The sequence below is a fragment of the Fundulus heteroclitus genome, chromosome 3, assembly GCF_011125445.2.
Source record: "Fundulus heteroclitus isolate FHET01 chromosome 3, MU-UCD_Fhet_4.1, whole genome shotgun sequence".
Taxonomy (NCBI): Eukaryota; Metazoa; Chordata; class Actinopteri; order Cyprinodontiformes; family Fundulidae; genus Fundulus; species Fundulus heteroclitus.
In genome coordinates, this window is record NC_046363.1 from 14,766,962 (window position 1) to 14,829,762 (window position 62,801).

Below are 62,801 nucleotides of genomic sequence, written 5' to 3' on the forward strand. Positions count from 1 at the left end.
TCATGTAGACAGGTTCAATCTTGCTCTCATATGACTAGAGTTCCTTCCACATGTTAACCACATCCCTTACATGGTTCCCTTCCTTCTAATCTCAACAAGACTCCTCATGTATTTTTGTTTCTATTAAAAACCTTCATCTTGCATAACTAATAGTTGTTCTGACAAGAGTATTCCACCTGAGCTGTGGGTCCCTGCAACTTTTTCATAGTTACCATGAGTCTCTTGCCCACTTCTCCCATTAGTACTCTTCTTGCCTATGAATCTCCTTCCCTGCCTATTTCAGAGCTGGGTAGATTAGCCAAACAAATTAGTCAGGCAGGAGTAACATCGCTTCAGAATGTATTTACTAAAGTAGATGTAAAAAGTAATCATCTACAAAACTACCAAGGAAAGGTCTCATAATGGTTGTAAGTAAGAACCTTGTGCAGGTGACAACATGGGTGACTGAGGAAGGTTTAAATAGTTTATTAACTCAACAGAAAAGGCAAATGTTTCTTCCAGGTTCAGGAGTGGGTTCCAGGATGGTACTAAGGAGGACAGGAAGTTGTATGACGTGAAGTTTGGTAATGTTTGATGAGGAGTGGGAGGAAGCTGAATTTTACCGTCTTCAGAGTTGAAGACAATCCGGTGAGGGAGATGAGAATATAATGTAATGTTGAAGGCTGGCCAGACAGGGGAATAATGGTGTCACCATGCAGAAAAGTCCCGGCAGCAGTTCCAGGGAGGAGCAGCCAGAGGACTAGTGAAGAGATTCTTCAGAGGGGATACAAAGGGGAGTTTGCCAGCAAGCTTCGGGTAAGGAAGAGGCAGAAGACTGGAGACCAGAGGGAGGATTTTGGGTGGGAATACAGGTTTGATTCTGAAAGGAGGATGCAAGAGGTGAACCAATAAATATAGAGGTTGAGCCAAACAAGATACAAGAGGTGTAATAACAACTCTGCTACTAAGAACAATTTGCCTCAGATCCTCTTACTAGGAGTTCCTTCAAACCCTGCAATCAAAAATGGTAAGACACACACACATGTGCCCATCTTTGTTTCAAGTACAAAGTGAGGACTGTGCCTGGACTTCCATGGACTTTCATTCATCTTCAAGCCTTTCTATGACCTAACCCTGACCCTAGCCCTAAACCTTATGGCTTTAAACCTAACCCTAATCCTAAACCCAACCCAACCCAACCCAACCCCTAGGCCAGAAAAAAGTGAGGACCTTTTTTCCACCTCACTCTATTTGTAAAATGAGCAAAAAATGTTCTCGCTTCACTGCAAGTACAACACGCACACACACACACACACACACACACACACACCGCTGTGGATATGACAAAAGACAAAAAATTATTTGCATGAAACTTGTGAAACTAATACATACAACAAACAATGTCTAATTAGATACAGTTGTGACTCCGTCTTTCTATTTTTGGATGATAAACTGATCAATGCTCTGTGAGATGTCCAAATCTTGGGATAATGTTTTATAAATTAACTTTGTATTTACCCTGAAGCTTTTTTATTCACTGATAAACAAGTGACGCTCTCACTTGGCAATTCTATTTAGCTAGATTAAATTAGCTGAATGAGTATTTAGTTATTATCTGACATCTGAAGGTAATTGGTTGCACTGGATTTTTTTTAGGGTTATCAATGTAAAAGGTACTAAATACAAATGGACACTGTTCTTGTCCAAATTTTCTTCCTAAATTATGAAACCCATGGATCCTTTTTCTTATATTTTAAAGTTATGCCCCACTTTGTGTTCATCACATGAAATCCTCACAAAATGAATTGTGTGTGTAATGTGACAAACAGGGCATGAATACTTTTGCAAGGGCACTGTACACACAGAAAAAGCTCACATCAGCTGAAATCACAAAGCGATATAGAGGATGAAGATGTGTACATAAGGGAGCCAGGTTATAGATGGGTTTTACCACTGAATTCTGCACAGCATCTTTGTTAGTCATAATGTAATTTAGGTGGAAAGCCAGTTAAAATAACATAAACATGTTTATCATTTTGCTATGGGATTGTCTAACCAGTTAAATCTAATTAAATTGAGGCAAAACTATTATGTCGTTATCCGTCTGTTGAGCAATGTAATAAATAAATAAATACATAAATAAATAATTATAAAAAAAAAAGACCGGGCCAACTTTCAAAGAAATCGATGCATGTATTTATGCATGTATTTATTAAGGCTGAACCTTTTATTGTGAGGGAGACATTTTTGTTTTCATGAAACAGCATTTCCAGCAGACCCACACAAAGCAAAAAAAAAAATAAATAAAATGTAGGCCAAAAAAAATACATTTCATTAATACAGTACATAAAAGTCTATCTACAACATTTCCCCATTTCAAAGGGAAACTGCAGCTTAATACTGGAATAGCATCAATAAAGCAGCTTTTCCTACTCTGTGAATCACAGTTATAAAGTGTGACAGAGAGCTGACACACGCACACACTGTATGACATGTCCTTAAATAGCCTACTGCACACTGCTGACTGTCTAGCATGTAAAGCAGGATGTGTTAATGAACAGGATCAGCAATTAAAGTCTTGCCAACATTTAAGGGGGACAGCTGCCAGGGGTGTGAGACACATGTCAGCCATACTGAGCTGTTATGAGAAGAAAATAACTTCCTGATGGCTCTAAATGAGATAAAAACAAGCAGAAAATAAATACAGTATCCTACCTAAGTGAGTACATCTCTTATTTTAGCTTTTCGGGAGACAACACTAAAGTTATGCTACTTTGATTCAATGTACAGCTTGTATAACAGGGTAAATTTGTTGTCTCCCAAAAAAGCAACTAATAATGTCTAAACACATTGTAAACACACCCCTCAACTAGTTCCATTCATATCTTTCAGGCCGCACTCACTTTGTTCAGTTAAAATCATTCACATCTCATTCAGTTCCCGTCTCTTCAGGTGTTCCCCAGGGCTCAGTCCTGGGACCCTTGTTGTTCATCATTTACCTTCTCCCCCTTGGTTATATATTTTGCAACCATCATATTCAGGTTCACTGCTATGCGGATGACACCCAGCTCTATCTCTCCACCAAACCTAATGCTACACTTTCAACTTCATCCCTCACTCATTGTCTCTGTGAGATAAAACATTGGTTCACCTTAAACTTTCTTAAATTAAATTGTAATAAAACTGAACTTATTTTAACTGGCACTTAATCAATACTAACTAAACTGCATAACTTCTCCATTTTAGTTGATAACTTCTCCATCTTTTCCTCCCCTCAAGTCCAGAGTCTGGGTGTCATTCTCGACAGCACCCTCTCCTTCACCTCCATCCATCTTCGAAATATTAATAGTCTACGTCCTTCTCTTACTCCTCACACCACTGCTGTTCTGGTCCACTGTTTGGTCACCTCTCATTTACAATACTGTAATTCTCTTCTCTTTGGCCTACCACAGAAAATCCTTCATAAATTACAACTGGTTCAAAACTCAGCCGGCCACATCATCACACGGACCCTCTCAATCCATGATATTACTCCTGTTCTACAACAGCTCCATTGGCTTCCCATCCCATATTGCATCATCTACTAAATACTTCTCCATACCTTTAAAGTTGTCCACAACCTCGCCCCTCCATATCTTTCAGACCTTCTCCACATTGTGACATCTGGCCGTACCCTCAGATCCTCTTTTATTCATCACACTGTCCTCCCTGTCCGTCTTGTTACTATGGGGAGCAGAGCATACAGCCGCTCTGCTCCCCAGTTCCTTATTAACACCTAATCTCTGTAACACAGATTAATTACTATATTTCAAAACCAAACTCAGAACTCATCTGTTTAAAGTAGTCTATGCACTATGATTGCAACTGCTCTGTTTTCATTTTGTACTTTATTTACTGCGTGACAACATCACAGAGCTGTTGGATGTGAGAGATCTTACTCACCTCCACCTTCTTGTTAGATGCTCAATAGGGAAACATGCATGGCCAGCACATCCCCTTTACCCTCTGTCTCTTTAGCAAGGCAGTAGTTGTCTTGGAGGTGTGTTTGAGGTCATTATCACATTGAAGTACTGTCCTGTGGCCCAGTTTTTAAAGGGAGGATCATACTCTGCTTCAGTATGTCACAGTACATGTTGACAGTCATGGGTCCCCCGATGAACTGTAGCTCGTCGCAGCAAGCAGCACTCATGTAGCCCTGAGCCATGACAATCCCATCACCATGCTTTGATGTAGGGAAAACACACTTGTCTTTGAACTCCTCCCCTGGTTGCCAAGTAAGTTAATCTTGGTCTCATCAGTCTAAAGGACCTGGTTCCAGTAATGCATTTCCTTAGTCTACTTGCCTTCAGTAAACTGTTTATAGGCTCCCGTGTGCATTATATTTAGAAGAGGCTTCCTTCTGTAATGACGGCCATGCAGACCAATTTGATTTACTCTTTGATGTATTGTCTGAGTACTAAGAAAGGCTGACTCACCACCCCGTCAACATTCATACTTCTATTTTCAAAAGACCACCTCTAGATATGTTTACTTAACTTCTTTGGTTGACCATGGTGAAGCCTGTTCTGAGTGGAACCTGTCCTGTAAAACCACTCTATGGTCTTGACCACCATGCTGCAGCACTGTTTCAGGGTGTTGGCAGTCTTCTAGGCCATGTTTCTAATCATTTAGGCCATGTAGGGCAAAACCTTTTTTTCAAATCCTCAGAGAGTTATTTGCCATGAGGCACCATGTTGAAATTCCAGTGACCAGTATGAAAGAGTGTGAGAGTGAAACGCCAAATTTAACACACCTACCCCCCATACACACATGAACCCTTTTAATACTAATGAGTCACATGACACTGAGGAAGAAAAAATGGCTTAATGGGCACAATCTGGACAGTTTTACTTAGGGGTGTACTCATCTTTGTTGACAATGGTTTAGACATTAATGCCTGTGTGTTGAGTTATTTTAACCACATGCATTGCATGCTGACAGTGGTCAGAGGGCTGCTGATGTATGACAGCCCCAGGGCAGCTGTGGCTACTAACATGGTTCACCGCCGTCAGGGTGTGAATGAGTGAATGACTGTAGTGTAGTAAAAAGTGCTATGGGGTCGACAGACTAGTTAAAGCGCTATACAAGTACAAGCCATTTACATTGTGTCAACATGCCATATCTTCTGTGTTGTCCCATTAAAAAAAAGGCATAATAAGATATTGTCAAAAAAATGTGAGTGGTATACTCACTTTTGGTCTAAAGTATTTCCGCTTCCCTTGAACTTTTTTTTGTAATTTTGTCATGTTACAACCACAAACTTCAATGTGTTTCATTTGGATTTTATGTCATATGTATGAGGGGCATACATATAACATAACCTTACATGTTGTGCAGGGGGAGCATTAGAAGTATAGCGGACATTTGCTCCGGAAATGTAGGTAAGAAATGCCTGAGTCACTTTTTGAATGAATGCATGCTCAAAACCATTCTACCTGCTTTTCAGCTTGTAACACAGTTTGCTTCTTGTGACTCCTCACTAAGTATACGGTAAGATCAGTGAAGATACAATGAAAGGCTGAAACCGGAGCTCACTGAATATGTAAAGACTGTAAGGACGCAGCCAGCAAGAAGAACCCAGCAAGGAATGTGCACACACATTGGCATTAGTGAGTGCGTCACAATGATTGGCATATGGGACAAATAAGATCATCATCAAAAACAAATAGGACAAATAAGATCATCATCAAAAGATTGCCCACAATACCTTTAAATAGAGAAGCAGCTGAGAGACCCATTGTAAGGGAGCTGCAAAACTCTATTCATATGGTAAATGGACTGAACTTATATAGCGCTTTTCCAGTCATGCTGACCACCCAAAGCACTGTACACTATAGCCACATTCACCCAGTAACTAACAAGCAAACATTCATACACTGAGCCACAGCTCGGTAGGCAACTTGGGGTTAAACACCTTGCCCAGGGGCACATTGACATGTGGCAAGGGGAAGCTGGAATTGAACCCACAACCTTCCGATTGCCAGACAACTACTCAACCCATCAAACCACAATCACCCATCCATAGGACAACCTTGAATGGTACCCTCCACAAGTCTGGCCTTTATGGAAAAACAGCAAGAAGAAACACCTGTTAAAAGAAAGCTAAAAAAGTCAAATTTGTAGCCGAGCCCCAGCTCAGTTTATGTGGATGTAAACAAGGTCCATGGTGTGGCCATTGCAACTCTCATTTTGTTTCCCCAGAGTCCCTACATTCATCTTGGTGAAAAAAAAGAAGATTAAAAAAATATAACGATTTCCATAATAGGTAATTGATTTGTGACTATATAACAAATTCACTGTCATCCCTATCGACAGAAAACTGACAAGTGAAACTTTATGACAAGTGATGCAAAAAACCTGGATGACTCACACAAGTGCAGACGCTCTAAAAGCCGCTGTCCCTTATCATCCACGGTCAGACATTTGATGGGTTTATCTTAGCTTTTAATCTGTTTCGCCCAAATCCTGTTTATAAGAAAATTAAGCAATTAAAAGGCATTAACCTCTGTCATAAAACTGTTTTTTTCAATGACACTTGAGCACAGCTTGAATCTTTGCACAGAAAAAAAAATATAAAACAAATCACCCAGCGCATAATTCACCTGTCAGTCTCTTGTGGGCTATTTTTTAAGCCAGTAGCTGAACTAAAACATTGTCTCCCAACTTTTTCTGTTTCACACTATGTTACTTGTATTCTTATATAAACTTTTCATTGTTCCTAAATGCAATAAATGGCATGTTACTTTTAATATATTTGCTGCTTTCCAGGTACTCTGGGACTGATCTGCAACATCCAGGCTTGTAGCAGTGGGATGTATTTCTTCTGCTCTCAACTTACATAGATAAAAACTGTTATTTTACTGTGTGGTATCAACACATGATTCATTCAAAAAACCTCAGTGTGCAAACATGAGCAAACTAACTAAGTATATCTTAAGCTTTCAGTGAATACCATAATCCAGCATGCTGCCAGTTTATTGAGAATGCTTTTGATCTATGGAGACTCCCGGGGGAAATGTTAATTGGTAGAACAAAAGGAAGCTCTGCAGTGTTTACCAGTTTGAACTGATTATTGTCATGTTTAGCAGAAGAGGACCTAGGCAGCAACGAGGCAGAAACAGCAAATGGGATTAAAGGTAATATTTAATGAAACAAGAGACTTACAGCAGAACTCGGGAGCACAGGAGAACGTGGAAACACAGGAGGACCAGAATGACCCGACAACGGGGAAACAAACTGAGGCAACTTAAATACACAATGGGGATAATTAAACACAGGTGAGTCCAATCAAACAAGAACACAACTCTGGAGATCCTGACATTACCCCCCTCTTAAGGGCGGATTCCAGACGCCCATCAATGTCCAGGCCAAAAAAACGAAAACAACCCAGCCAGGGTGGGCGGATGGGGGTCTCGGAGGGAGGGAAAAAGGAAAAAAAATCCACACCAAGAACTTGGTTGACTTTAGAGCCGGAGGCATCGCGGTGGACGTCCCCGGCGGCGGAAAAGCAGAGCCAGTGGCGGGCACCACTGTGGGAGACCCCGGTGACAAAGCTGCAGCTCAGCCGGCCGGCGAAACTCTAGAGACCAGCGGCAGGACCTGTGAGCACGGGAAAGCTCACAAGACTCAAAAACGCTGGGAAATTCAGGAAGCTTAGGTACAGTGGAGGCCTCGGATGGCGGCTCGGGTGCGGAGGAGACCTCGGATGGCGGCTCGGGTGCGGAGGAGACCTCGGATGGCGGCTCGGGTGCGGAGGAGACCTCGGATGGCGGCTCGGGTGCGGAGGAGACCTCGGATGGCGGCTCGGGTGCGGAGGAGACCTCGGATGGCGGCTCGGGTGCGGAGGAGACCTCGGATGGCGGCTCGGGTGCGGAGGAGACCTCGGATGGCGGCTCGGGTGCGGAGGAGACCTCGGATGGCGGCTCGGGTGCGGAGGAGACCTCGGATGGCGGCTCGGGTGCGGAGGAGACCTCGGATGGCGGCTCGGGTGCGGAGGAGACCTCGGATGGCGGCTCGGGTGCGGAGGAGACCTCGGATGGCGGCTCGGGTGCGGAGGAGACCTCGGATGGCGGCTCGGGTGCGCTGGGCAGCGGCGGTTCGGGTGCGCTGGGCAGCGGCGGTTCGGGTGCGCTGGGCAGCGGCGGTTCGGGTGCGCTGGGCAGCGGCGGTTCGGGTGCGCTGGGCAGCGGCGGTTCGGGTGCGCTGGGCAGCGGCGGTTCGGGTGCGCTGGGCAGCGGCGGTTCGGGTGCGCTGGGCAGCGGCGCGGAAGGGCGATTCTGCTGGCGGGCGAGGACAGCAACCGTCAGCTGACCAATCCGGCCCGACAGCCCCCGCAGCAGATCTTGAGTGGTCTGAACTGCCTCCCCAAGCGACCGAAGCCGCTCGCGGTGGGAGGAGAGCGTCCTCCCGATTGAGTCCCAAGGATCGGGCTGGTCAGAGCGGTGGCAGACAGGAGGAGCCCCAAAGCAGCTAGGAGGCAGATGCACCAGAGGCTGCCTCCAGAGCTGATTAGGCAGCCCGATTCTTACCAGGCCCGTTGCCTGGCCCTCTCTTGGTCGGGTCATTTCTGTCATGTTTAGCAGAAGAGGACCTAGGCAGCAACGAGGCAGAAACAGCAAATGGGATTAAAGGTAATATTTAATGAAACAAGAGACTTACAGCAGAACTCGGGAGCACAGGAGAACGTGGAAACACAGGAGGACCAGAATGACCCGACAACGGGGAAACAAACTGAGGCAACTTAAATACACAATGGGGATAATTAAACACAGGTGAGTCCAATCAAACAAGAACACAACTCTGGAGATCCTGACAATTATAGATGCTTTTTGCTATCACAGGTTTTTTTTCCAACCCACAACAAATATTTCAAACAATATTTATCTTAATTTATTTTTTTAATTAAAGACTTAGCTAAAATTTCTCGTTATTTTTGTGAAAAAAATAAAATTTTCCCTCAACAATTTCAAATTTTTTTGTATATTGTTTCTATTTTCATTTAGGGGTTATGCTTTGCACAAAAAACAGCAATAAAATAAATAATTATTGTTTTGGTGCCCAGCATTTGCATTGATGATGAGGACAATCTTGGATTTTCTCCACAGCAGTCAATGTAAGCAACTGTTGCAACCCATACAGTAAGAAACCTCTACTAATTTTAGAATGTGTGAACCAGGTCTTGTTCTTGTTGTTCCTCATTTTCTGTTATTCTGACATATATAGTTTGTTTTCATTTCTGTTCATCTGGGCAGGTATGTAGATATAAATGATATATGACATGATCTGAAAGGGAATATATGTGCAGCTCGAAAAATAAAAACTTTAAAAAGTGTTCAGATTTTTTCCATGAACATGGGCAAAAATCTGTTGAAGAAAATCACAAAGAAGCATGGAATGAAGAAGCGAAATGTCAGTGTCACAGTGACTGATTTATTTCGTTTTGCACTATGTTATTTTTCTCCCTGACAAGATGTAAATCTTATTTATTGTCTTTCCTTAAAATATGTCTAATAGAAAGGATGAGTGCTTCACACAGTAAACCTCTTGCAGCAGCTCTGTATCATCCTAAAGCCAAAATTCTGTCACAAGCTCAGGATAGTGGTTGATTCTTTAAAGTTTCCCTCGTAAATTAATTATTCACCCTAATGAAAAATCTTTATTTATTATAAAGTAAAAAAAACAACAACACAGTATCCATAAAGAGGCTGCACGGTGGCCTTTTTTGCCAATGACCACTAGGAACAGGCAACTCCCATGACTCTGAACCAAAAGTATCCACTGCTCTATAAATATGAAAATGGTGCTGACAAAATAAGATTTTATCTTCTTTCCGCTCGCTTTTGCACGCAGGAAATCTATGACAGAAAGTGACCCGCCAGCAATTTTGAAATAATGCTATGCTGATGGGGCTGCACAGTGGGGCAGTGGGTAGCCTTGCAGCGTGAAAGTCCTGGGTTCAAGTCCAACCCTGGGTCTTTCTGCCTGCCTGTGCATGCGTGGGTTCTCTATGGGCACTGGCTTCCTCCCACAGTCCAAAAACATGACTGTTAGGTTAATTGGTTTCTCTAAATTGTCCTTAGGTGTGCGTTGTAATGCCAACTCAGACGTGACGGACTGCATTTCCCATGATGCAATCTGGTCAAAATGGACACCAACTCCCATCATGCAATGCGGCCCAAAATGGCCACCGACCATACCAACGAGATAACGTTACTATGGAAAGAGATAAAACTGGAACACACACGACAATCTCTCTTCTTTTCTGGCACACCGCCAACCTGAGAAGACACACAGCTGTTTCACTCCACTGGGATTACCCACGCACCATGTGCTCGAGTTTCTCGCTGGGCTAAGATTTTTCGAAGCAAACTTTATTCCCTGCTTTGCTGATGCAGGAGGTCGACTTAAAAGGTACTTTTAATTCCCTCTGATCAAAGACTGAGAGCCACCTTATCTCCCAGTGATCTAAAGAGGACCCCGCTTTGTTTGGCCAACAAAGCGTCTGTAAGCCCAGTGGAAGAGACGAAGGAGCCTCCTCATTCTGTCCCCACTTCTGCCCGCTCCTGCCTACCACCTCGCAGTCGAGACGCATTCAGGACGCCGCATTACTCGGAGCGCTCACGGACCCAGCCGGGACAGCCCTGATTCACAAGTAACGGGGTTCTCCCCTTTTATTTCTTTTTCACCCACAGAGTGTTTCAGAAGTGCCTGGGCAGGTGTTAGGGACTTAGTAAATGCCTTTTACTCCAAGGCGGAGTGATTTAACCGTTGAATATCTTTCTTTGTGTGTGCATGCCTTTTTACAATTGATTTTTAGAAACAAAACTGAAGTTTTCTTTGGACCTAAAGAAGAAAGAACTAGAGTCAGCATGCAGCCTTAGTTATTACAACTACAAACAGGTGACCAGGCTTGAAATCTGGGAGTAGTGATGAACTCAGATCTGAACTTTGAAGGACACATAAAGACAGTTACAAAAGCAGCCTTCCATCACCTGAAGAACATCTCCAGGATTACAGGACTGATGGCCCAAACAGATCTAGAGAAACTCATCCATGCATTTCTCTTTAGCCACATTAAGTACTGCAATGGTGTCTTCACAGGTCTGCCCAAAAAATCAATCAGACCACTGCAGCTGATCCAGAATGCTGCTGCTCGTGTCTTCACTAAAACCAGGAAGATAGAGCACACCACCCCAGTTCTAAAGTCCCTATTCTGGCTGCCTGTATCTCAGTGAATAGACTTTAAAATACTTGTGTTAGTTTATAAATCACTGAATGGCTTAGCACCAAAATACATCAGAGAGCTGTTTTTTCAAACAGTTCCTTCAAATCAAGGCTGAAAACCCACCTGTTTAGAGTTGCATTCAGCCCAAATTAACAGGAGCATTGACCAACAGATTTGATGTGTATTGATGTTTTCACTTGATACAATTTAGTGTTTGTTACTGGGGTCACAACCAGTGACTGTTTCAATGTGTTTATGATGTTTTTTTTTTTTTATGTTTTCGTAATGTAAAGTACTTGCTGCTGAAACGTGCTATACAAATAAACTTGACTTGACATGACTGACTGTCCGCTATAGCACTCTCTAGCTTCCTAGGTTACCTATTTGAGTCTCAATTATTTCCAAAAGAAATAATGACAATAGGGGCTGCACAGTTGGTAGTGCTACCGCAGTGGTTAACGCTGTTACCATGCAGCAAGAAGGTCCTGGGTTCAAGTCCTACCCTTGCCATTGGTTTTTCTCCCTGTGCATGTGTAGGTTCTCTCCATGTAAAAAAAAACATGATGGTTAGGTTAATTGGCCTTTCTAAATTCTCCTTAGGTATGAGTGTGTGTGGTTGTTTGTCCTGTTTGTCTCTGTGTTGCCCTGTGATAGACTGGCGACCTGTCCAGGGTGTACCTCACCTCTCACCCATTGAAATGCTGGAGATAGGCACCAGCACCCCTTGTGACCCCACAAGGTATAGAAGTGTTAGGAAATGGATGGATGGATAATAAAAAATCAAGTGTCCTAAAGGTTTGTGGGTTTTATTTGGCAAATCATTCTTTAAAATGTTATTTCCTTAAATAATGTTTTATCTAACTTGGAGTTGCATGGTGAATGGGCTGAACACAAAGGTTGTACTAAATTAGTTAAGCTAATTTAACCTCTTTCTATATTCTTTAAGATGAACTTTGGTTCTTTTAGATCTGCAGTGAACCCATGACTCTCTGAATCATTCTCATAATGGTTTTCAACTATTGCTTTGTTTTCTGTGTACATAGTTCCTTAACTCTTAACTTTGCAACGAATGACGGTGATGAACCCAATATTCAGCAAAACACAGAATTACAAATTAAAAGGTTTATCGAATGGGATGAGTAATGGCAGGTGAGGCAGGCAAGCAGAGCCAGACTTAACATATGACTAATGGCTGATGGAGCAGGCAGACAGGGATGAGCAGGGGGACCAGAGGATGCAGGTAGTGACAGACCAGAACTGACAATGTGGACTTAGGAACCACCAGAACAGACAGAGCAAGTGACTGGAACTCACATGGAAACAGGCAGAACTGCAGCATGTGGACACAGGCAACTTTTTATCAGAAGAGTCCAGCTGGCTGAGCACATAGGAACTGCTAGAGGCAGAGCACATCACACTAGACAATATGAGAAGAGATGTTCTGGCAGGGCTGAGTTGGCTGAGGCAGGTATATATGGACAGGAAAACAGGTGAGCAGAGTTGGAAGTAATTACTGGCAGCAGGTGGAGCTGATCTGTGCTAATTGACTGGTGACTAAGGAGACTAAGCTGATTAGATAGTGTTTGATTCAAGAAAAGTCCGTAAAAATACAAAACAAAACATTAAAAAAACTAAATCATGACAAACTTTGCTTAGTAGTTTGGTTAAGTTTCACTAGCCTAGTAGAAGGGATTTGTTGATTGAAATATAGCGTTAATTCAGATGAACAGCATTATATAATGGTGTTCCCTGGATGTGCAATTTATTTCTGTTAATAAATTTTTCTACGTCACTCATTTATTCCACATTATGTGTGCAGACTTTGCTGTTAGAAGAAATCAAACTAGAAGGGCATACCCTTCTAGTTCTTTATGCACAAAATGACATCTGAGTTTCTAGCTTGATATATATTCAACTTCTTACATTGGGAAAACATTTGCCAAACAGCTCCCCACACACATATTGGTGCACAAAGGCCACATCGCCCAAAAGAATGTCTAATCCATCACACAAGGAAAAAAAAATCCTTTTTCCTTGTGTGACATTTCCTATTGTAGCAAAGTCCACGTGCTACAACAGGAAATGTCAAAAACAAAAGAAACAATCAGCAAAAATATAGATGCTACTATGGCGTTATTCACTACGTTCATCCAGCCCAAGGCTACAAAAAAAATAGTGCCACTATGAGAAGTATCATGTACTTTTTGATAAACCACCGGGACACATATTTGCGGTTCAATGGGGATTTTCATCCTCTCATGAATGGATCTATTTCAACCAACAGATACAGAAATCCATCAGGACTGTTTGAGCGACACAAAAGAATCACATTTCACATTTCAGTCTAATGCGTTCATCGAATGAAACACCTTGGACTAAGCTTTGAAAGAGCTCAGAATTATGGGAAAATGTGGCTATCTAGGCTAACAAGCAAAGTCTAGTATGGTAAAAACATAGAAACCAGTAAAAAAAAAAAGAATATGCTGAAATTACACTGAATTAAAATAAGTATAAATGTGAATGGTGTTAATAATGCATGACTGTAATGGCTCATACTATTAAGTCTAGTATGGCTCAGTCTAGCCTTCATAATTATAACCCAGACTGGAAAGAAAAATTAAAATCTAGTCTCAAACTTCTGCATCTCTAACAGAAAATAAGAGCTGTAAGGAGAGGAGCTGAAAGCTGTGCCTCTCATTCTACTTACAGATCCAGCAGGAACCACAGGTAAACATGCAGCATCAGAACAAAATCCTCTGTGACAAGCTTTTTTAGATAAAAGAAAGATTTGTACATTGTATTTAAAATTTAAGATCCATTATTTATATAAAAATTTCAAACATAACTACAGATTAAAAATGTTTGATTTCATTAAAAGGTAATTTTTTACTGACGTATAGTTAAAACTATAACAATATCATCTATGCCACTTTTGATTAGTAGCCTGACAGAATTATTGAACTGTTATTTTTGTTACTATATTTTTTTCCTGCACATCATGATAATAAAGAAAAACAGATTAATGTTTATGATTTTCCTTTTTTGCATGCAGTTGTTTGAACATGAGTAGACGTTCACGGATTTCAGCAGGACAAGAGTGAAAGCATTTACATGTTCAGGTTACAGACAAAACGTCAATACTTTCTGGATTGCACAGGATCAGTCACTATCTTTGAAACTATAACAACAATGTAATCTCCTTTAAAGGGAAAGGTTTCTCAGCAAAGAAACCCTACAGGATAAGGAATATACAGTAACCATCAGTTTGAGAGAAAAAAGAAAAAAAAAACAGTCCCGTCCATGACAAAGACCTCCTTGCTATTTACAGCATGTCAGTAATCTCTGTTTGGTACATTCTGGAATCATCATTGCTATCTTGTTGCCACCCCCCATGCTGTAAATAACATAATAGGAAAAATGTCCCTTCTATATGCCTTGAGTGCACAACAGATGGAATCAGGCAGCAGAACCTTTGATCACATTTCTTTTTGTGTCCCATGATAATACAAAGGAAGAGTAACAGACTTGAAGAGTAATTGGGAGGAAAAGCAATACAAGAGAAAACCCTGTCATCACCATCCTCTGTATAAGCGAGGGGAGAGCTAATGGACAGCCGGACTTAATAGCCAATAAATGCACTTTAGACCTGACACTAAAGTCTTAAAATGAATGGAGTGTTTGAAGAATGTGTGGTCTGTCCCTCAAGTGTCATTAAAACACGGGACCTCTTGGTTATAAGCTCACTATCTAGGTCAAATAACTCCCCATATTGTGATCATGTTGTCGGAGGATTAGCGGCACAGATAGCAGCCCAATTTTCTTCATCTAAGGTGGCTCAGAGTTCAGAGCTAAGGTCTGCTGCATCACTATTCTAAAGAGAATAAAAAAGCTCAGCTTTAATGAATATTCAGGTATCGTCTACATGTTTTAGTTAATTTTCCTGCATTCATGAATCTTTTTTTTTTCCAGCAGCAAATATCTTTGTTTAATTAGAAGTCATTGTATATGCCTTAGCACCAGACAGAACCCCGAAGCAACTTATAAGCATAATGCTGCTGGAGAGGTTTGTAGAGATTCAAGCTGATATGGTTCACGCCTGCTTTGAGTTCTGGATAAGAATACAACTACACTTCTCCTTCTGTAACTATAAGCATAGCTTGCAAGGGAAGCAAAAAGTAGACTACTAAAAAAGAAAAAAACAAACTAAATAGATTTTATTGCAAGCTGTGTGTGCAATCTCTGAAGTCAAGTCACAGCAAATGATGTTGGAACTTTACGTTACATTTTACATATTATCCTACTTATGGGCTTGAGCTCTAAAGAGTTTTTTTTTTTTTCATTTTAAGTTGACTGGTAACTATTTTCGGTTTCTTAAAATGCTGTGCAGCAAATCCAAAAGACATGTTGATTCAAATGCTTCTGTCGTCTTCACCTTACCAGATCGTCGTCCTTTCCCATGCACCTATGAAGTACGTGAAGTTGTGCTTCACGTACTTCATGGAACTTTTTGATCTTTCTGAATCAACAAGGCCTAAACAATTTGATAGCTTTATATACAAGTACATCAAAAAAAATTTAGTAAAAGTGCAATATTTGTTTGCCAGTCATTCCAGAAAGTGAAATGGTTATTTTATAGAGATGCGATAAACACTTTTATTTCTTGTTATTTTGATGATTAGGGCTAACAGGTAAAGGAAACCAAAAATTCAGTGTTTCAGAAAATTACAATATCAAATTGGACCGGATCAGAAAAGGGTATTTTTAAAGCCATACCAAGGGTCTGTCTTAATTCAGGGGCTAGATCCTTTGAAGGACCCAAATACATGGCCAGGGTTCTTCATCAACCACGAAAAGGAGAAGACCAGAGGAGATTGGCTTTTGAATTGGGACGGTGTAGCCTCCACCAGCTGTCCCCGCCCTTACCTTAGCGTTGCTCATGTTGCCGAGCAACTGAGACAGCGCAAAGCAGTTGTGAAGCTAAACAAACTGAACCCGAAACTTAATCCTGTTGTCTCCACTGTAAATAACTGTACATGGTTTTTATTATTCATTATGGCCTACAAACTTTTATTTAAAATGTTGCTTTATATTTTATTATGAGCCAAGTGTTTCATTTTATGTTGAAATATACCACTTAAAATTCATTGATGACAAATACCATTTGTGTGGTTTAGTAAAACATTTTCCAACGTAAACACCAGCCCTCTAACTTTCTGAGCAAAGCTTAACATAGTTTATTTGTAGAGAATAATAATAATGAACTAACCAAACATTGACTTTAGATATCTGAATTATTTCTCATAGCTGAAAGCAATGTGCCGGAGGAAAGGCGTTCACTCTCGGGATGGAAACCCAGATTGCTTTGATGGCAGCCTCCAAGTCATCTGCCTTGTTGGGTCTGGTGTCTCTCATCTTCCTCTTAACAACAGCCCACAGATTTTCTGTGGGGTTCAGGTCATGGGACTCTGCTGACCAATCAATAACAAGAATACCATGGTCACTGAACCAGCTTTTGGTACCTTTGGTAGTATGGGCAGGTGTCAAGTCCTGCTGGAAAATAAAATAAGCATCTCAATACAGCTTGTCTGCAGAGGGAAGCATGAACTGCGCTAGAATTTCCTGGTAGATGGCTGCATTGAATGTGGACACACTGTACCAGAACCAAAAGATGACATGGTACTAGAGTATAGATCGGGCTTAGTAAATCCAGTCTGACCCGCTGGCCTAAAGCCCGACCTGAGTCTAACCAATACACTTGAATTTTGGGGCTGAGCCCAAAGAAACCCCAACATGAATAAATATTTTTTTTAAGGCATTTCTGCTACTAGGCGCAGGCTGTAAGTGTGGCGCGCACCACTGAACTGACTGTGCATGCAAGGAACACTAGGTTAAGCCACACTCAGTCAGCACAGTGTACTCCACAGCGAGCACCAGCCAAAGGGCAGGTCTGGCCCAGATGTGCGTGCCGTGCAGGTCAGGCGCAGCGTGTAGCAGAGCAGACACAGATATGCTCCCTGCTTCTGCAGCTGCAGGATGGGTTAATCAAGTGTGATGTGGATGAGAAAAATGTTAACAGAACGTGTGAACTGCATTTCTCATGTCTAATTACCTGCTGTTACTCTGCCCGACTTTTTTGTCTTTTCACAACAGAATAGACAACAACTAAAGTACTAGTCCTCTATCTTATAATCAGTGTAACCACATTACAATTAAATAAACAAAGCTTGTATTTCATGAGAGAGAAAAAAACAATCTTAGAGCCCGACCCGCACCCAACCGTCTTGCATTACATCAAAGCCCAACCTGGCCCGAATTTCGGGTTGGGCTCAGGTATAAAATCTACATATACGTGGTACCCCAAACCATGTCTTACTCTGGAAACTTCACACTGGACCTCAATCAACATTTATTCTGTCCCTCGCCAAACTGGGACCTTGATTTTCAAATTAAATGCAGAATTGACTTTCATCTGAAAATAGGACTTTAGACCATTGAGTAACGGTGTAATGATTTGTGCTGGTGAACCCGGTATTCAGCCAGATACAGAGCTACGTTATTAGAAAGTTTATTGCAGAATGTGAATAGTGGCAGATGAGGCAGGTAGGCAGTAATGGGTAGAAGAACAGAGGATGCAGGTGGGGTGAATGACAGAACCAAACAGACCAGGGGTTGCAGACAGTGGCAGGCCAGAATCAATGATTAAGGCTGGAGCTGACCAGAACAGATGGTGCAGACCGAGGAACCACCAGAACGGGCAAAGCGAGCAACAGGAACTCACAGGGAAACGGGCAGACTTGTGCAGCAGATAGACACGGGCAGCTTTCATCAGTGAAGGCTGAGGTTAGTCTTCCATATAACGTAGAAAAGATTCCTGGATCAATGTGTGCTTCTGTGATTTTTTTGTCTCTCTTGTGTCTCTGTCTTCTCTATCCCCCAGTCAGTCGAGGCAGATAACCGTTCACACCAAGCCTGGGTTCGGCTGGAGGTTTTTCCTTCCCGTTAGAGGGGAGTTTTTCTCTCCACTGTCACTTCACGCTTGCTCACTATGAGGGATTGCTGCAAAGCTATCGACAATGCAGACAATGTGGCTCTACACTCTTTCATGAGTGACTGCTGCTTGTCAAGACTTTCCTTTCCTTAGATAGGAAACCTTTGGACCAATCTGTATAATCTGATTGAATTTGACTTTGAAAAGTGCCTTGAGATGACATGTATCATGAAATGGCACTATACAAATAAAATTTAATCTGAAACACAAACAAAACAGAAAAATCTAGCTAGCGGGGAACACAGAAACTGGTAGAGACACAGTAGACTTAGACTTAGACAACTTTATTGTCATTTTGTATGCACAAAGTGCGTATGGAACGAAATTTCGTTGGCATAGAGCTTGAAAAAAAATCACAGTTAATTGCAGCAAGTTTCAGGATAAAGATGCAGCAGCAATTTGTGTAAACAATTGAAATGGCTTCAGCAGTACTAGCAGTTCATTGTTTTGTTTTTGCTTGTTTTGTAAACCGTTCAACTTCTGTAGACAGTATAGAACCTGAAGTCCCTTCTTGCACACATACCCACACTGTTCTAACTTAGTTTGAATTAATTACCCTATCAATGTATTTGTATGATTGCACTTGTCCAGTGGTTTGCCCATTATTTATGGTCAACTCAGTGGTATCGATGACTTTTCAAAAAATAAAAAGCAATGGTCCTTTGTGTTTAAGATGTTGATTTCGAAATGTGAGTCTTCACCCGACCTAAGGAAAGAGTCGACAACTGGACCCTGGGAGCTCTTATTGCCTCGGAGCTGACTCACAACTACAGTCGTCAGCACACTTAATAATCAAGTGGTCTTTGAAAGTGCTCCGGCATATGTTCATGTACGAAGTGAGCAGCAGGCGTGAGAGCACACAGCTTCGCGGTGAGCCAACTGAAAAGCACACTTTTCCAGATAAAAGCCCATTAACTTAGGCTATGTTTCATATTTGCTAAAAAAAAAAATAATCTAAATTTCAGTATAGTAAATTTAAACTTTGGTTAAATCAAGCATGTTCAAAGTGTGGCTCCTCTACTGATTATGTGCACCCCCACGTTGGTGCTCCAAAATCAGCATGGATTTAATAAATTAACATTTGCTAAAGACAGAAAATATTTTTAACTAAAGACTGAGCCAAATCCCATTCTTATATTGCGGAGAATACAGTTACAAGCTGGATGACCATCTTTTAGAATGATGTGCAATGAGCCTTTTAAAGTTGTGGAAAGTCAACGAATAGGAGACAAACCTGACAAAAACTTTCTTATGCTTAAGAATCTGGTTCAATGTTGTCAGAACTTGTCCTCCTCTCCCTTTTTGTTTTTTTGTTTTTTGGGGGGGGGGGAGGTAAACAAACTTCATTTGATCAAGAGACAACACTGTGGTCTTTATAATCTGTAAATCACTGACTTTCCAAGGGCTTTCATAATTGTAGGTCTGGGTCATTAATCTTAAATTGTTTAACGTTAAAAGAATTAGTTAGTTTTAGAACAAAGGCAATCACAGCATGTTTACAGGTTTTGAGAACAAGGTGTAGTTGTATGAACCATTACATAATTACGTGAAAAATGGGATCCAGTTCCTTCGAGCAAGGGTCTCTGTCACTCTGTCACTCAGTTTCCCACTCATCTCTTGCATTTTAATATGTTATTTCATTGAACATATTAAAATGGTTATAAAACCAGTTAGGAGCATTGGCAAACTAAGTATCTAACCTGGAGCCACTTAAAATATTTGCTGTGCCATTTTTTCAGGGTTTTGGGATGCCAGCAAAAGTCTTCATGCTGTAACAGGCTGATGCCAGGTTACTGGAAGCCACTGTTTCCTTTTAGTGCTGCCTCTGCTTTACTTCTCTTTACAGATCCAGTCATGCAGCTATCTTGTAGTTCTTGTGTGAATTGTTTAGATAGCTGGTTATTTTCCAGAACAGGAAGACTGAACAGATTTTGTAAATATATATATATATATATATATATATATATATATATATATATATATATATATATATATATATATATATATATATATATATATTATTTTATTTTTTTTATTATTATTTTTTTTTTGGTATGGTATATCCCCCTAACTGCGTTGCGGATTATGAGATTACAGATGCTGGAGCTCCAGAAAGCAGTTAACGGAAACAACAGATAAACCACGGACACTGGAGACACAGAGGCTGATAAACTTAGATTGGACAGAATGACAAAGGGTAAATAGGTCAGCTTGGTCACGTCAACAATATAGTATGATATTCTCCACCAATGTGATGCAAGGAACACAGATGTCATACTGTACATCCCCTTGTAGGGGTGTACACAATTGGTCCTACATAACGCTTGTGTGAGTAATGAAGGACACTTTCTCTCACGTACAGAATTCTACCCGTCTCGCATTGTTTTGTATACTTGTTGTGTAAACATCCCTCTGCCTTGTTAGATTAAATTTATTAAAGTATAGTTTCTGTTTCAGGAGTCTTTTTATTACTGCAAAAGTCTCAGAAGTCTGCAATAGAGAAGACCACATTTTTCAGGTAAAGAACCTGGTAGAACTGCAATAGGATACGGTTAATTTCTAACAATTGGGTATAAGCGTATCTCTGCAGAAAGCAGCATATGAGTGTGAGCACAATGTGTCTAATAAATCAAGTCCACATAAAATGATTTACCTTGCTGTAAGGCGTCCTCAAGAAGCTGAGAAATGTATTCAGCATCCACGTGTATTCACCCACGTCTTTTATCCTGTCAGTTGACCCACAGCTTTGTTTTTTTTTGTTTTGTTTTATTTGTTTTTTGTCTGTTTACTGCAATGTGTGCAATATTATTTGCAAAATCAAATTACTTTGTCAACCAAGTCATTGTTCATTGCCAAGGGCCTGTGAGTGGGCTTTACTGTAGTGACATGCAAATAATTTTTAACTATCGGCACCAAAAACACTAAAAGCCACAGAGTCCAAAACTGTAGATCTGCACTTGCATGAACCTTATTTTTGATGCCCGTGGGATTTGGAGGATGGAATTTCTGAGCTTGCTTCAGTATGATGGGTTTTAACACTTTTGTGTTGTATTGATTTGGTGATAAAAGTCACACAGAGCTTACATTATATTCTCCTGAAGCTAGGTCAAAAAGAAGAGTTAGGGACAGAAATGTTTTCTCACTTAAAAAAAAAGGGGGGGGGGGGGGTTTTGGGACAGTGAAACTCTTTATACTGCTGTGATTTTTGTCCTCCTGCGAGGCAAAAAAAACCCTGTTAAATGACTCTTAATCTCAGCAGCAGGCTTAGAGCTGCAGGCTACTTCTCCACAGTCCACCCCCTCCAAGGACTCAGCGTCATCGATTTGAGGGGGGGGGGGGGGGGGGGGGTGGCATTGCATTTAGATGGAGACAGAAACCGTTCAACTTCAGCTGCACGGGCAAACAAGATTCACAGAGGGGACAAATTTTCTCAGGGGTGCATCCTATCTGCTGGGTGTGGCCATTTTTCTCTGCAGATATCCCATATTATTAGGTTTCAGTGCTGTCCTGAGCTCATCTAATCAGGATAATATATCCATCAGGACAGAGAGCTGGCTTTTAACAATATTATGACCTGTAGCTGTGCCAAAATATTACCGCTGTGCAATCATCAGGGAAGACATTAAAAGAAAATAGATTTATGGTCCGGTTTCCTGGTGCCACAGTCAGCAAGTCTAAATCCAGAGAAGGTAAACAGCACAAAAAAAAAAGAAAAAGAAAAAAAGACATCAGACACAAGCTCACACTGGTCTTTCCATGTGAGAATTTGTGCAGAATATTTCCCTTTTGTCATGTTTGCTGGGTCCTGCCGTGGGGTTGATGCGGTTGCAGCAGACCACGCTCCACCAGTGCCCCCCACAGTAATTGTGAGGTACTGCATCCCAATGCTAAGATTTCAAGGGTACGAGACTGAATAAGAGAAGAGGAAGTAAATCTAAACAGCGATAAGAGAAATCATTATTACCTTTTTAATGTTTTGTTTATTTGATTAAAAAAACAGCAATCAAAAGGTTTTGTGTAATTTAACTATATTTAGCCACTCTTCACTCTATATGAGTTCATTGTCATACTTTGGTTCAACAAAATATTGGTGACAACTTTCCTCAAGGCAGAGCTACAGAAGATTCAACTGGGACCACTTTGGCTTGGAGGACAGCGTGATCGTCTCGTGGTTGTGGGTTTGAGTCTAGCTTATTCCAGCTTTTCCCCATCACATGCAGATGTGTCCCTGGACAAGACACTTAACCCCCGAGTTGCATATCAGTATGCCATCAGTGTAGAAATGTGTATGTGTTATTGAGTGGTTATTGAGTACACTTACTCTAGTATAAGCGTTTTGAAGCAATATTGTTTTTTTTCACATTTCAAAAGATAAAAACCTTTAATTTTATAATGTATGTTTTAATTAATACTGAAATTACATGAATTATCCCCAATATTCTCCATAACGACTTCATTTTAACATTTTGGCCAGCAGTGCTTTAGTTTTTGAGTTTCTGGCAGAGAACACAATACATTGAATGAGGCAACATTCATTCAAAGTCATACATTGCCAAAATTACATTACCAGAGCTTCACTTTTAACCTGTCCTCCAGCTGAAATAGTTTCTTGATGAAAGTTTAAGTTATCTAGGTATTAATAATTTTTATAATTGTTGAAGTTTATGTGCTCATTTCCTCTGATGTTTAGCTGGTGAATCAGTCAAACAGCTCTCTCTGTTTCCGCCATCTTCTCTGCTCAACATTCACATAAAAAATTTAGTAAGTCCTCCTTACTAACTTTTTTCCCCCTTTAGGAGCCGTCTTAAGGCCTAGGGTGCTTTGAGAATAACTTAACTCATCTTACTGAGGTAAAGGAAAGATTTGTCTAAGAATTTTCAAAATTCTAAGATTTTTTCCTAAAATGACATCACTAAGAGTTACTTAGGACTCCTTTTGTATATGGGCACAGGACTTTGATTAAAGGTCTTCAGAGTCCAGCCAACACCAGCAAAACTTGCTTTATCAGTAATCTCTCTGCACTGACTCAGTGTTTTTTAAAATGACGGATTTTAAAATCATATATAACTACATTGCATTAGTCCCAAATACATTTTAGAGTTGCTAGTCAAGCATCTAAAGCCGAGATGAGCAGAAACCATTGACTGCTTTAAAAATCAGGGCTGAAATCATTAGTTTACTGCACTTTTCATGTATATTTAATTTGTTTTTGATGTCCGTTTTCTTAAATTTGAATGAGTTGACTGCCTTTCATGACTTCAACACAATAAGCTTCTGTTTCTTAATTTCCCATAAGGTTCATGGGATTACTGTGTGAATAGAACCATAAAAGTAAACTCAGATTTTATTTTTGACAAAAATGGTGTATTTGACAAATCCTATTGGATTTAGCCCATAACTCATTTCCAGTTAAGATAAAATAAAATTAAGCAATGAGCACTCGCCAGTTAGGAAGATAGCCTTTTTAAAATGTTTATTAAAAAAAATAGAAAACTTACATAAAAAAAATAATACATTGAAATGCAAGTTGTGTACAGGTTACAGCCCATCCTTCATACTCGGATCTGGGGGTTTGGTGTGACGCGGTGTGATAATAACCCAGACGTTTTAAAAAGCAGCAATGAAAAACAGAGGAATAATGTCATGTTGGGTTTGGTACATAGGAGGCACGTTCAAACTTCTGGTACAAGTCCTTCAATGGATGTTGTGGCGCTACTAAAACTTCCTTAAATGGGAGCTCTGGCCTTCTAGTGAAGAGATGTGTAAACTCTGAAAAAAATATATATATTAAGACCTACAATTGTTGCGCAGATTGGTTTACTAGGTTTAAAAAAAAAAAAAAAAATAGAAAAAAAAAAAAAAAAGGAATCTATATGATGCCAATACAGCCATTTACTGACTGCAGTAGTAGTCTGCTCACTGAGCCGGCACCTAGAGGTGGCATAAATAAAAGCTGTGTTGCCCTGGCAGTGCTTACTGAAAACAAACACAGAAAGCTCTGGCTCTACACAGGAAGAACAAGGAAAAAAAAAAAATAGATTTGGTCAGTTAAGAAGGCAGTTAACCTGCTGCTTTAACAGAATCAGAGCATTTATATAAGGCAGAAAACAAGCACTTTGCTGGTATAAAATAGCACCAACTATTTCTGAAATGTCACAGGACGTACCGATGGCTGAAGATGGTTTTTAGCTCTGCTAAATAGAACTCTGGCAACATAGTGATATGTTCAAAATGGAAAGAAAAAAAAAAAAAGCTGGTTGTGGGTATGGTTTTTTTTGGACAGGCGGTTGGCAAAATTCAAGTGATCAGGTGAAAAAATTCAAGTGGAGAAAAAAAAAAAAAAAAACATTTGAGACAAGGGTTTATGGCACATTTCTAATGTTATACCATACTGCCTCCTGCTGGAAAATATCTCACACAGTCTTGCTTTATCTAGGCCCTTGACTCAATCTATTGCACACATCAATAACGGCTTAAAAAATAAACTAAAATGTGAAATAAATTAAATAAAACCCAGTAAATATTGCACACCGTTGCAACAAAACAAAAGAAAAAAATAAGGCGCCAAAGTCTGCAGCTTACAACAAAATGGTATTAATGAGGGGGGTGGGGTGGGGGTTGGTTGGATTTTAAAAACCTGATGGCTCTAAAAAGGAGGGGGTGGAAAAAAAAATATGTAAGTTTATGACCAACTCTCAAACACACAGACAAAAAGAGTACATTCAGACCAGTCCTCACAGTGTAAGCACTCGAGACAATATCCGTTTTGTGCCGTCACATCAAAAACATTGTCAGCGTTGCGCTGCATAGGTAGAAGGAAATCGTAGTGCTTCGCTTTAGTCCAGAGTGCAGTTTGTAGAAGATACGCCGAGCTTTCAAGAGCTCTTAAGAATTGGAGCTAAAGAGGGGAAACACATTCAGAAGACAGAAGCCTAATGATAAAAAAAAAAAAAAAGAAGAGGCTCCTTGAGAATCAAAAAAGTTCAAGAAGTGTCAGGCTTGATGAACCACAACAGTACTATGGCACATGATGTTCAAGTTGCATGGATACTACCTACTTAAAAAGCACTGTAGTCTGGAGAGGGCGGCGCTGAGGCGAGCCCGGTCTGGTGGTCACCAATTCAGCAGCTGCGTTTATGCTGGTGGGAGGAGCGCTGACCTCAGACTGATGGAACAACATGAGCACGGGTAAGACCTTCGGAGTTCTTTGCATGGTCCTAGCAAGCAATGGGAAGCACTTTCTAGCAACTCGTGAATTGTAGAACAAGTGCAGATGCGCTTTAAAAAAAAAAAAAAAGACCCCTCCAGCAACAGAATGTGTGCTACCACTGGCTTCTTTCATTGGCTCTGATTCAGAGCTGGACCCACGTCCTTCTTCCTGCGTCGCCACGTGTTGCGGTTGTACTGGTGCTGGTTTCTGAAACATGACCCCGTGTTGTGGGCCGGGTGAACCAGCCTGTGCTGCAGACCGAAGTTGCCCGGAGGGGGATTATGGCACTGGTAGCCGCCGGCCTGGTTGTGCTTGGAGCCAAAGTTGTGCGGCTCCAGGGAGCCTTGGGAGTAGGACCTCTGGGCGTAGGGGTGGCGCAGCAGCCCTCCTACCTGAGAGTGGTGGAGGTGGGCGAGGAGAGGGCTTGTGGGCTTAGTCTGCTGGGGGAATTGCGTGGCTTGGGTGGTGTGACGGTGCACGATGCCGAGGGCGGGAGGGTTCTCGTGGTAGAACTGGCAGTCGGAAGGAGGGATGGTGAGGCTTTCTGGGAGAGAGATCTGAACATGGAGGGTGGGCAAAAATAAAATAAATAACAGGATCAGAACTCAACCAGGACCGTAGGGGCATTTTAAGTGCATTTTGTCTGTGAACCGACCTGATGCGTTGTGTGGATGAAGCTCGCCGGATGTGTGGCCCCGAGGTCAGCAGCCATCTGGATCACCGAATGGATCGAAGCCAAGGTGAGAGGGTGGAGCTGGATAGAACCGTGGCTGCTTTTTGGAGAGTCAGACTCCTAATGACAGAGGGAATAACAGCTCTGAGGCTCGTTGAAGGTGACGCAGTGCAGAGCATCTACAAGTGCTTCGCAAATGGATAACCAAGAAGCCAATTTACACAGCAAAAAACTCATGCATATTCCACGCAGTGTTTATTTTGAGGATTACGGCTTAGAGCTAATGAAAGCTTAAAATCAGGATACTATTAAAACCTATAAAAAAGCCAAACTGATGACATGAAAGTCTGGGATCTGCTAAAATAGTCACTGCAAATGAAGCTGACCAATCAGGGCGCTGTACCCAAGCACACCAATGGAAAGTTGAGTGAAGGTAACAGGTAACAGGGATAACAGAAGCCTTTGAAGGATTGTGGCGTTCCAAAGTTTGAGGGGAATTCTCAAGGCGTGGACCGCGGGGGGAGTCGGTGCTTCAAGACCTACCACACACAGACGTGCCCAAGACATGGCCTGCAACTTTTACAGTCCACGTTAAGCCACTTCTAAATATCCTTCCTGGGGCTAAGGAGAAAACGGACCTGACTGCAGCTCAGTGTCCAAAGTCCACTAAAACTTAAACGAGTGGAGAACGTACAGAAGCAAATTTGCTTCAAGGTCTAGTGGGATAATTCCCCATTCTGTGATGACTGGGGGGATCTGGAGCTGAGCGGATGTCTACCCGGAAAATTTAGACCTCTCCTTGCTTCCTTCTGCCAACTAGATTTATGCAGATGCTGGTTTCATTTTCCAGAAACGTACCGATAACTGGTACAATAACCATGGCATCACTGTCTTCGATTAGCCATCATAGTCACGTGACCCAAACCCCACAGATAATGGAATATAACTGAGAGGTTTAGAAACGTGTTACCAAACGTGCTACCAAAAACTTCAGACACTGAAACCAACAAGCAAGCGGGGTCTCCTTAACTCCTCAGCAGTGGCCTCCATGCCTCGCCACATTGCTGCAGTTACTCATGCAAAAGGAGCCCTGACTAAGCATCCCAGAAAATACCCTACAGTACATAGACTGTTTTCAGTAGGCTGACATAATAATAATAATAATAATAATAATAATAATAATAATAATAATAATAATAATAATAATAATAATAATAATAATAATAATAATAATAATAAAACTTTATTAATCTCACAATGGAGAAATTCACTTCTGCATCTTAACCCATCCCCTTGGGGAGCAGTGGGCTGCCACTGTGCGGCGCCTGGGGAGCAATCAGGGGTTAAGGGTCACATTTGAGCTTTAATAACCCGCCGTCTTGAGAATTAACTTAAAACTTTACTTTCTAATGAGATGAAAAATTATTTTGGGTTTTCATTAGCTGTAAGCCCCAATCGTCAACATTTGCAATAAATTCCTAATAAATATTTAATTTTCTGAAATGAATTAGTAAAAATTAATGAGCTCAGCTTCTACATTCTAATTTACGACAAAGTAAAAGTGGTGGTAATCTGACATTTCTTCAAATTAAATAAAAAATAAATAAATACTTTGGCCTTACAATGTCGCTTCCGGAGGAGGAGGAAGAAGAAAGTGAGCATGCTGAGGAAGACGATGAATGGTGCTGAGGGCTGGGAGGAAACACTGGAGAATGTGAAGGAGAGTCTGAGCTGGAGGGAGAGGGGGAATCCCTTTGATCCTCGATCAGCATCATTCTGCCGAGCTCCTGCTCACAGCTCTCCACATCTAAGAACAGAACCCCTCAGTTAAGAGAGATCTGCTACTACTTGACAACTTGTGCAGCACAACCAAAGTGTCCCCATATAATGCCGACATTAAATCAGCCAAATACTGAACGTAAATGCAGTGCAAGAGCAGAACGGTCTTACCGTTGTTTTCCAGCGTGGCGCACTGCTTGGCTCTCCACTTGTTGATTACCCATTCCCTGTAGGCCAGCACCTCTGGGGTGACTTTCACGATTCGACCTAAAGTGCTGCAACGACCCCAGGAATTTAAAAAAAGGTGGATTACTGCCACAAAATCTACACCGTGTAGCCACTTTGCTATTCTTTTATAAAGTGAGCAAAAAAAATAAAAAATACAACAACCCAACAACAACTAACCAACCTGTCGTAGTCTTTGTTGGGATATGCGCACAGATGAGATACGCCGTGGCTCAAAACCATATAAGCGAAATCAAAGACCTGCTTGACTTGCAGGACTCCGTAGGAACTCCTGCCCACGTCGTTCCCTGTGAGGATCAGAATACAGAGGACACACCTGATCAGCCACACAACTTCAGCCTAAACAGACAGATTTAAGGGGACTTAAAGCTTTTCCAGTTTTTTCTCGATAAGCACTTTCCAACTAAAGGAATTCCAATAAGTTCAATTAAAAAAGGAACAATAAGAAATCAATGGCTGAAATGGTCAAAACCACAATGTCCAGAAATAAATTTGCCATTTTGACCTTTTTGTAACCGGATAATGTCGCTAGTGATTACCAGACCTAACTAAGTCTGACCTGGCTGTACAGGATCTTCTATGCAGAGCATGGATGGCCGGTTGCCATGGCCCATGGCCTTCAGCATATCTTCCTTGGAGAGGTAAGCTCCCTCGCTCCTCACTCGGATGCCCGTTTTCATGTAGTTGAATTCCCGACCGTAGAGCCCAAAGAACTCAATCAGCAGGATGCCCAGGTTAATGTTGGTGCGCCGCGTGTCAATTCGAGGGTGTAACTGGTGAGGAGGACAGAAACAAGGACCGTTGAAAACAGAAAAATAATAAGAAATCATCCGACCTCAGGTGCTAAAGAATTCATGCAGATTTTGCTGTCCTACGGACCGAGTGCGATTCAGGAAACCAAATGTTTTTGTGAAATGTCTAAAAAAAAAAAAAAAAAACACTTTTAAACAATGGCAGGCCACGACGAGGGGCAAACATTACGGCGCCTATGCTTTTCACACACTCTGCACTAAAGTGGGCCACATAAACGTGGAGCTACATAATGATGGCACCACTGTGCAGACTCAACAAGAGTCTGTTGCCTTGTCTGAAGATTGTTCAAAAAGGCTTACATTTCTGCAGAAATGTCTTTCAAAGTAATCCAAAGAATTGAATATCAGAATTATTTTTTTTTATCCTCTCTGCACACCTAGTTATCCGTTGCAGATTGGACCCGTTTTGGGGATGAGCCAAACCACGCAGTGATGGATGAACCCCAGGGCCGACTGAAAGATGGCAGTTTAGATGAGGACAAGCAACTCCTGTTGGAGGTTTTGCTTCTTCAATTGCCGCGGGAAGTACGATCTCTACCGGACCGTCTTCCAAACTACCTGCCAGGTAGACACCACGGCTCCCGGTGTTGTTTCTAGGAACTGGAAGTGATCCGCAGCAGATGCAGCGTTGTTTGGATGGTGAAGGGAGGCGGTGGGGAGTGTTCTCCAGAAGTCCATCGCCATCTCCATAATCTTGAACGGGTTAAGCTACAGGTGGGTCTGACAACACCAATGGACTTGCTTTTATTATATTAAATAGTCTTGTGTGACATTAGAGGACTTTTAGGCTTAAACACTAAAGTTTCGGAGGGAAAACGGACACCAGCCTTAGGGAAGACTAGGTCCAGTTGCAGTACTGTAATGTTGAGAAACCGTGGGTGTTGGTTGTGTAGAACTTTTCAAAGGTAAGAAAATTAATGGTTCTCCAATTTTTGCGCCACTGCAACGAAGGTTTGCAGCTGCCATTTGACTTTAGCTCAGTATTCTGACACAATGACACATTGTGAGAGGACTAACTGGGGCCGTGGTGTGCAAACATTTTGGCAGACTGTTGTGAACTTTAACCCTTATGAGTAAAAGGGGACAGATGCTGCAGAAAAGTGACTTTTAGCTTCGTCGATTCGGTGCTCCTATGTTTCTCTGCAGAACCGCTGCGTGGCTCGTTAACAACATACTCGTAGGTAATATAAATGTGCTGCCACCCCTCCTTCCACATCAGGACAACAACGCTGGTCAGAATCAGAGCAGCAATTAGACCTAGGAGGGTAGTGTTTAAAATGTATTTATTTTTATATTTTTTTTAGATAAGGTTTGTCACAAGAAGCCATTTGCTACTGTGGCCATTTACAGGCAAAATGGGATCCTAACAAAGCATTTATTTTTTTAAATCACTGGATGGGCCATAACTCTCCAAACAAGATAACATCTTCATCCTTTCTTACTAAACCTCACTGGACAAATAGCCAATTAAAAATACTATCATGTGACATTTTAACAGGAAACTGCCATCACCATCGTCTTCTAGGGTGGTCATTGTCCTATATGCAAGTTTATTAGCAACTTTCAGCAGTGTGATCAGCTGCCTCCTGCTCGTTTTCTTTCACCTTTTTTAATATACATATTCAGACATTTTGCTTAACAGTTTATATTTGGGAGCCTGACATAGTATCTCACAATGAATCAGCACGTTTTGTAACTATGAATTCTGTGCACATGTGTATCTGCACCTGCAAGAAGCTGATAGCCATTAGTATAAGGCTATATGAGCTGATGCCTCCAGTAAAGACTTCATTTAGATCCCTCTGCAAAAGAAACTGCTTCAGAACGAAGATCAGGGGCGGAAGAACGGTGTATTTCTACAAAAATCATAGAGGAAACAAAAAAAAGGGTAAAAAGTTACAAATATCGAACAGATTTATATTGGCCCCATCAAAAAATATGAAGTACCTGGAACTGACCTTAAGGTAGCTTTTGATGAACTGTGCTGCTTTCACTGCATACTCCACATTAAAGCTGATGTCCACTTTCACCTTGGTCTCATGATCAGTGAGTTTAATAATTGGAACCTGAGATCAGAGGTCATGCATGATATAAATGTGTTTCTTTTTCTGAAGTTTTAAACTCGCAGGTCAAAAAGGTTAAAAAAAAACAAAAAACGTTTTCATGACCTACCGTAGCTTTGTCAAGGACTTTGATGGGATAATTGCCGGCCACGTTGTGTTTTTTCAGGGCTTGCTCGAGATCCTGCAGTGGTGGATGGTCCCACTTCCCAGACACCACAAGATCAATGTCACTGAGAACATAAGAACACACATCACCAACATTACCTTCAGTTTTGTGTCTGTACTATTAACACACAGACGTTATTTTTGCTTCTATATAGCGGAAAACTCCCGCTCTTCTCCGTGTTAACATTTCCCCTCACTGATCAGACTGTGGTTGAGTCAGACGGCACATCTACTTGGACAAACTGCAAGTCCTCTACCCTAAAGATCGCTATGATCAGTACTATAAAAGACATTTAAATATGGTCTGGAGTCACAGGGACAAGCGGGAGGGGAACGGAGAACCAGAAGGCTTCAGTGTTTTAGGTGGTTATTGAAAATATTGTTTCACTTTAGGGAAATATTAAAAACACACAAAAAAGGAGGCACATTCCTAAATGTACAGCCACATCAACAACAAAATACCTTGTAGGAAGATATAGCCCTGTGCTGAAGCTGCCGAAGATTTCCACCTGCAAAGAGATGGAACAGCACAAACCTTATTTAAAGCATTCAATCATTTTTAGTATTCCAAACCGAGCTGCCAAAACCTATTCTGTTCCTGCAAAGTTGTTTAGGCAGTAGGAAATGGTATTACTCTTTTGGTATAATATTCCAGTCTTTGACCCAATCCATGTCTGAGGTGTAAAATAAAACTAGTGTTGTAACGAAATCTAACGCTTAGAACTCCAGCTATTGCTAATAAAAGCATAAATTAGTGGCAGAGGCTCTCAAACTTCATTCGTTGGTGGACAAATGAGGGTTAGGAGACCCTCTCTTTTTTTTTCCCCCCAACTACAGCTCAAAAGGCTAAATGAACCCAATTCACTTAATTTAAAAATCGGCAAAGAGAGTAATCACAACTTGCACAGAAATTTGGCACAATCTTTGCTGTGCCAAATCCCGGGCTGTATCGCCGGATGGCCTTGAGGATGTGACCGGGATTCAAAACCGGGTCCCCTGTTGTTTTAAAGACGCAGACTTAGCCCGCTACACTAATCCGCAACGTAAACTAGCTGAATTTATTTAAAGTACAGCATTAAGCTTCTCAAAACCATTGACTACATGCGATTTGCAAAGTTTGACTTGTGCAAAGCTACCCGACACAAACCCTTGGTATTGCTCCAGAAACTCAAGGCACCTTGCATTAAAAATGTAAGACGCCTGATTCCCAATTTCAGATAACAATAAAACGACAAAATGATTGATTAATGTTATGACCGGACAGCAACTTTAGTTGTTTTTTTTTTTATGGGAGGGTTTTGCGCATACTATGAATATATGGAAGGGAATATGGAGCCAAGCCACTTGTTTAAGATCTGAACAGCATTCCTTTTAGAGGGAATTAACTTGTGAATTGTGTAAAGCTGTTCAATGTATCAGATCTGGCCCTAAAAATGAAATCAAAGCATTATTTTTTCGAAGGGATGTCCACATTGGGGCACCTGATAATTATGGGCGATGTTTCAATTATTGCTGTCTTGTACTGGGGAGGGGGGAGCTACGGTGCCCACTCCTGTCCCACTCACCCGGGCTGTGGGCCACAATTCCTTGATGACACTTTCTATTCTGTTCACCACATCCCTTCTCATGGCCTCCTCCTCAGGTCTTGGTGACATGAAGCTGAAGAAATCCATTATTTCCTCATGTAAACTAAAAAAAAAAAAAAAAAGATCAAAAAGGAAGTTAAACAGATCACATGCTCATGTGTGGAAAAAAAAAAGACAGCGTGTCCCATATTCTTCAAACATGGCACCGTGATGATGTCCTCTTACCCATTAACGCCCGGGCTGTAGCGCCTGGTTTTCCACAGGCTGTAGGAAGAGTCCACGGAGTGGCCATTGAAGCCGCAGTGGAGGAGCGGGTTGAAGCCGTGGAAAGTGTTGGCCCGGTTCAGCTGCCTCCTGCGGCCGGTCTGGTGTGATTGATAGTGGTGCTGCTTGCTCCCTTGCAGGTTTTTCATGCCGGTGGGGGTGTGGCCGCCGGGCTGTTGCATGCTGCGACAGTGTTGCTGGAGCGCGTGAGGGGGCTGTCTGAGGCTGTTCTCGTTCACCTTCCGCTCGCCGTAGTGCGAGAGCTGCTCGGCCTCGTCCGCCGCGCTCAGGCTGTCAATCTGAAGCGCGGAGCCGTGGGGAGAGGAGCTGTCGGCCTCCGAGTCCAGCGAGGAAGAGGACGGCGACAGCGAGCCCTTCCTCCGGACACTTCCCGTCGCAGCAACGCCGCCGCCGCCGTCCGCCCGCGGCTGTTTCCCAAACACGGTCCCGGGTGTCGGCGCCGCACGCCTCTCGCCGTAAGAGTCCAAGTTGGCATTCTGCACCGCAAAGTTGCGCTGGTGGTGAGGCTGGTTGTCCAGGCCGGGGTTGGCTCCGAACGCGCGCGAGGTCTCCCACATCTGCGTCCACGGGGAACCGGCCAGTCCCTTCTGCTCCGGTTGCATCCAAACGGTCCGGGGATCCATTGGGACGCGAGTTTGCCGAGGATCTGATTCCCACCGCAGAGGCGAACGAGCGGTGCGAGCAACTTTGCAATTTGACACTTTCACCCACCGGGACACGAAAAAACCACGCGGTGGCGACTCACAAGGTTTCTATGGAGAGCTTCATTTCTGGAGGCTGGTTTGGTTCGTCAAGCGGCTCGGCGAAACTCCTCTCCCCTTAAAGGCAGCCAATATGGCGCAACCACGGTTCACCAACAGCTCTCATCTGTGAGGGATTTAAAATCTCTGAACACACCCCCTCGCCGCTGAAGGAAGCGTCAAGTTAGGCACATGTAACCGGAAACACCCGAAATTGGGTTAATGCGGAGCAAACTTCGATGATATTCATGGTTCAACGTGGATGCCGATGAACTGCGAAACGAAATAAATCACGTCGCTTTTTACAAAACTAAGATAATGCAAAAATAGTACGCTTAAGAAATGGTCTTATAATGGAGTAAGGTCCCCCTTTTTAAGTTCCACAATTTAATACTTAATGCAGTTCAAAATAAATATACTGCTTTTCACAAAATTAACCGTGGCAAGGAACAAACTGAATGTCTTTTTCTTTGAGAGTAAGGTCACGTTTAAAACAACTCGTTGGGTTTTATTTTGGCGGTCAAAACCGGAAACAAATGCCTGTATCGTACAACTAGAAAAAGTGTGCTCTGTTAACATAGACCTATGAACGATAGATGCGGGTTTGTGGCAAGCGTTGCCAGATTGGTCGGGTTTCCGCCTAATTGAGCTTCTTCTGAACATGTTTGACTGGAAAAAAAATTGCTCTGGGTGGATTGCTGAAGTTTGGGCTGCTTTTCACAACTGTTAGCGGGTTGTTAATGTATTCATAGGGAAAGATTATCAAAAATAATCGTATTTGTGTGGGAGAAAAGTAAAAAATTTAAGAATTCCAATAAAATGTTGCATCATTTCACGCATAGCATAAGGTCATTTTGAACGTTGAGATCAATGAATCAGGGGTTGCCATTGGTTAATCAAGTGTCGCTGCATAAATGATACTGGTTAATGTCAATTGTAAACAAATGAGGTTAAGAGTTCAACTGAGCTAGTGAGGTGTGGTGACCTCAAGGCCCTTACTGTTAAGCTTTAACTTGCTTTACAAACTTTACAGAACTAGGGGAAATCTGAAAACGTATACAAAAAGAAATTGGAGGCTGATCTAGAACTAAAATCCTGAATTGCCCGTGTCTCAGGATATGACTTATTCTAATGCAGAGATCCGAGTGACACTTCATAGATTGAAATAAATTGTTTTGATATACAACAGAGAGGTTGGATCTTTTTTCAGTGCAATGTCTGTGACTGACTTGTTGCAGACTCTTTTTGAGCTGATCAACTTAACATTGTTTAATGGCTGTGTATACAAGAGAAATGTTAGCTTGATCTACGCTGTGTGTGAGTGCAAGAGCCCACCTAATATTTTTAGTAATTTGGGTTGCATACTTCTTTAGTTTTCATGCAATTGGGTGTTCATGGCATGTTATTTATTCTACGTGTAATAGTTTTACATTCTCAGCCATGGGTTTCAAGAGTGGTTGAGAGTTGGGTGGATTTTTATTGATGTGGGCAAACTTTACATGGTTTGGAAACTGTCAGCCAGAACTGGCAACCCTGGTTTGTGGCCCAGTTAGTAGTGTACAGAATGTCCAGCCTGTTTAAGTGTCCTCCCCCTTTATCAAATTTCAATCATACCAATAAATGAGTCATACCAAGCACCTTTTCCCCCCAAAGTTGGTAAAGATTTCCTGATTTTGTCATCACAAGTCATCATACGACAGTACAATACCTTTTCAGAATTGTGTTTAGTACTCTTATCTGTACAGCTGGTTTACTGCGACGCCAGAGTGCACTTTTGGTTTAAACAAGATGTGAATTTAACATTTTACAAACACAAATAAAGGTGTACACAACTGTGCCACAAACCACACCCCACTGGGAGTAAGTGTCCCACTGATCTTCAATTCACAGAATTTCATCTCCCAAGGGAGGTTAGGACTTGGTCTTGGGGAGTCCTGAAGCAGCTGACGGGTATCAAGCAGCAAGGACTGCAACTTCTTCGGTTGTGGAAGCTAAAACTCGGGGATTAGAGGAACTATCAGAGCTACCATTGGCCAAATTGTGACATCTTCTGAATCTGTATTTGCATTAAACCACCATCTTAGTAGTTAAAATCACTGTGCGCTAGTAGACACACTGTTAAAGCCGCAGTGGGTAACTTTAGTATAAATGTATTTTTTACATATTTGTTAAAACTGTCACTATGTCCTGAGACTGAAATATGAGATAGATAATCTGTGAAGAAAAGAAAAAAAAAAGAATGAAGCTTCTCTAACTACTCCCTGTGGTCCTACAGCTGTTTGTAGAAATACCCCGCTCCCGGTCAGAAACAACCAATCAGAGCAAGAAGGAACGTCTGGCTCTGATTGGTTGCTAGTAATGTCAACCTTTCTTGTGTATGACATGCTCCCATCCCCTTCCACTGCAGTGTAACCATCATTCAAGTTCGAGATTGTTGGTGGGCTGCGGCAGTGTGGAGAAATGCTGGAGAAACAACTTGCTTTACAAGAAAACTGCCAATTTCTGGAGTGGCTACTGCTCAGAAAACAGACAGGAAAACATTGGAGCAGGGCCTGCCGTGGAGGGCCTCCCTTCACGGCAGGCCCTGCTGTGGAGGGAGGGCTGCAGAGAGCAAGGCCGAGGGAGCTATTAAGGTGTACTTGTTCAAAGTTCCAGGCTAAGTCCACGGTTTTTCTCAAACCTCCCTACTGCAGCAAAATGTCCAAAGGGTTATTGATCTGTAATCTGGCAAATTAACAAAACATTTTCCTATCTGTTTTCTATTGTGAACTGGCTGTTTGAACACATACCAATGGTTGTTCTTAACTATTTTTAAAGCTAATTTGATCTCATTCCAAATCCCTATATAAAAAAATAACAACCACACTGAACTGTAACATCACTAAATCCATTTTTGGTAACTGGTCTCAGTTTTATTATGTTCCTTTTTTCAGTCTATTACGTTAGTTCTGCTCATTCTTTTAATCTTTACTTAGTTTAGTTGAATGGTACTAGCTTAGTTAGGGAGTGTGTTGACTAAAGTAATTCAATTGGTAGTGAGAACATTTTGTTAATAAATTCTTTTATTTTGGAAATAAGTTTTTTTCAATACTTGCTATTTGAGAACACCAGTGCCAGAATTCACTTAATCTATTGTTCTATAATCCCACGCCTCAGGCAGGTATTCAAAAAAACAATAACTGACAAAGAGTGAGAACTTTTGAATATAATTTCCTGATAATAGACTTAAGGTATCTTTCTATGCGATAACATAAAAATTAGGTTCAGCAAAACAAAATCTTAATCCTTAAGAGTTTTGTTTAATTTTTAACAGGGTTTTAACAAAATTAAATTAAATTATTTTTGAAATAGTAATACAAAAGCATATTGCAAAAATAAAGTGTCCACAATTTTACAATATTGTGACTTTCCTGATATTATTTGAGGGCCGGGCCAGTAGTGAGTGTCATACATTTAAAAAAAAAAAAGCACATCAAGAATAGGTTTATGATTAGAAACTACTGTGAAACACAATATGTGTTCATTTTAATTAGAAAAAATAGAAGCATCTGAGGAAAACTGTACAAACATTTCAATTAGCAAAAACAGGGATTCTTATAATGTATTTACATCAGCTATAGATTACCTTTAGCACACTGTACATGTTATACAATATTTTACAGCATTACCTGAGAATCCTACAAGGTCAAGCAGTTCAAGTGCATTTGTTTACAGGTTGTAGCTGAATAAACTTTAGAAAACAAAATTTCTTTGTCTTCTATAAAGTAAAAGATTTAGCTTCAAAGGCTATAATCAAATATAAGTGCAATACACTTATATGTGATTATACAACACTTATAAAGTCTGAAATTATTTGAAACGTGCTTTCAAATTAGGACAAAAGAATTAAAATGGAGTTGATAAACCTTGCATTGCAACGAGCACAAATCTTTTAGTCACTGTTTGTGTTCACATGTCAAACAACTATTAAGGATGCATGTTAAAATCAATACTGAGGTATTTGTCCTATCATAAAAAAAGGAATTACACACCAAAATGATTGTTAATGCAGATCAATTTGTTTTCAGCTCCTAACCTGTCTGCAAATAGATGCTATTTGATTAATGCAACTAGTGACAGCAGGTGGGACGCTCTGAGTAGCCTCTCCTCTCCACCCAGCCAGAGCATCCAGGGCTTGTTTGGGGTTGCACGGAGAAAGTTCATAGATAGAGTAAAGGGCTGCTAGCTGGATGGCCCATGGAACCCCTGCAGGAAAGAAATATTGCACGATTAGAACACTTGGAGAACCTTTGCACAATGACTATTTCTCTTAATGACATTTTGGCCAAATTGGCAACATTTAAAGTAAAATGCAACTAAAAGTGTTTTTGTTTAGACTGAAGCTTTGTACCTTCAGCTTGTCCATGTCTTCCAAATGTGTTGATAATATTGGCCACCGTGACCAAAGAGGAAACAGAACCTTCTTTATGGCCCAACTGACTGAGTCGTCCTGTTTAAACACAAACGTGAACGTGATCATATTATCCTCTGTCTAGTCACAACTATTCCACACATTAGTTCATGTTGCCATTAATATGCTAGTAGAGCAACAAAACTACAGACCTACGAGTCGAAGTACAGTGGCAACAGTCTCATCTCGGACTGGTCCTTGCTTATGTCTTGGCTGTAGAACCCAGGAGTTCATTAACGGCCACAACTCTTTGCTGTCAGGAAAAAAAATTAGCAGTAAGGAGAGATGTATATTCATTCCTCACAAACTGACATATGTCAAGTGTCTATTTTTAGGATTTTGGCTAACAAATGAAAACACAAAATTCTGTTTCTCTGTAAATTTGGATATATTTACTAGGGCCATTATTAAAAATGGTCAATAGATTTAACTTATATAGCACTTTTCTTGTCGTAGCAACCACTCAACTAGTTGTATACCGATACAAAAACGTCTAGGTAACTTAGGGGTAAGTACCCTACCCAAGAGAACATTGGCATGTGGTGAAGGAAGTTAAACAGACACCTTCTCATCGCCAGATAACTACTTTTCCTACAGAGTCACAACCAGAAGTCTCTCCCGCTCAAGAACCATCAGCACTGGCACCCCCCAGGGGGTGTAGTCTCTTCCCACCCTTCTCCCTGTACGACTGCACCTCAGTGGGCCAATCTATGAAATTGCTGAAGTTATCAGATGACACAGATGTCATTGATCTGATCAAGGATGGGGTTGAGTCTGCATGCAGACAGGAAGTGGATCGGCTGGTCTACTGGTGCAGTTAGAACCACCTGGAGCTTAACTCACTCAAGACTGAAGTTGATGGTGGACCTCTCCCACACTGTCACCCCTCACCATCCTCAACAACTCTGTGCCTGCTGCGGATCACATCCGGATCCTTGGAACCAACAACTGACACCTCACAGGCTGATTAGTCAGCTGTATTACTGTAAAACAAAATAACTACATTGGCCTTTCACAACCTTCCCCTTTTCAACATAAAACGTTTTTACATTGTATACCAAATATCTGTACTTTGAGCGCTGTAACTGAAGTCAAATTCCTTGATTGCGCAAACAACCATGGCCACATGAAGCCGATTCTGTTTTAACAAAGAAATGTCAGCCCGATGAAAAGTATTTGCTGCAAATTTATACAATTAATATTTGATCAGGGCTGCTTAGGGTTTTTTTTCTCTATGGGGTTAAGGTTGGGTATGCCTGCAAACCAATTCAGTGTTACCATGGCCATTGAAGTAGGCATTAGTAGCATTGGCTGTGTGTGCAGGTGCTAAATCCTGCTGAAGAAGGAGGAAAAAAAAAAGAAGAGGAATCAGCTTGTCAGCAGAGGGAAGCATTCTGTACTCTAAAACTTCTTGATAGAGAGCTGCGCTGACTGTGGACCTACACCAGCAGAGTACACTGTTCCCCAAACCATCGCTGTCTGTGGAAACTCACAATGGAGCACAAACGCCTTGGATTCTGTGCCTCTCCACTCAGGGACCTTTATTTTCAAATGAAATGCAACATTGGCCATGATCTTAAAAGAGGACTTTGGGCCACTGAGCAACAGTCCAATCCTTGTGTCCTCAGCCCAGGTTAGACTATGGTTAGAAGTGGCCTAACATGAGGAAGGGGAAAGTTATGGCCCATATGCCTGTATGCGGCGAGCCTAGTCTGCGCCTTGTGAATCTTCTTCAAATTCTTGTACAGGCTGACATTTTCTTTGTCGTTTGTGAACCTTTTCAGTCTCCCCGTGAGCGTGAAGTCTGCATTGTTCTCAAAGATATTTTATGCCTACCATAACAATTTTTTTATAACATTTTAAATGTTGAGAGAAACATATTTGAGGTTTTCATTAACTGTTAGCCACAGTCTTCAAAATGAACAGAAATAAACACTGCAATAAATAAATAAATATTGGTGCGTAATAAAGTTGTAATAAATAATTCTTACTTTATGATTTAAATCACTGATATAACAAACTTATTAAAATGTACTTGTATAGAGCAAACTTCTGTAAGTAAAGCAAATAACACAGAGCATGTAAATACAAAACAGCCCTATTCTGAATAAAAGATGAATGAGTGTACCCCAGGATGTGTTCATAGGTCCATTTCCATTTTTTGTGTGAACACAGGAGGTGCAGCGTGAAGATCTGTTCCCAGGCTCCAGCTCCCAGGTCTTCTCCATAGCGGATGTGTTTGGTAAAAGTCTGATTGGATCCCGACCGGAGCTCTGTCATAGTTTTTAGGATCAGCTGGTCAATGTCACAAGGAGGATTCTGTGGTAATAATAGAAAGGGAGATTTGGTTTCAGTAAATTGCAGACAACTTGGATTACATAGAGTAATTTTACCATAACCCTATAAGGAAGCAATAAAACATTTCATTTTATTTTACAATTTTAGTATTAAACCAGAAAACAACATTATGATACAATGGCAAACTGCAGGCATATTTGTACTTCTGAAAATACCTTCTCCCATCCAAGGAAAGCTGAAAGGCAGCCAAGAAGCCCTTTTGGTGCTCTCAGTTGGGTAACAGCATGAATGGCCTGGCACAGTAAACTACTGTGTGACAGAACATTGGGCCATGTCGTCACCACAAACAAAACCAGCTTTGCTGAATCTGGAAAATCTGAAAAGGTAAAAGCAGCACAAATCCAATCATCATAAAATTTGAAGGTTAAATATGAAAGCACAAGGTATAAGGAAAAATATTTTAGAACTAATTTAACTGTAAATAATAGTAGGTATGGTTAAAAACAAATCCCACCTTCAACCAGAATGCTGTAGGCCAGGATGCGAGCCTTCTCCCAGAACCTCTTCTGTCTGCAGATCCCCGTGTAGACTCGACAGAGGGCTTGCAAGTAGTTTAGACTCAAGACATCTTTTTCAGCTTTTAGTTTGGTCATTATGGCCAGAATCATTTCATCCACCTGAAGCTGATGAGAGAAAAGACACCATTTTAAATTTGCCTAGTAAAATTGCATTTTTGTTAATATAATGTCCCTCTGAAAAGAAAAAGCGCTCTCACTTTTTCTGTAACAGCAAATTCCACAGGAAAAACGTCATCATTCTATTTGTATCCAGATACAAAGGGCAGTGAACAAATGGTATTTGAACAGAATCTATGACACAAAACATACTTGGGGTTCCTACACATTTGCCATATCTCATATTTTTCTACACTGATATCTAGTGATATCTTTACAAAATTTGGGGCAACTTTGTTTGGGTTTTGACCCTCTTAAATCATGCTTGGTTTAAAAAAACAAAAAGTTTAAAGCCATATTTTCTAATGGTCAGAAAAGAAGTCCAATCTCCATTTCTGACTTTAACGATGTCTTGTGTTCTCTGCCAGAAACTGAAACACCAAAGCACTGCTGGCCAAAATGTTAAACTGAAGATATTATGGAGCATATCAAAGATCAAGGATGTAGCTTATGTAGTAATTAAATGTATTTTAGAAATAAAATTTTTATTTATTTTTTACACTAAGGAATTAATGACATTATAATTATTGAATTTTTATAGCCATTTCTTTTTATAAATATAGCTTTTCTAGTCATCTTGACCACTCAAAGCATTGAAGTCTATGGCCACATTCACCCAATCACACAAAAGTGCACACGTTCAAGCAATGATACGCAAGTTGATAGGCAATGTGGGTTTAAGTGCTTTGCCCAGGGGCACGTCAGCATGTGACAAGGCAAGGCAAGGCAAGGCAAGGCAATTTTATTTATATAGCACAATTCAGTACAAGACAATACAAAGTGCTTTACATGATTAAGATATACCAAAATAATAAAATGTAGATAGAAAATAGAATAAAAGCAAGTAGGGATAGAATGTAGTAACAAAAAAGAACATTAAAAACAGTAAAACTGTTTAACTAGAACAGTCAAAGGCCATTTTTAACCGGTGTGTTTTTAATCTTGATTTAAAAGAACTCAGGCTTTCCGCCCATTTACAGTTTTCTGGAAGTTTGTTCCAGATAAACGGAGCATAGGAACTAAATGCTGCTTCTCCATGTTTAGTTCTGGTTTTAGGTATGTGGAGTAGACTGGAGCCAGAAGACCTTAGTTCTCTGGAGGGTTGATACACTGATAACAAGTCTGTGATGTATTTAGGTGCTAAGCCATTTAAGGATTTATAGACTAACAGAAGTATTTTAAAGTCTATTCTCTGAGATACAGGGAGCCAGTGTAAGGACTTTAGAACTGGGGTTATGTGCTCTACTTTCTTAGTCTTGGTGAGGACGCAGGCAGCAGCGTTCTGGATCAGCTGCAGCTGTCTGACCCACTTTTTAGGAAGTCCTGTGAAAACACCGTTGCAGTAATCAATTCTACTAAATATAAACGCATGGATTAGTTTTTCCAGATCCTGCTGAGACATCAGTCCTTTAATCCTAGAAATGTTCTTCAGGTGATAGAAAGCTGACCTTGTAATTGTCTTTAGATGCTTTTGAAGGTTCAGGTCTGAGTCCATCACTACTCCCAGATTTCGGGCCTGATTAGTGGTTTTTAGCTGAAGCGACTGAAGCTGTGTGCTAACTTTTGATCTTTCCTCTATTGGTCCAAATATTATTACTTCAGTTTTGTTTTTATTCAATTGGAGAAAATTTTGGCACATCCATGCATTGATTTCTTCTAGGCTTTTACTCAGTGCCTGAATTGGTTCATAGTCACCTGGTGACATGGTGATGTAGAGCTGTGTGTCGTCTGCATAGTTATGGTAGCTGATGTTATTATTTTTTATTATCTGGGCTAGAGGGAGCATGTAGATATTGAATAGGAGGGGACCCAGGATGGACCCTTGGGGAACCCCACATGTGATTTTTGTCATCTCTGATGTAAAGTTACCTACTGATACAAAAAAGTCCCTGTCCTTTAAGTAGGATTTAAACCAGTTGAGAGCTGTACCAGAAAGGCCGACCCAGTTCTCCAGGCGTTCTAACAGGATGGAGTGATCAACAGTATCAAATGCTGCACTGAGGTCCAATAGAACCAGCACGGTGGTTCTTCCACAGTCTGTATTTATATGGATGTCATTAAACACCTAAACACAAGGGGAAGCTGGAATCAAACCCACAATGTTCCTTTTGCAAGACAACTACTATACCCATTGAGTCACAGCCTTCCTGTCATGAGTTCAAATCTCTCTCAAGATCGTTCTGCATGGAGTTCTTTGTACATGGGGTCTCTCCATGTAATCTGGTCCCTTCCACAGAAGCTACAGTAAATTGCTCTTAGGTGTGCGTGTGAGAATGGTTGTTTGTCCTGTGAGTCTCTCTGTTGCACTGTGATGGACTGTCAACCTGTCCAGGGTGTACCTCGCCTCTCCCTACTGGAGATAGGCACCCCCACACAGATAAGCAGCTATAGACCATGGATGACTAAACAAGGTTTTTAGCAAAATGAGGATATTTTCTTCCTAAAACAGTAAACAAGAACAAAGAAGGTATACTCACTGAGCTAGAGCTGCAAATCTCTGAGATGACCTCCTTTTCCTCATCTCTCAGGACTGGCTTTTTGGGCAGATTACCAACATACAAGTGGCTCTGGACAACAGGCAGCAAATCGAAGCACTGGTTCTTAATTTTGTTCAAACAACCAGCGATAAGATCCCTCTCAGCCGGTTCTTCGGATTCTATGGATGGAGGTGCTATCCTGTTTTTGGTCTGATCAAGCACCAGAGTCCTGGAAGAGGCTGCCTCATCTCCACTGTTTAAAGAGACGGAAGACCTCTGGTTGCCAGCAACTCCAGCAGAACCGCTGTCAAGCTTTGGGCATTTGCTGCTTTTGGGCGGGGACGAATCCGCGGCAGGTCTTTTTTCTCCCCTGGTCTCCGTCTTTGTGAAGGCTGTTGACGTGGAGCTGATGCTTTTAAAGCCGGATATCTGACCGTCAGCTGTTTTTGGTAATGCGCCATTCTCTGACGAACACATGCCAAGACTGACATTACCTCTCAGGATGCTAAGAGTCCGTGCGCGAGCAGAGAGCTCCGGGTACATGGTATCGAGAATCCTCATGGAGTTTTCTTGAGGCGGACTGGTCGAAGAAGAAGGGGAAGAATTAACAGCTTTGGAGGGCAAGCGACCAGGAACTGGCAAAGCGTGTTTTGGAGTGGCTGAGCCAAACTGGAGAGGTGACGACGGGACTCCGTTTGGATGGGTTGGGCTGGTTAGGGAAGATGAACTCAGCTGCTGACTGCTGGGCGTTAAACTGGTTTTCACTGGGGTGACCGGGGAAGCTAAACTATCCATAGGTGAAGGAAAGGAAAGTTTTCCAATTGCATGCCTTGGGTTGATTGGCTTTTCTGCTTTAGGAGGCGTTGTTAGAGGGGTAAGGACAGGAGGAAGTGGAGGACCCATTTCAGTGAAGACATGGCCAATGAACTCTGGTGTTTGAGTTGCTCCCGGACTAAGTGCTGGCGTCTCTTTCTCTTCAACCTTCCGACCAGAACCTGGCTGATCATGGACTGGTGTTAACGTCTCCAAACACCCGTTTTGTTCTTTGGTGGCAGACGAACTCTCAATAATTGAAGCAGTGGGATCAGATTGAAGTTTGCAGACAGTTTCCATTTTTGGGTCGGTTTGCACAGCAAACAGTTTCACTTGAGGCAACAGACAAGAAGGACTTAATGCTCGACAAAGAGCATGCCCATATTTTTCCAGGGATTTAGAGTCTACTGTTATTTTTTCTGGGGAAAATGAGGGAGCACTGTCAGTTGTTAATGTTTGTTTTACTTTCTCTTTGTCAACTTCCTTTAGTGACAGAGCTGTAGAAGTTGCTTCTGTATGTTCCAGATCACAATGGGGCCCTGGAGACTTTTTAGGAGACAACAGTCTATGATGGACGGTTGACTCTGTGGGTGAAGCTGTAACGTCAGCTTCTCTAGGACTTTGCACTTTATTCCCATCACTGTCCTCAGAGCAATGCACTCCGGCATCTATTTCCATTCCCTCCTCAAGGTTTTTATTTAAGACACAACTCATGCTGTCACCGCTGCCTGGTAGGGAACCCTCTGACATTTCTGCGTCTTGGCAGAGAGGCCCTGGGGGATTGGGGTCTGAACTGTCCTGACAGGGATCCACATGACCTCCTTGGTTTTCTGTGACACTGGTGTCTTCCAAAGATTCATTGCCTTTAGATTTAGCAACACGTTGTTTTGCTCCGGCTTCTCCAGAGTTTGCAGTTGCAACTCTCTCCCCATCAGAAACAACTGTTGTGACATTAGGTATGTCATCTGGACTCATATCTACATCAATCTCTGCAACTGTTTCCAAATTATCTTCTTTTACCTTCTCAGACACCTTTGGAGTGTCACATATGTTTTCTGTACTATTGTCTGGGGTTTCCTTCTGAGGATGCTCCATACCTTCAGCTGGTAATGAGAAAGCCTCTTCTGAAACTTTATCATTTGATAACAAAGGCTGTGGCAGCTCCTGTAGAGACATGTTCTTTAGAGGACTGTTGTTTTTATGAGCTTTATCAGAGTTTTCATTCAGTTCAGAAACACCACACAGTCCATTGTGTTCAAAGTGATTTTGATCTGAGCTGTGTTCTAGGATGGCCGCCTTCTCTTTGTCGTCAAGTGAAGGAGATTTAGGCCCGTCGTGGTTTAAAGGTGATGTTTTGGTGTTTGAAGGCTGATCTTGTTTAGGAAGCAGAACATCCGCGGAAAGTTCAGGATGGCCATTCATTTCGTCATCGTCCATCTCCACAGATTCTAGACTGGTATTCTGAAGGAGAAAAGGAACAATATGGCTCTAAAATGAGTGTTTTTTATGGGTATTAAAAACAGAATTACCTTATAAGTGGTCACATTAAAATTACATGATGTCAAACAAAGCCTTACCATATCAGAAAGCGGAGATATGCAGGGTGGCATTGGTTTAAAAAAATCCATTATTTCATCCACAGAAACATTAAGGCTGACTTTGCTGGGAGAAAACTCAAGAAGCTTATTTTTTCTGGGCGACTGTTTGCTCTTTTTCAGCTTGTCTTTTTCGGGGAAGTGATGACTAGACGCTTGGGGCTTCCATGCATCCCTTACGCGGGGACAAGGTTTCAGATTTGTGTGAGTGGATTGGGCCTCAACTCGAAGACCGTTTGATTCCCTCATGGTCTCAGTAGTGGAGGGGAACATTTGCCTTTGATTAGACAGCAGTTTGGTTTGTGGAGAAGGAGGAAGAATCCTCCTGAAACCAAACTCTACAATGAAAGAAAAACACAATTTAGGAAAGAAATCCAAAAAAATAATAATAATAATAAAAAAAATCTTACAGATTTGTGTTTCTGTTATTTTTAATCAGACAAGTGAAGAAGGGGAGTAAATGATGACCCCACCTGGTAACATAGATATGTGTGAAGACCGCTCTTGTTCTGGCTCTACACATTCCCATAGATTCTGCAGCAGCATGCGTACCTTTTCTGAAAAAGACAAACATTTTTACAAAGATAGAGGTTAAACTTTTTTTTTTTTTATTCTAGGCTTAGTGCAGCTGCATAGCAAATTAATCGTCATGAAAAGAAGCAGCACCATACCTTTGTCAACTTTTGGCTCTGCTCTTGTTTGAGTTGTAGCGCTCCTATATTCTGATTAAAAAAAAAAAACAGAACACAATTCCATATTTACAATGTTTTAGTTGGACATCTCTCATTTATAAAAAAGGAACTTGATTAATAAATATATTAGGCCTGATTTTGAGTCCTTAATAAAAAACAAAAATGAAACATTACCATAAAAGAAGGTTAGAAAAACAGTGCTACTTATTTTGTACCTTTACATCTTTCTCTTTCCAGTTTGATCAGTCTCACCTACAAAAAAAGGTCAAAGTGTCAGTTTTATCAAGTATGATTCCCAAGCCTGCATTTTTTAAGTTTTTACTCTACCTGGAGGTCATTAATGTTCCTTTCAAGCAGAATCTTCTCTTTGGTGAGTTGAGATATTTGATCATCTTGTTTGCTAATTGAATCTGAAATAATAATTAAAAAATAATAATTATTTAAGAAAACCAAGCAAAAAACAAAAAATGAAAACAAAAACAACCTGTCTCAAACAAACAGGTTTAATGGTTATAGTTTCAACACGCCAAAAAAAAAAAAAAAATCTAAAACTCACCTTCGAGCAGTCTAACTTTGTTTTCAAGACTATCCTTCCTGTTGATCAGAAAAGTACACTGCATAAACATTACCCACTACAATAAACATACATCAAGAGAGTAAAATAAGATAAATTGCTTACATGTGTGTCATGATGGCATTCTCTTTTGTCAATTTCACAGCCTTCTCCACGTGTACCTGAGATTCCTTCAAAGATACCTGATTTGATCAAACAAACAAAAAAGTTTACAAAGTTAATAAATAAGGATTCATGTGTTGGTCAGTATAATAAAAATGAATATGGGATGTTTCTGTTTCTTACCTGAGTTTGTAATAAATCCTTTTCAATAGACGCCTTCTCTCTCCTCAACTGTGCATTTTCAGCAGTCAGTGTTTCTGTTAAATGTAAGAGTTCAAGGCAAATGACCCCAAAGATTTTAGCTTTTAATTATTAGTTCAGAATCCTTTACTGAATATAACTGTACTTTACCTTTCAAAGACTTCAGTTCGTCTCCAAGTTTCTTATTCCTATGAGATATAATGAGTTGTAGTTTAGTTTTTCACCGCAACAGAGACCCTTTTATCCAAGCTCCATAAACATTTGCTCTTGTTTTATCTTATTAGGATGCTACGTGATAGACCAAAACAAACGTTTGCATAATTATGATGTTGCAAATATCGAGACAGATGTTCAATTTTGATTTTGTAACAAAAATAAAAAGGGGGGGGGGGTTCTTTTGAACAGTAATGATGACTTCACGCAGAACTTTTTGGTCAAGAAAACATGGAAGAAAAAAGTTTTATGGTTTTAAGTGTCCAACTGAAGCCATTTATTTGTGTTAGTGTTTTTTTTTGTTTTTTTTTGCTGAATCCAAATTTGGACCCAGCATGATCCGTGCCTCCTGGCTTTATCTTTTTCACGAATGCCAAACCAGACTTAGTAGATGCGCCTATGTCAAGCCAAGTTTAAGTAATTCAGGAATATGCGAGCCCGCAGCTTTCTTCAAGAGACCATGAGGTCGATCACAGATTCACAGATGCAACAATGGATAGGATGCGTGCACCATACTTAAAACCAAACAAGGAACATCTTTTGATGGAGGCTTATGAGGATGTGAAGCACATCATACTCAAAAAAAGGAAACTCTGCCGCTATTATAAAGACAGACACGTGTTTGGAGCTACTTATATGGCAGAAAAGTGTTACTCTAATTTCTACAACCTGTCAGACTCTGTGGCTCTAGAGGGCACTGTTTCGCTGACCCCTCCATACCTTCTGAAAGAAAAGCAGTAAAGGGGTAGATAATTTAAGTGATGGATAATTATAAAGTTAATAACAGTATAAGATACCATCATAATAATAGTACTTGATTTATATTTTTGTTAATAGTACCGGGTCGACGACAACTTTTGTGCGGAGCGGGGCCGTATCCATGTGTTTTTCTCCTGCCATTCACTATATGCACGCGCGAAAGCAACAACAAAAAACAAACCGTGTGTTAACGTCAGATAAACATGCAAGCATATTGAGTTAGGGTTTTTTTTTTTCTTCTTCTTTTTGTTGGAATGTTGTCGAGGCGGTAGCGTCAGTTTGGCGAGGCGGCCGCCTTGCCAAGACAGCGCTGCGGGAAACCCAGACAACTATGCGTCGCTTAACATACGTCACACACTCCGTTGCTCTTATTGGTTGTACGTCTATCCAATTGAGTGCAGAGGAATTTTTTTTCCTGGTTCGTTCGAAACACGCCCCATAATCACAGCTCTATGGAGCAGTATCAGACTCAAATTCTGACTAGAATTGAGTATGACCATGTCAGGCTACTCAATTGGAGGTAAGGTCCAAAAATTGACTTGACAATTCTTGAGAGGCCAGTGTCCTGCAACTTCTAGGTGAGCATCCGCTTCAACACACCTGACTCGAATATGAGTTAATTAGCAGAACTCTGCAGGGTTGGACTGTTGTATGTAGAAGTTGCAAGACACCAGCCCTGGAGGATTTGAGCTTGAGAACGCTGATCTAAACCAATCCATTGCAGTTCTGGTTGTATGTTGTAGGCAAGGAGAGCTTATTTATATAGCACTTTTCAGTAACAAGACGAGTCAAAGTGCTGTACATGAACAGAAAAACATTTCAGAGGGAAATGTTAAAATGTAATATATTGTAGGCTGCAGTCCAGCGGAAAAGTAAACCCAAAGTTGTAGCCACTACCTCTAACTCCATCCACCTTCCCATTACCTCCAACGAGTTTCTTTGTCTCTGCTAAAGAAATACATCCTTAACACAATAATGCTGCCAGTAACATGTTAGATACACAAAGCCTAGGTGTGTACAGTTTTAAGTAGGGGTCTGTAGGGGGACTGAATGCAAACATAATGCCACACTTTCCAGATTCCTAGTTGTAAACTATTTTACAAACCATGAATTGTTGTCCTATATCACTGGGAAAATGATAAGCCACTTTTTGCTGATCTATCACATAGAAACCCAGTTAAATATAACTATGTTTGTCACAAACATGACATAATGTGGAAAAATTCAAAGTGTGTAAGAAAAGGCTAACTTACTCAGCCACTGTGCTGCTCTTTTCCTGCTTTAATTTTTCCATCTCTTCAGACAGTTGTCCATAACCTTTGAGAGCACCCTATAAGACACAAAAATAAATAAAATAATGTACGCTAGTTACTTTTTGCGAATTAGACGCAATTCTTTCCGACACAGAATATAACTACCTTTTTCTCCTCCAGCTCGGCCCGTACGGATTCATAATCCGCCGTCTTTTTCTCCAAGGTAACCAACCGCATCTGCAGTTCCTCCAGCTGCTCTCGAAGCCTGATGGAGTCACTGCAGACATTGAAATACAAGACAATGGATGCCTTTATCAAAATAAAACAAAGTTATTACACTTAAAGCTGGTGGCATACAATCACAACACACGCACAAAAAAAAAAAAAAAAAAAAAAAAAAAAATCACATTTCTTGACACATGTATTCTTGTACGCTTTAAGCAATCTGGTCTTTGTCTGAAGTGCCTGTAGGATTTCCTAAAAAATTACTAGAGTGTGTGTGTGTGTGTTTGTGTGTGTGTGTACGATCGAGTGTTGAAGGGAGCTGGCTTGTTTTTAATTCCTACATTATCTGTTTCTCCAAAGCACTTTGTGTCACATCTTTTTATAAAAAAAAAATATTGACTTTTTTTAAACAGCAAAACAGTCATGCAAAGTAAAACTATCTACACTGAGATTACCTGAGTAAAATGACCAAGAAAAAAAGGTTCTCCTTCTGAACTAATTCGTGAATGAAGTTAGTAAAGCAAAGAAACACATCTAATAATACTTTACAATCACAATAAAATTAGTTCATCTTCGATAAAAATTATTATTATTATTTTCATCTCAACTCTTATGGCAGCTGATTTACTTGGTTACGTTAGGACGCGTCACTATGACAACCCGTAATAAAGTTACTCACTCTGTAACCGCTATGTTCTGTTTCAGGGCCAGAAACGATGCGACGTACTCCGTTAGGCTCTGCTCAACAAAAACACCAGGAGACAAAAAACAACATTGGAGTGGATGTGTAAGCATGGACATGCCGATTTCAGATTTGAAAATGAAACCAACTTGGGACTGTTAACGTAGTTTTGTGACAAGACAGTCTTTAGAGTCTCCCTTGTCTGGAAAGAACCCCAGACTAACCTGGTGCAAAACAGAGCAGTTCTGACAGCTTCCAACCGTGGCGTCCGCGGCTATAGCTGCCGTTTTGGCCTGACTGTCGCCTGGCATCATGGCAGTAACGCTAACTCACCTACAACTAGTACGGAACTTCATAAATAAACGTTAAAGTAAAGAGCCAAAGCTCGGTGTCACATATTCCAAACGAGACCAAAACAACTTCACGCTTTCGTGTCTCCCACGTTGATCAAGGACCCAAGTCAGGACCCTCCGAGGTAGGGGAGCTTCGTGAAGCGCCTGTAAAATTTGAGACTTAAAATTTCTAACTCGGATGCGTCTTCTAAATTTTTAATGTATAAAAAATACCACTGGCAGCCGTAAAATAATTAAACGTTTCGTTTTTAAGCCCCGAGCTCAATATATATTTTTTTAAATCCATTTTGATTCAGGCAGTTTGTTATGGCGAACGATTCCACAAAATACGTTGCGACTCAACATGTACGGTACCCTGTAGGGGTCCCATTAAAGTTTAAGACATAGATAATAAATAAGTTTCTATCGCAGCTTGAATTACTGGGGTTCCAATGTACCAGTTCAATATTAATAATAAATAAGTAGTTTACTGTGCTGTATGTTGAAGCCACGGGCACAATGAATAAAACCGGTAATGGTTATAAAATTAATGTAAGGTATTGCTTTTTTTCTAGAAACACAAAAAGGATGAGAGAAAATGTTGAAAATGTAATTGCAAGTATTGTTGAATTGTCGAGTATTCCACAATGCCAACGAGCTTTAGTAATATCAGTCCGGCTTTGACCGACCTAATGCTAATGCATGTGCAGATTCTCAGTCATCCGGGAGGACGGTAAAAGAAAAAAGGTGAAAAGCGAACTTATGTTCGACACTAATAGACGTTCTAGACGTTTCAGTAGAGAAGCCGAAAACTTTTTAATACACCGTGTGTTGTCATGTACATCAGTCCCTGGTGGTCTAGTGGTTAGGATTCGGCGCTCTCACCGCCGCGGCCCGGGTTCGATTCCCGGTCAGGGAACATCTTTTGAAATTAAGTTCCTGGATCATAAGTGTAAAAAGTACTTATTTACTAAATTTAAAGAGATGCAAGAGGTTTTTTAAATGAACCCTCCAAAAAACACAGGCCTGGTACCTCCTATCAATAATAATGTCAATCAAAAAACATTTCTCATCTCTCTTCACTGGACCCTCTTTTAATCTATTGACATAAATCACTATTATCCATGTATTCTACAGTTTTCATGTGTCCCATCATGAGACAACAGTGTACAACAGATGGTGAGCATGGTAGAAAAAAGCCTTTGGGATGTCTTCTTTTGGCAACAGTTGTCGCTCTCCAGGGCGACAACTGTTGATTTGTTTTATTTTGTGCTTTTTTTTAGGATCCTAGTTTTTGTGTCTGCTGCGGAACTGCTAACCCCACGAGGATGCTCTGGGTTAGGACCCTGTCATGGAGCAGTGGTAAAAAGCACAACATAAACACGCCTTATTATGCTCAGAAAATACAGCCTTCTTTTACAGCCTTTCTCAGACAGGAGTCACAAAGTGCTTTACAGTACAGTGCAGGGCATAAAATACAAAACACCACAAAACAAAATACATATAGACAAGATACACACAGTCAATTTACAGAACCATACACTTCTTAAAAACTAGAATCAAGCCACCTTTCTGCTACTTTCTGTCTAAGCACAAACCCCAGTCTAAATGGTAATTTTTCTGAATAAAAAAAAAAATAAACTGTACCCAGACTTTCTCTTGCAAGTGCTGTTCCCTTGATTTCTAATGTGTTTGCATTGCCAATAGAGGGTGACATTGTACTGCTGAAGCTCTTCTCTGACTCGCCGCCTCTCTTTATAAACAGGATCTTTTATTGCATGGTATTATAATGAAAGACTGAAGCTTTGTGTTTAGGCGTGTAAACAAGCCTAACTGAAGGTAATTTGCAAAAGTTACAAAACAACTATAATATAAGGTTTACGGCATTTTTGTTTTGCTCTTTTTTTTTTCTGTCCGCACAGACAAAGGACATTCAGTTACACGATCACTGCCGTTTTCTGGGTTTAAAAGCAGGTCCACACATTCCCCACATTATTTGATTTAGATATGTACTCTACAACAGCAGCCTATCTGTGAGACTTAATGTCTTAAATATTGGTACATTGGGGTAGAACCTCAAAATTTCAGTTTTGCCTACAAAGGACGATAGAAAGGGCACCTTTTATCAATAACTGCTCCAGGTATGTTAATGTCAGCACCACATCAAAAAAGTTAAGATTAAAAAAAGTTGCTTAGCTTGATGCAGACAGGTTAGAGTCTGGCTAGACTAATGAATCTGACATTTTTGTTTTCACATGCAACTCAAGTTGATATTGTGGAGAAAATTCCAAGACTGAAGTGCCTTTATGAATATATTTGTATTTGTAACCCTGCCATGTGGTGAGATGTATTATTATAATTTTTTTTCATTGATGGTATGCATTCACTGCAGGAGTATTAGAATTGCAGATCCTAAACCTTGAGGACAGGTTAGTGAGCTCTGAGAGAGAGACAGAGAGAAAAAATATATTGGTTACAACGAACCAAACTATGCCCTTAAGAATAAGACTTTCCAATTCTTCACGAAACCATTTAGGATATAGCATCTGTAAGTTTACCACACTTTGGACATTGATGGACGTGCACGCTTTTCTTCCTGTCGTTGCTTTTGGGTTCAACTCGGGAAGTTTTGAGCGGTTTGTCGGGCTTGCTGTAGGTGAATCCTGGTGGAATGATAATAAGCCTGTAACTTCAGATGAACCTTCTGAGTGTAGCCTGAAGGCTAAAGAGCACCTCTCTCTCTTTCTCTCTCTCTCTTTCTCTCTCGCTCTCTCTCTCTCTAAACAGATGCTGTTAGAGATAGTCTAGCTCCTTTCAAGTGGAAAGGTGAGTGCTGAGTAAGCTTCCTGTCTGTCTCTCCCTGATAATCTGCTGCGCTACCTGTCACGAGTAAGGTAACAGTTTGAATGTGGCCTGATTGATATCTACCAGCTTTGTTACCTACAGGAAGCCTTTCTTTGACCATTATCTTTTTGTAACAAAGTGCTCCGCCCTTCTTGTGTGGTTAGTCGGGCCCCCCCCCCCCCCCTTTTTTATGCTTATTATGAAACTAACTGTTGCTGCATAAGAAAAGCCTAATTTAACTTTACACAGGGAATATTCAACTATTGGTGAAATGGTATGCGGTTTTCCTAAACTTATGACAACATACTGTTATTTGCGGCGAGGATGTCAGGAGGAGTGGAAGCTGAGTTTGTTCTTGTCTATAAAGCACTAATTTACGAAAAGTACTAATTAGAAGGAAACTCATAACTAATGGTGCTTTGCACACAGGAACTGGCTGCCCTCTGGGATTGGGTGATTTTCAGCTTAATCGGCCCTGACCAGTGACTGGCCCGTTAGAAATCTGTTAACGCACCATCAAAAGCAACAAGAGCAGAGGGAACAAACTTCAAAGTTAGCTGCTTTCAATATCAATGAGGTGTTCATGTTAGAGGAAGCACAGAGCTGATAGAAGCTGCTTTTTCTATGTCTTGTCCAGACACGGCTGTGTTTCCTTCAGGCAACACTAGCGTGAGAGAGAAGAAGATTTCTTGCAAGTAACAGGAAGATTGAATTGAAAAAGAGCAAAAGTTGCCCTGTTTCATCCCCTTAAAACTTTCCATTTCTGCCTGATATTGAACATGCTGGATTTAAAAATCTTAGCAGCCTTTTGGTAATATCAGAGTTCAGGTTACAATACATATTCTCTAGGGCTGAGGTGATCACTTTCTCATGACCCATTTATATAAAACAACAGTTTTAAGCACAGAATTGTCTAAACCATGAAGGACACAGGGCCACCAGGACTGCAGCCGACTATTCCTGCTTCAAATAATCCTGTATGCATAGAAACTGCTGTTTTAATGATAGCCATGCTGCCCTCTCTAATCTCTGTTTCGAGAAACTAAAGACGGTTTAAAATGTCAATTCCTTAATGTCAGGGTTTTGTTTACCGATGAACTCAGGACGCACACACGGAACTAAAAGTTTGAGACTTTATTGAAAGGAGTGTGCTGGGTGATGAGTGATGAAGACCGGAGGTTCAGGACTGCAGAAAGTCAGGGATGTAGATGATGGCAGGAGCTGACGGCCCGGAGACAGAGAGTCCACACTTGCTAGGTGCTGCTCGGCTAGCAGGCCTCATAGCACTCAGGTTAGCAGTTCATTGGAGACACCAGGGCACAGAGCTGAGCTTCACCAGGGCGGCTAGTCAGGTTAGCAGAACTTGAGAGACACCAGGGCACAGAGCAGAGCCTTTCCAGTAGTGATGTTACGTTATGTGCCGAGGCTTCGAGGCGTGTGTCGAGTAATGGAGGGGGCGTTTCCGTGAAGCGCGTATCGAGGCTTGCTTCATTTAGGGGAGGAGCCGAAAACGATGACGTCTGAAGCCTCGCTGGCCGGCTGTACCACGTGACTGCTCCGGGAAGTGGTTCAGATGTTGGCGCGGCTTCGACAGCTTTTAGAAAGCCCACAGGCTCCATTCAAAATGTGGGTTGTTGTAGGCGAGTTGCGGTCAGTTGAGAGAGTGGATAGAGTTTTGATAGTTTGGATAGTGGTTATTTAGTTTGAGACAGTTAGTTTGGTGTTTGGAGAGTTTAGGAGAGAGATAGATAGATAGGAGATCAGTGCTCTCAACTATCACGCATTGACCGTCACTGACTTCACACGGTCACACGCAAACATGGCATTTTTCACGCATAAAAATCCCAACGCCCATCTGGGCAGCGGACGATAAAAACTCCGCCTTCTGCTGAGATGTTTCAGCTTCTTTCACAGCTTGTGGCCATCATTCCTGCTGCAGTTCTTTTTAACAGAGCAGCAGGAAGAGTGATCAGAGTTATGAATAATTTTAGTCTTAACCAGCGGTTGAAAGTGTGCCGGTAAGGTCCTGTACTACGTACGCAGGAGGGGAGGGGGCGGGGGCAGAGAGCTGCTGCCAGATAAAGCCTTCATTCAGAACCAGTGATGGCTGCACTCTGGATCATAAAACAGTTCTGCTCACCAGATGCAGTTTAAAACGCTACGTCTGGTTATAAGTTGTTTTTATTAATTCTGCATTTTTTAACTACATGCACCGTATTTCTCTGCCTCAGCGCTTCGATGCGCTTCTGCCGTGCGCTTTTTTCAGGTGCGCAAAATTACGTTACTTGTAATTTGGGTGCGCGCTTTCATTTTAAAGAACTTGTAACATCAGGAGGCTGATCTCAGACCGGTCAGCTCCTATGATCACTGTATAGGAGCCCTTTACAGTTTTTATTTATGCATTTCCACCCTGTTTATCCCTCGCACGCAGCGCACCATCGGGTAAAATCCTCCCACCTCACCGCCCAGAGCGCACTGAGGAGAGCAATAGAGATTTGTCTGGTCGACTGAGATGAGAAACCTGTTGCTGTGAAAGGTGATATAGGTTATAAACTGTTACTGTCTAGAATTGCATTGAGCTCAAAAGAGAGGAGACATCAGCAGCTGGATCGTGCGTAAAGACGCAGCGGGAACCTCTGTGTGCTTCAGTGTTGCTGCTGAAGGGAAACTGTGGGACCGTATAGTACTGGGCTAATCATTGGTCACAGTACCCCAATCTGTACATACTTGCACTTATTTATTTATGCACCCCGGCATCATCTGTGCCATGTGAGCGTGTCTTTTCAAAGGTTGGAGAAGTAGTATCAAAAAAGAGAAATCATTTGAAACCAAAAACTGTGGAGAAATTGTTGTTTCTTAATAAAAATGCATGAAATCATCCAAGTTACACAAGCATTAGCCTATTCACTACCCCCTGCCTAGTTCCACAAGCACTTTCATTGTCCTCTGCCTGATTAAGCCCATGCCATTTTTCTAGAGTCACAGAAAAACATTATTACACAACATGCCATATCATGTCACTACTATTTTGGGAATAATTACACACAGAGAATACATTCAAACAATATTTTATTGTACACATGTGTTTACAAAATTTATGTAGACAAATGATTTCGTCCTACACCTTCTGTGAAGTCATTCCCAAGAGCCATAATAGACAAAAATGATATGCATCACACGTGTTAAGATACAGCTGGCTGTGATTATACAACTTGCCAGTAGTTGGTGCTGTGTGCACATGAACCGTCAAGAAATGAACCTTTTCTCGAACCAGTTGGCTGAGTGGTTCAATGCCTCATGAGGCTTCATCTCGCCATCACTACTTTCCAGGATGGCTAGTCCAGTTAGCAGTTCTCTGGAGACACCAGGACACAGAGCAGAACCTCTCCAGGAACAAACAGTGAACGAACAGTCTTTAGAGTGACTGGTAGGACTAACCTTAACAACAGGAGCAAAACAAAGCTTCCAAGGCAAAACGGGGACTGGCATGGAGAGGTGTGGAATGATGACGGCCCAGTGCTGAACTGAAGGCAGAGGGAGGTTTAAATAGAGCACTTCACAGGTGGAACAAGGGTCTGGCTAATTGGCTGGTAAATGATTATCAGGTGTGACTGACTGCTGAGGAGGTGAAGTGAAAATTGACAGAAAATAACTGATGACTGAAAACTAACAATAAATAAAGTCAAACCTAACCCAAAAGAGATGAAAAAAATGAAAGTAACAGAAAAACAAAGCCAAACCAAAACTCAACCATGACACTTAATCACGTTGTTTTAAAGTGACAACACCCGTTTTATGGCAACACACACTATGAAACATTGTCCTTATTAATTATATATACTAATAACAGACCGCTGCAGAACGAGTTGACAAATATTTTGAATGGTGCACTTGTGTCTTTTTACTGTACATTTCTTAAAGAGAACTTGAAATGAGCTGAAATATTTATCAACAGGTCCATGTTCGGTATGCGGTTGTTGTTCTGCGCTGGGTAGTGTAGCTGTGCAGCTTTACCTTTCTTCAGTAGGGCGCCACAGGTGGACGGTTGCACAGGTGCTCCCAGCCACCGCACACACCCAGCCAGACACTGCCGCTGCTGGCATTAAACCCTCCTCTGGAGTCCTGTCTTCCACTTATCCGTAAGTCAGCCTCTGCTCCAGTTAATCACCTCCTGACTTGTTGTCGGTGCTCACTGTATTCTCTATTTTCCAGTGGTTAGTGAGCTCAGAGAGAGCCAGTGGTGCAACCGGGACCAGGTACTGAGTCCTCTCAGTACCTGGTCCCGGTTGCAGTCCTCCTTCCATAAATCACTTCTTACAATAAAATAGATTTTACCCACTGACGTTTCCGTCTTTGGTGCTTCTGGGTCAACAATGGAAAATGTAAGCAATGACAGTCCAGGCTTTACATAATTCTGATTCATACATCTCTAGTACCTTTTGATTACAAGAGGATGGTGAGTTGTGATCTTCATAAATTTCATCGTCCTTAATATACATAATATCTGATTCTACATGCTGTTTGTCTTTTGAAGCAGGATAAAAAAAATGAAAAATCTCTTTCTCACCATGGAAAACTTTGCTGAGACAAACTGTCCAGCTACAAATTGACTTAAGAGGGGTAGTTGACAAAGATGAAAAAAGACTTTTTCGGTGTAAAAGTTGCCTCCTCCTAGCTTATTCGTCTTCATCTATGTGACAGCTGACTGCCCTTTCCACTATTTCTTTCTACTTGCTGTCTTCTCGCACTTCCCTTCTCCCTCCCTTGCTCTCCGTCTGAAGGCTGTGCCCCCAGGCTGACGACAATGGTTATTTTGTTGTAACCATCTGTCTCTCAGACTATAACCGGGATGACTAAAGAGCGGAGTCTGCTCCAGACATAATATGTCACGAGTGTTGAAATTCTTAAAACCGCATTGGCATGGCTTAGTCCGCGTTCTGGCTTGGATGTCGGCAAGTTACCCAGTACTGAAAAAGTGGCATTAGGACTGTCCCAGTTACCGTGTTTGCTTGAGAGCACGGCCTTTGCTATGGGAATTTCTTTGCCTGTATTAGCTTGTTTGAGTCCCATCAGGAGGCTGAAACCAACGCACCCAGAAAACATATACAGATCATTTAAATAGAAATTGATGGGAAAATTGATGGGAAAATACAAAATTATTGTATTTGCTGGTAGATGGCCACCACAAATCCTGACCATCTGGTAACTTAAGTAAGGGTTGTATCTTTAAACTTAAAGAAATTAACAAGTCTGTATTGTCATTGTACAGAAAGAACAACAAAATTTCATTTGGCAAAAATTATTGTTGTTCAAATCGAACATTAAAACAACATTCAGTCTCTAACTTCAAAGCCAACTCCAAAAGTTGGTTTTCCCACTTTTCATAACAAAAGCATGAAAGCTAGCAGAACTTTCATGGTTGAAATAACCTACTACTTAAGGGTATAAGTACTGACATCTCACTCAATAATGTTAAGGATTTCAACTATCTTGGTTTTATGAGGTGACTTAAATTATTGTTCCTATATGTCACACTTGTCTTTTCAGGTTTTCACAGCTGAAAATAGTTTTTCAGCCCAAAAAGGATATTTTTATAGTGTACCATGATCACGGTTGTCAAACCGTGGCTGACTATGTTGAAATGTGGCAGCAGACATCCTCTTTGCCCCATGTGTCCTGTTGCAGCATTTCAGGCATAGATGCCAAGGCAGATTTGCTTTGCTCTAAAGATGGAACTATATTTGTGTGATTGACTTTATTAAATCAAGACTGGATTCAGCATCGAAGCAGTCAGGCCGATGCAATACTAACCCTTGTTTGTATGACTATGACCTGTAATCATTTGGATTATTTGTGTGTGGGTGTGTGTCTGTGTCTGTGGGTGGGCCAGCATATGTGTAGAAATAAGTGTGGATTGGGTGTATGTGAGTGAGTTTGTCAACTGGAGGTGCACGGTTGTAAAGGTGGCAACTGTAGAAGGTCTGAAACGCACAGCGCTCAAGAGCAGCAGACGCCAGGTGGACTCGACCCCGGAGGGCTGCGGCAGCCCCAGGCAGACAGACAAGCATCACCCTGGGGCTGCTATATACCCCGCACAGAGGTGAAGCATAGTGAAGCGAGAGTTTCCTTGGGGCCGTCTCTCCTGTTCCCTTGGGTGGGGGAGGCAGATTTCCTATGTTGGCCCCTCTTAGGTACCTTTACTCTGAAGGTCTCTTTGGCCATCTGGGGTTTTGGTTCCCCTGGTGTCTGCTCGGTGTTCTGGGGGGCACGTCTTTGGCCCTTCACAACCACTATTGAGCATTTTTCTCATGGATAAACCTTACGTCCACAAGTGCACAAACACCTACTGGTGCTTGGATCCATGTACTTACAGACTCACTTCCATACAGAAAACCCCTACGATTATATTCACCTGTCACTTTATACATGTCGTATTAATTAATACTGTATATACTTCAGTGATGGTACCAAGGCGTTACTTGATTGTATCTCTAACACTTTATCGGCTGGTTGTGCTGTTCTTTTTACATCTCTCTTTGCAGGTGAAGATCAAACTGAGGATGTATCGTTCTCTCCATTTTCTCCCCTCTTTCTCTTTCACCTCTTCTTCTCTCTTCTACCTTGTTGTTTCAGTGTCCATATAATATGAAATATTCCCTGCATACATTATAATAAAGCTTCTTGCATGTATAAATCAAATGACGAAAGCGGTAAGGCTCTGCCTGTGAAAGTAAAATCTGTTGGGCTCTTTTTGGCATTAAGACAACAATTCTTATTGCCACATTGCCAGACAGGACACTATTAAATAAAGAATAACAAAAAAAAAAGGAAAAAAACAGCATATTCCGATTCAAATGAATTTTCAAGTCAGTAGGATCATCTTAAAAATGTATAACACGTGCACACATAGTGGTGCAAACGTATCCACTATAAGCTAATTCAAAGAAATGGACAAACTGCAAATAACAGCAGAGATGTAAACACTCACTGAGTTTGCTGTGAGCAGTGATGTTTATAAAATCTAACAGATGCTGGAAGATGGAATCTGCAATAACGCTCCTTGGGCTCCTAAGATGCAGCAGTCTGTCAAGGAAGGAGCTCTTCAGCTCTGCAACAACTCCATGCAAGGGGTGGGAGACACTTTCCAACAGTGATGTTACTTTTGCAAGAGTCCTTCTGTCTCCCACCAACTGCACTGGGTCCATGGGGCATCCAAGGACAGAGCTGGCCTTCCAGATGAGCTCATCTAGAGCCGCTTCCTCTTAACTGTAGGTACGCTCCTGTTCCAACAATCTATTAGACTACTGAAGCTGGCTTATGCCACCACTCAGTAAAAAAAAAAGGTCTTCAGGAACGCACCCTGCAGTCCAAAAGACATCAGTCGCATCAGCAGGTAGCATCTGCTCTGACCCTTCCTGTATAGAAAATCAGTGTTGTGACCTCCCACTAGCTTATTGTTGAAAACTCAGGTACTTATAAGTGTCCACTGTCACAATGTAAGTTCCCTGGATGTTCAGCTGGGTCAGTGTGGTGGGATTGCTCCTGCTGAAATGAACCATTTGTTTGGTTTTCATCAGGAGGTGGTTCTACTGACATGAAAAAAATGTCCTGTGTAATCTGTCAGTACTCTGAGCCATCCTCACCTGTGATGAGGATGGCTATAACAGAGTTATCAAAGAACATTTCAAAATGGCTGCCTGGAAAAGTCTGTAGTGTAGAGGGTGAGCAGGAATGATGCCAGCATAGTTCTCCACTGGGTTGTAGCCCCATGTTCTTCTCCTTGTGACAGTGGTGCAAGAGTGAATGAAGTTGTCCCGTGGTTGCTGGTTCGATCCCCCGCTCCGACCTCAGTCGTTGAGTCCTCGGACAAGACACTTCACCTGCATTGCCTGCTGGTGGTGGTCAGAGGGTCCGGTGGCGCCGATGTACGGCAGCCTCACTGCTGTCAGTCTGCCCCCGGGGGCAGCTGTGGCTACTAACATAGCTCACCACCGTCAGGGTGTGAATGGGTGAATGACTGACTGTAGTGTAAAGCACTTTGTGGTCGTTGGACTTGATGAAGTGCTATACAAGTACAAGCCATTTACAATTTCTCCTGGTTGGTCAGAGCTCTGAGGTAGATGAAGGTCTCATCTACGCTGTCAGGCTGGTATGTGAACTGCAGCAGATCCAACAAAAGCCCCACTGAGGGTGGGGCAAAGATGGAGGAAGGTGGCTTCTCGTGTGTCTTCATCAGATGCAAGATCAGTGCTACCAGTCTGTAGCTACTACTAAAGTCCTCTGGATGTATGGTCTTGGGCACTGGTACCATGCAGGAGGTCTTCCACTGCTGTGGAATGTTTTCCAACTTTCAAGTTCATGTTGAACCTGATCTGTGCAACACCTCAGAACCCTGGAGCTGATGCCATCCTGCAGTCTTTAATCTCTTGCAGCTTGTTGATCACCTTAAGTGTTGAAAGGGACAGGATGGTGGTGGAGAAGGGGGATGGAGTCCTCTGTGGTGAGGGATGGGCGATGACTGGGAGGTTGCAAAGTTCTGGGAAGAATGCAGGCAGTCAACAAAGACAAGGGAGGTTCCAGCAAAGGAGACTGGGCTGGGTTGAGTGTTTGATCAAACCTGCTGAAAAATTGGTTTAAATCATTCACCTACCCTAAATCTCCTACAGCCCGGTAGTTTGGTTTGTGATATAAATTTGGCCTAATGCTCT

General features: G+C 41.4%; 3 protein-coding genes across 3 annotated transcripts; all 3 read right to left on the reverse strand.

Annotated features, from left to right (window-relative positions):
• Positions 1–7,481: 7,481 nt before the first annotated feature.
• Positions 7,482–8,591, reverse strand: LOC118557480 (vegetative cell wall protein gp1-like). Its single transcript, XM_036127587.1, has one exon. The coding sequence runs from the start codon at positions 8,589–8,591 to the stop codon at positions 7,482–7,484; it is 1,110 nt and encodes a 369-aa protein (XP_035983480.1).
• Positions 8,592–24,959: 16,368 nt separating this feature from the next.
• LOC105927738 (terminal nucleotidyltransferase 4A) lies at positions 24,960–33,979 on the reverse strand. Its single transcript, XM_021317545.2, has 12 exons — positions 33,050–33,979; positions 32,804–32,927; positions 31,701–31,747; positions 31,183–31,303; positions 30,969–31,076; positions 30,738–30,866; positions 28,758–28,971; positions 28,362–28,485; positions 28,124–28,227; positions 27,796–27,980; positions 26,156–26,293; positions 24,960–26,057 (listed from the first exon to the last, which is right to left on the reverse strand). Exons 1-12 carry the CDS (start codon positions 33,730–33,732, stop codon positions 25,629–25,631), a joined length of 2,406 nt encoding a protein of 801 aa, XP_021173220.2. The 5' UTR covers positions 33,733–33,979; the 3' UTR covers positions 24,960–25,628.
• A 3,360-nt stretch (positions 33,980–37,339) lies between these two features.
• On the reverse strand, positions 37,340–51,371 carry ice1 (KIAA0947-like (H. sapiens)). Its single transcript, XM_012864639.3, has 20 exons — positions 51,142–51,371; positions 50,915–50,973; positions 50,176–50,287; positions 50,011–50,087; positions 47,936–47,973; positions 47,768–47,850; positions 47,588–47,664; positions 47,465–47,502; positions 47,236–47,318; positions 47,124–47,160; positions 46,888–46,938; positions 46,690–46,773; positions 46,199–46,554; positions 43,809–46,082; positions 41,112–41,280; positions 40,813–40,973; positions 40,428–40,618; positions 38,452–38,552; positions 38,240–38,338; positions 37,340–38,094 (listed from the first exon to the last, which is right to left on the reverse strand). Exons 1-20 carry the CDS (start codon positions 51,229–51,231, stop codon positions 37,913–37,915), a joined length of 4,362 nt encoding a protein of 1,453 aa, XP_012720093.2. The 5' UTR covers positions 51,232–51,371; the 3' UTR covers positions 37,340–37,912.
• Positions 51,372–62,801: the final 11,430 nt, after the last annotated feature.

Bases quoted from the DNA above. Each gene is read 5' to 3' on its own strand.
- LOC118557480 (XM_036127587.1), bottom strand. From the start codon at position 8,591: ATGACAGAAATGACCCGACCAAGAGAGGGCCAGGCAACGGGCCTGGTA.
- LOC105927738 (XM_021317545.2), bottom strand. From the start codon at position 33,732: ATGGATCCCCGGACCGTTTGGATGCAACCGGAGCAGAAGGGACTGGCC. The intron at 28,972-30,737 runs GTGCAGATACAC...CCTCCTCACCAG, and splicing joins TGGCTATCAGCTTCTTGCAG to TTACACCCTCGAATTGACAC. The intron at 28,486-28,757 runs GTCAGACTTAGT...TGATCCTCACAG, and splicing joins AGAAGATCCTGTACAGCCAG to GGAACGACGTGGGCAGGAGT.
- ice1 (XM_012864639.3), bottom strand. From the start codon at position 51,231: ATGATGCCAGGCGACAGTCAGGCCAAAACGGCAGCTATAGCCGCGGAC. The intron at 50,088-50,175 runs GTAGTTATATTC...TGTGTCTTATAG, and splicing joins CCGAGCTGGAGGAGAAAAAG to GGTGCTCTCAAAGGTTATGG. The intron at 40,974-41,111 runs GTGGGATTTGTT...TTACCTTTTCAG, and splicing joins CTACAGCATTCTGGTTGAAG to ATTTTCCAGATTCAGCAAAG.